Genomic DNA, 72,089 nt, shown 5'->3' on the forward strand with positions numbered 1-72,089 from the left:
TCAATCCTTTACTTCTTAAAGAAATATTTTTTTAAAATTTTGGTAATAACAATCTTAAAATTTGATAAAATAATTTGACATACTGGAGCTATAAATATATATAAATATATATAAATATATATAAATATATATAAATATATATACTTTGCTACACGAAAAATTAAAAGATACAAGACATAAACTTCTCATATATCAATCTTTTATTAAACTATTTATTTATGGATTTTCTTGTAATATATTAGACACACTATCTTAAATCACTTTTTCCTCAGAGTTGTGTAAAATCTATAATAATTTGTGTTAGTTGGAAACCTCATAGATATATATATATATATATATATATATATATATATAAACATAGATATAATAGATTAGAATAAATTCTTAGAATATTAGATTGAATCAATATGTTTGATATGTAGATTTAGTAATTAATTTGAACATTAAAACCATCTCCAATGACATTAAAATAGTTCTTTGTAAAACTTTTGGAATAACATCATTGATAAATGTTAAATCTATTATTATGCTAGAATATTTCACTTTTGTAAAAACATTTAAGTCTTTGTATACCTTTCTTTGGGCAGTGTCTTATTTTATTTAAAATTCTTTATTATTTGGTTAATTTCTAAAATTTATTGATATCATATATCAATAATTTATATTATTAAGAAAAATCAAAAATCATTAAAAGTAAATTTAAGCTTATTATATATTTGAACTGTTTTCTTTTTTCTTTTAACTTATTATACTGTAAAAATACTAAATTTTAGAAATCCACATTTTTTTATTTTTTTAATTATAATCATAAATACAAATAGCTAAGATATATTGTAAATCTTAGAAATAAATCTATTGTTAGTTGGATGTGATTGCTTTATGTTATTTTAAATATTTCAGCTTTTTGATTTACTTTGTATCTTGTCAAAATAATAGGAGGGAATCATCTTTAAAACAATTCATGCTTACAAGCATAAGTGAATGTGTTTTAAAATAATAGGATGATTAGTTTTTAAATATTGTAGATAAAAGTAATTTTTATCTCATTCTATTGATATATTCTAGGTAGATAAATATTGTTCTCAAACAAAATAAGAAAATAAGAAAATATTTTAATTTTTTTATTATTTGAGTAAGACACTTTATTATGATTAATTTTTTTAATATTAATCACAAGTAAAAAATGCTTTTGTAAGTCCTAAATTTATTTAAAATATTTAGCAAGATATTAAGTAAGGTTCTTATAGTCTTAAAGTATATACATTTATTCTATGTTGATTTTTGTTAATAAAGCTTATATATATATATATATATATATATATATCTATTTGAAGATCGGTTTTTTTCAATACATGTCCAAAGCGTCCACATGTCCCAATATATTTAAATCTTCTTTTAATCATCTTTTAAAAACATGAGGAAATAAATAAATCATATTGAAAGTAATAAGAGTTTTGAACAAAAAGCGACTACAAATGTTGATTATCCAGATATAAAATTGAAAAGATGATTCTATGTAGATTACTTTTTGTAACATGTATGGTTGATAGTGGAGTTATTTAGAGTTTTATATTGAAATTGTGAAGTTCACCTAATAAGATTTTTTTAGCAATATTATCTACCCTTTTCTACAATCCGAAACTTATAACACCTAATTGTATGGAAAGAGTGTGAGAACTGAATGAATTGAACACATGACATTCAAACCAATTGAACAATAAGAGTTTTATAATATTTATGTTAATAATAATTTACTGATTTAGAGCACTCTAAGAAAAAAACCACAAAACACCTAATAACATTTTACATTTTAAAAAATTAATAATTAAAAATTACATACGTTTAAAATTTGGTCTTTATAAATTGAAATCAGATGCACATAATAGAATCATCATAATAAATTAAATTTTTAGCAATTAAAAATATTGAAGTTTTCAAACTTAAGCAAAATATTTATATTGCTTTATCAACCAATTGTTTCCAAAATGCAAGTAAATATAAATAGAATGATTTTAAGTCAAGTGATAATGTAAAAGTGATTTCAAGTTTTTATTTATTTAGTTATTTTTTCTCCTTTCTACACTCTCTTGGCTTAGGCATGTGTATATAGAAATATGAATTATATTCACAAGCATGAGAACAAATAAAGATTTAATACAGTAAAGCACAATAGAAAAATATTATTATGTCATAAATAATGTCACCAAAATCATACCCAATGGAGCATAAGATACAAAACTCAAGGTAATAAAAATTATCTAATTTGCAAATTTCCCCAAGAGGATTCACTCAACCTAGTTTGACATCCAATTCTCTTGTAGGAAATATCCCAAGGGATGGACACCCTCAAAAACGTACATCTACTTTGATTGTGGGCAGCCTATTATTGTAATGTGTAATATAAAATAATAAAATTATATAATTTGAACACGTGAAGAAATTATTTTATATTACACATTACAATACAAATAATAATTCTGGAGATTTAGAATTAAGAATTTTGGTTAAAATTTAGGAGGCAAGCAGTTGCACAGACAACTGGAATGCTCCTTGCCTTTGCACCGATGAATGTTCGTGAACGTCCATCCGGAGTTAGGGATTTCAGCGAGTGTGTTTGTATGGAGTGCAAGCACCGATGTGAGCTTCAATACTGCCGACGTAGAGTTGCAGAAGGACTGAATCCCCCTTTCAGTCTTGTGAGCTCCAGATTATTAACAGTAAAACGGCTTGGAGAAAAGAACCCATCACGGATCCAAAATTTCTACTATCCGTGGCCGATAAGAAATTGAGTCTCAGATCTGCAGAGCATACGGAATTCGTATTCGAAGTGAACCACGAAGTATTGTAGGAAAAAACGAGCAAGACCTTGAAACATGCGGGATGAAGTGGACTGCATTCTGATTCGGGATTCTCTCTGACTTGTCCTCATTTCCGTTTCTGACGCACTGCTGCACGTTTCCATCTCAAAGGTGCTGACTTTGGTGCCCCCACCCAACTTTTCCATCTCAAAGGTGTTAACTTTGGTGCCTTCCCCTCAACCCACCTGTTCCCTCTCTCACCCTTCCACTGTTTGTTCGTTTCCTTTACTGCTGGTGATGGTGCTGCTCCTCCTTCCTCCTCCTTCTTCCTCCTGTAATTCCTTCCCTATTTATTATTCTTATTTTTCTTCTTCTCCCCTGGTCCTCTGCCCTGACCTGCCCTGTCCTGCCCTGCTACTGGTCCGTCCGTCTGTCTGTCTGTCGCAACTGCTGTGCTGTATTTTGTTCTCAGACTAAGGTGGACAGTTCTAATGCCGACCCTTCTCTTGGTAATACTGCTGGCTGTTATAACATCATCAGAAGCTTCGACAGATGGATCACAACGGCGTTGCACCGCAACTAATTGCAAAGACATTAGGTCCATCTCGGCCTCTAGACCTGAGCTGGTAAGGCTTTAATCCTTATTCCATAAGCTTCACAAATCTTAAAATTGTTGTACGTGCTTGAAGGTTCCCTCTATGTCGTGCCCTGGTTTGGTTTGACCTACATCGAGAGTCCTCCCTATTGACATGGATATAGAATGTGAAAGTATTATTAGGATTGTCTCATCTTCTTGAAACTGCTGAAGGGGCGATACGAACAAATTTAATCGTATGTGCAGTCCACGTTCAATGCAGCATTGGAGAGGACAGCGCTGAACAAGACATTTGGTGAGAAAGGCAAATCATTCACAGTCTTCGCACCAAGTAACAAAGCTCTGAAAATAGCTTTCAAAAACTCTCGCTTGATTTGCGTGCACGCCTTTTACAAGGCGCGGCCTTGCACCTCCACTGCGGATCTCCTTTCCTCCACCAACCTGAAGACGATTCTTTTGAATTTTAGTAAGTCATTTGGCATCATCCACAATTAAGGGCCTGTTAGATGAAAATAACTCTTTTCCGAGAAGTGAAATGCTTAGTTGATCATGGAACAACTATTGTTGCGTTAGGGTTGTGGTAAAGATCTCAAACAATTATTGCAAGAGGCTCCTCTTTGACAGCCGTGTGACCGTGCGGCCTCATGATGCAGTCGTGGAGGGTTCATTTCGGGTGAAGGATCTAGAAGATGGACAGCTTCTTCTGTTTGCTAGCAGCTCAGTTGAACAAGTAACACTCCTTGTCTTGTACCACGTCTCATGAGTACCGTGGAAGAATACTGAAAAATATCAGGACCTGTATGTGCCTGATTTCGTCAAGTCCGCTCATTCGTTAGCACAGAGACTCTTTCACACTCTAAATTGCATGTTAATGTGGGAAATCACAGATTCACAAGACGAAAACGAGAACATACATTGGCAACGCCAGAGTGTTGACTGCGGACTTGTTAGCTAGTGATGGACTTCTCCATGTGGTCGACAATGTGCTGGGCAGCATAGATCCCCGGACGATGCAAGCATCTGATGTTTCAGTCAATGCCACAGCAATTCGTGTGGCCACAAAGATCATCGATGCTGACATTTTTGATGAAGAGCAGGTGAGAGTCACCACCTCTGAAAAAGCACTGTCAGTTTCAACTTTCCTCAGATATTTTCTGCACGAATTTTAGACCGTCTTGATTTTACACCAAGGATTTTCAGGCTTCTATTCATATTGTTTATCTCCTTGACTTGCAGCAAAAGGAAGTAGCAAATGGCGTCCTCACAAAAAACATTGTGGGGGTTCGAGCTAACAGGGAATTAGTGGCTCATCCTGATGGGGGGTTGAGGAATCCCGTACCACTTCTCTTCGATCCAGGTTTCAATAAAAAAGAGTTTAGTGAACCAGATATCAAGTTTTCATACCCGATTTTGGACAACGTGCAGCGTCCTAAGAATGATGAGGATCTTGCTTTCATGAGTGTAAGAGACTCCTAACAAGATGCGAATAATTCTAATGAATGCAATTGTGATCAGTGAGCAGAAGACTCCTTCATCATTGTTGTGTAGAATATACCTCAGGAACCATGTGACGAGCTCGCTAATGTTGATTTATTTTTATTTTTATGTTTATGTCAGATTCTTCAATTGGGTTCATTGCTACGGTCCAAGCAAATAACCTCGGTGGACCTTGTTAAGCTGTACACAGCACGGCTGAAGAAGTAACGACGATGACCTGTGAAGTTTACTAGTCAAGTCGTTACCCGTGAAACATGAGGTTTAGGTTAAATTTTCTGTTGCTTGCTTTTGTTCCAGATTTCATTACAGTGATGGTATCCTAAAAATATCTTGTTTCATCTGTAGGGTTGATTATGTCCTGAATGCAGTGGTGACGTATACTGAGAAGCTGGCCCTTGAGCAGGCCACTGCTGCTGATAAATTACTTGCCGAAGGAGTTTATTTAGGTGACCACAAAATACACGCAAAGGAGGCTGTGTATTTTAGAGTGATTCTCTACACGGGTATAATTCTGCTCTTAGAATTTTTGTGGGAATGTTACTTATGTTGTTGATTTAAAACTGGTTCTACAGGGCCATTGCACGGAATACCATACGGACTGAAGGACATTATCGCCGTCCCAGGGTACAAAACCACATGGGGCTCAAGCGTTTTCAAAAATCAAGTCATCAACGAGGAATCCTTAGTTTATCAGAAGTGAGTGTAGTTTTTGTAGCTTTGTAATAATGATTGTTTGATGTTGCTTGAGCACAGAAACTGCCGCTCATTAAATTTGCAAATTATTCACTTCTGGGTTGGTTTTCTGTGGACGTATAATTATGTATCAGTTTGTGGCTGCTCTCAAGACTTGTGATGCTTCGTTATTTCCAACTTGATATCAAGTAGAGCTGCAGTCCAAGTTCAAATTACAACTGTCCAAATGATTGCAGGCTCAAAGCGGCTGGTGCAGTTCTGATAGCCAAGCTCGCAACAGGGGCGCTGGCTTGGGATGACATTTGGTTTGGAGGTCGAACAAAGAATCCGTGGAATATCCACGAAGGCAGCACTGGATCGTCTGCTGGACCAGCTGCTTGTACATCTGCAGGTACTTTCCATCTTAACAAGTGCTACATTACTGAAGACGAGATTCAGATGAGGCTTGACTGAAGATTCAAAATTCACATATAATGTGGGGAATTAGTAGAAGCTAAGATTCGGGCTATGTTTAATGGTTTTGACAGGAAATGTACCCTTCGCAATCGGCTCGGAGACAGCAGGGTCTATCGTGTACCCATCCTCTCGCACGGGGATAACTGGATTGCGTCCCAGCTTTGGAATGGTGGGACGATCCTGGGTTATGAGCTTATCTGAAAGCATGGTACATGTTCTCAACATTGTGCATTATGTGGATATGATGGAATTCTTGTATCGTATTTTCCTGCTGCTTGATGACCAATTTTCAGAAACCAAAAGTCGGGCATTGAGGCTTTAATATATTGGAGCATATCTATGAAACTGTCTTTGTCTGCAGGACAAACTTGGTCCTCTCTGTCGATCTGCAGCCGATTGCGCTATAGTACTCGACGTGATTAGGGGCAAGGATCCAAGGGACTGGTCCTCAGAGGATATCCATTTGAAAGACCCATTCTTTATTGATGTCTCCAAGTTAACCGTGGGTTATCTGCCGGATGCAGACATGGGGGTAAGCTTCTCGTTAAGAATTGTTTTCTCGCATTCTTTTTGGTATTGTAAGCAAATCAAGACGTTTGGATCATGTGGGCTGGGCATGTCGAGCGAGGTGAGATGTCACGATTCGTAGAACTAGCTCGGGTTGGTGCTACATGAAGCTGACCTTAGTTGGTGTTGGTGCCACCTGAAGGTGGTGAAAGCTCTTGCATCCAAACAGGTGACGATGGTCCCATTTGCGTTGAACTACACTGTACCTTCAGCGCAGTTCATTCTCAACGTAACAATGGACGTGGACGTACTGGCACATTTTGATCACTGGCAGCGAGCGGGTCTAGATGATAATTACGAGGATCAGACTGCGTGGCCAGTTGAGCTTCGGCGGACTCGCCTGATTTCAGCTGTGGACTACATACAGGTTAAAACCGGCTCTTGAAACATTTAATCTGGTTGATTTGGGTGCTTATATTGAACGGTCAGAACTACAAACCAAGCGGCTGTAATAAGTGTTACGTCCGCTGTTAATTTCTAAAAAGCTGATTCTGTATTCTTCATATTTTTTTTACTAAATGTTTCAGTCCGTTCGACCACGCAGGCGCAAAGAGCTCGTGGAAAGCTGGCACATGAAGTTATTCAAACTATTCAGAGGCAGAAAATAGATGCATTTATTGGAAATGCAACAGACTGGGAGAAGGTATGCGTGGGCAATCTTGTGGGTATGCCAGTGATAGTGATCCCCACTGGCTTCAAGAAAATAAATGGTACTCGGCGGCGGATCACTGTCCAAACTGGCATCTACGCAGCTCCCTATCAAGATGGAACGGTATGCTGTCTGTAGCTAAGAACGTTTTCAGTTTCCATGAGAAGAACGTAATCAATCTTCGACGTTCTCTTATATTTTCACAGTACTTAGAAGTCTGTTCATTCTTTGCAGTGAATAGTTCTTCAAATTTGGTAACTCAACATGAACCTGAACACCTCGATTCTATGTACAACCAGGTCCTGGCTTTAGCGATGGCGTACCAGTCAGTGACAAACCACCATCTTCAACGTCCGCCTGTTGACAACCTTGGCCCTGGAGACGACTTATTTCTTTAATCTGTAATTTACTACCCTTACGGCTCGGCTTTTGTGATGAGTTTTCGTGTGGTGAAAAGTAGATAAAACTAAATGCAACCAAAGGTTGAGACAATGTTTACTATCAGTGAATTATTGTAATGGTTTCAGGTTTTATCTCAAAGACTGTTTTTAACGCCAGTGCTATGGATCTAAATGCTCTAGCCGTGTTTTATGTGCTTCTCTAGAATCTAGAACACGTTTGATAAAAATAATGCCACGTACTCTGAACATGTTTCAAAAGAGAAATGTGATCCCGTGAGTCCACAATAACGCTGCTGATGTGGAGGGAACGTGGCATAATTATATGTAAGTGATGCTGTAATTATGTACATATTACCCACGTGTTGCTATTGGCAGGTAGGTATGTACTATTTTCTTAAAATCGCCACTTCAATAATTTCAAAGAACCCATGAAACCTACAAAAAAAATTTGATAAATAAAATAGAATGATCCTTGTTTGGTTTCTCAAAAAAACTTGTTTCAAATCAAATCTCTCAATGTTTGTGTATATACATATATAACTTGCATTTTGGATGTACATTGATGGAATGAATATTTGGTTCAATTAAGTTTCTAAGAATTGACAGTATTTTTTATACAGTAGCATTCTTTTGGACTTCTTCACAATACACACACACACACACACATTATATATATATATATATATATATACATATACACACACAGATAAATTTTTTATTCAAAGAATATTACAAAAAAAATATGTCAAATTAGTAAATTATGATTTTAAAAAAATCTAATTAGTAATCAGTAGAAGTTTAATTACAGTTAACAATTATCTGTAAGGATATAAATATGAGGTTGAAGTACAACAAACTAATAATGAGAAGAAAAACAAATTAGTTTGATAATATTTTTTGTTAAACAACGTGAATTTAAAAAAAAATATGGTTGGACTTACAAGTATCTTTAAATGTAGTGTGTGACTACAAGATTTTTTTTGTAGAATTTTTTAATCCTTCAAAAGCTATTTAAAAAACTTTCTAAAATTTTGATATTTATCTTGAATGACTTACAATCACTAAGAAATTTCTAAATGGGTTTTTATTAACATAGAACCAAGATTAAAGCTATTTTTAATATTTTCAATTATTTTCATATCTTCATTTGTGATTTAACACTATTTAGGTTCTTTGTCATATGCATGTCAATTTTCTTTTGCTAAATTTAATTGAATTCATATCATTTGATATGTAACAAGACTAAGCAATATAATATCATGATTTTAAAATTTTTTTTACTTTTTTTCCTTTCTTATTTATATAAATTTTTAAATAATTTTATACATTTAAATGATTTAAAAAATATGAATTTATTAAATCATTTAAAAAAATATTTATATGACTCCAGCTTTATAATATTGAAGCTTGATATTTTATTACAGAGAATAAACTTCTTTCATCTTCGTTTTTTTTATAAATATAAAACTTTTAATAAGATTAGATACCATAAATTCTTCTCTATTACATTAATGTTGACTTAATATTGCAATTTTTGAGTATCTTCTTAAAAATTTATATTACTTATGGAAATTATTTTGGTGTATCAAAGACCTTAAAATTATGGCATAGTTCACCAAAATGAAAGTGGTTTAGTTGAAATTTAGAAAAAAATAAGATAATATGTAGTTATAATATATCAATTTTGTTTATTATTATAATTAATATTTAAATTAATTGTTATTTATCTTTAAAAGGTTGTAGTTTTTTTAATTGATGTAATAAATTTTATGTTTTATACTATATATATATATATATATATATATATATATATATATATATATATATATCTTTAAACTTGTTATTGAATTATGAATAATTTAATCAATAAATTATTCATAATTCAATAACAAGTTTCACTTAATATTTTCCAAAAAAAATGCTAATCATAGAGTAAAGAGATTAATAAATTAAAAAAGAAAAGATTTTAATTTTTTTTAAAAATTATGATATGAATTTTATAAATAGATTAATACATAGCATTATCAAATAAAAGTTATTTTTTTTTTAAATCTTTTCTTTATTTTGATGTATAAGTTTATTATTAGGCCAAATATTAAATATGTTTGTGTTTTGTCTTATTATAATTAAGAGCTAATTTTTAAAATTAAAAAATAAAAAATCAATAAGTAATATATAATATTTTTAATACAAAAAAATAAATTTATAAATAAAAAAGTCACAAATTAACTTAAATAATTATATTGTTGTAGTTCAACTTATTTATTTATTTATTATTTATTATTTATTTATTTTAATAGAATTAGATTTTTTCTTCTTTTTTTTCTTGTATAACTCAAAACCTCAAATCCTAAATCTCATATCATTAATAAATTTTATTTTATTGTATATTACTTTTATAAGTTTATATTATGAAAAAAAAACTTGTCAAAAATAACTTGTCAACTCCTTTCTTGCGTCCAGTCTAGTTTCAAGGGTCTCTAGTTTTCTTGGCTTTTGGCAATAGCCATTCCAGTTTCTTTCTTAATATATATATCAAGTTATTTCTATTTTGTCATCTTTCTATGAAAGAAGTCGCACTTGTTTATTTGTCTTTATTATGTTTTTGTCCTTAATAGATTGACAAGAGTACACCTATAATATCAGAGCTTTGTCTAATCTTGATTAAGAGTGGATTACCCCTTTTTCTTGATAAGACACAAGCATATTAGCAGTTGTGGATTACCCTCTTCTAAACTGATATTGTCCTTAGTATTTTTTTTGTTCTCAAGTCCTTTCTTTTATTTGGCTTGAGCAATATTAGACATCTTCTCTTTTGTAAGTGTTTTGATGGCAAAACTTACTGAAATGAAGAGTGCAATGGCACAAATATAAGAACAATTGAGGGAGTTAATGCTTGCGATGCATCAACTCAATTTACCACCACAAGGAGCAACAAGATTGGCAAGAAGTGAAGATATAGAAATGATTGGAGCTGCTTCAACATTTGCACCAAATCATGTCTCTTCTCCTATGGTGGAACGTCATTTCAATGTTAGAGAACTAAGAATTTCCCTACCCGAGAAGTTTGATGGCACTAGATCAAAGTTTAGAAGATTTATCAATCAAGTACAACTTGTGATTGAACTTCAACCCCAAAGCTATCCAATTCTAGGATCACAAGTTAGATTCATTGGTACGCTTCTTTCAGGTTCAGCATTAACATAATTTTCATCTTTTCTTGAATGATGAGATCCAATATTGGATAATCTAGAGGCTTTTTTGGCAAAGTTTTGATCCATGTATGGAGAACATGATGGAATTCGGGTTGCAACCAATAAGATCCGTATTTTGCAACAAGGCAATCGATCAATAACGTTGTATGCTTCACAATTTTGACAACTTGCAATAGATATCAAGTGGAATGATGTTGCACTTATTAGCCAATTTCTCTACAGATTACAATATGAGGTAAAAAAATTAATGCTCAACTTACGTGATCTTCAAACATTGAGTCAAGCAATGAACTTCTCGTAGTCTTGACTTTTATGAAAGTATAACTAAGAGTGTAGTTAATCAAGTATAAAGTCATAAGTCTAGTATAATTAAACCTATATTTGTAGGTGCAAGTCCTTTCTTGCATGCTGCAAAAGAAGGATCACCTTGTGTCATTTATGCCACACCTATTTCTATTGGTGAAAAGACTTGAAGTGGCATTCCAAGCCAATATCAAGATTTTTAAGATGTATTTGAGAAAAAGAATGTGGATACTCTTCCAAAACATCGTTCCTATGATTGCTCAATTGACCTTCAAGAAGGAGCACAATCGCTATTTGGACCAATCTACAATTTATCTCAAAATGAGTTAGCTAAATTCAAGGAGTATATTAAAGAAAATTTGGCCAAGAACTTCATACACCATTCCAAATCTCCAACAAGAGCTCCAATTTTATTTATGAAGAAAAAAGATGGATCGTTGCGGATGTTAGGGACATAGTCTTTAGAACCTTCTAGAGACAAGTTTCTAGAACCTTCTAGAGACAAGCTTCTAGAACCTTCTAGAAGCAAGTCTTTAGAACCTTCTAGAAGCTTCTTAGTTGATAGAAGATGTTAGGGACATAGTCCTTAGAACCTTCTAGAAGCAAGTCTCTAGAACCTTCTAGAAGCTTCCTAATTGGTAGAAGTTGCTTGAGAAGCTTCCTAAATATGAGTATATATTAGGATCGAGGCTGAAGAGTTCTTCAGTCTCGACAACACATCTCTTGGAGCTCTAGCTCACCTCTCTGGTGTTGTTCTTGTATTCATCTGATTAATCTAGTTCTTGCCAGTTCTTCTTAAACTTCTTGGTAGATATCAAGTCTGTATTCTGTGTCCGTGACAGTTTGTCGAGACTGAACTCACCTCAGATATCAGAGCTAGTTTCTTCTTTGTTAGAGTGTGGATTATCCCTCTGCTTGGAAGTGTACTAGCACTTTAGAGGTTGCGGATTACCCTCTTCTAAACTGATACTTCTTTTGTTACAATATTGGAGTCTTATTCTTCTTGGAGAGAGTGGATTACCCCTTTTCTTGAAGCTCTTAAGGCATTTTAGAGGTTGCGGAGTACCCTCTTCTAAACCAATATTGTCTTCTTGTAGAATCATTTCTGTCCTTCTCTTAGAATGGTCAGGGGCCAAGACATTAGTATGACGGAAAGTTCAAAGTCGAAGTTAGATGCTATCATGAATGCCCTCGCTACGTTATCGCAAAGAACTGCAGAGATTGAAGGAGTCGTGGCAAGGCTTCATAATGATGGAGCATCTAAGATGGCACAATCTAGGTTGGACCAGCCTCAAACTTCTATACTTGGAGAAGCAACTTTGCCTCAGGTTCGACAAGCACCGCTGGTTCTACAACATAAGGAACCCCGAGTTAGCCTTCCGGACAAGTTCGATGGTACATGTTCTAAGTTTCGAGGATTCGTCAACCAAATCAGGTTGATAACAGTTTTACAGCCCGAACGCTATCCAACGGAGGAGTCACGTGTTGGGCTTGTTGGAACCTTACTTACAGGACAAGTTCTATCATGGTTTGCTCCTTTGTTTGAGAAACAATCGTCCATACTAAACAGCTTTGAAACCTTTTTGGAGGCATTTGCGGAAGCATTTGGTGAACATGACAAGGTTCGATGGGCTACAACAAAGATCCGGTCACTACGACAAGGGATGCGTTCTACATCAGCCTATGCATCGGAGTTCAAGCAATTAGCATGTTACATCAATTGGGACAAAGAAGCGTTGATGAGTCAATTCTATTGGGGTTTAAGGGACGATGTGAAGGATTTACTGTTAACTCCTCCTGATCCGCAAACGCTCAACGAAGCTATTAGCCAAGCTGTGAAGTGCGATAACCGCCTATTCCAACGTCGCCAAGACCAACGTTCAAGACAACATACGGTTCGCCACACCCCAACTATGTCGGCAAGCAGCATGAATTCACATTCAGAGGTAGAAGACATGCAAATTGATGCGGTACGTGTCAAATCTCTTACTCTAGAAGAAAAAAAAGCGACGTATGGAGGAAGGTCTATGCTTGTATTATGGTGAAGAAGGCCACAAAGTTGGAAACTGCCCCAAGAAGCAAAATCGACGTATTATTAAGACTAGGGGTACATTTATTCAGGAAAACGAGGATGCCCAGCCACAATAGGAACCGTGCGGCTGGACAGTGAAATATCGCAACAACAACCAGGTTCCTTTCTTTCCGCTCAACCTGCCCTTTGTTTTACAATCCCTTTGCTTATTGGCCCTCAAAAACTGAGAACCTTAGCATTATTAGATTCAAGAGCATCTGCTTATTTTTTAGACGAAGAATTTGTAAAGCGTCATAAGATCCCTTTAGTACAAAAATCCAAACCTGTTCACGTTGAGGTCATAGATGGACGACCTTTATTGTCTAGTAGTGTCACCCATGAATCAAAACCTATAGAAGTGACGTTTAAGGACCATAGTAGTCATATTATTTTTAATATTATTAGAATCCCATCAAATCCTGTTATTCTTGGTCTTTCTTGGTTAGAAAAGCATAACCCATCCATAGATTGGAAGTTGCGGAAGATGACCTTTCCCACAAAACCACCCAAGAACAAGCCTAGTAGAAAATCCCGAATAGAGAAATCCTTATTTATTGGAGCAAGAGCATTTATAAGATTGTCCAAGGGAGGCACACCGTTTGTCATTTATGCGGCTCCAACTACTGGGGAGAAGATCTCGACAGCAAGTATATCAGAGCAATATAAGGATTTTAAAGACGTGTTTCAAAAGAAAAATGCCGACATGCTACCGGAACACAGACCATATGATTGCACCATAGACTTACAGAAAGGATCACAACCGCCTTTTGGCCCAATCTACAATCTATCGCAGATGGAGTTGGCGGAATTGCGGAAGTACATCGACGAAAATCTAGCCAAGAACTTCATCCGTCATTCAAAATCGTCAGCTGGAGCACCCATCTTATTTGTGAAGAAGAAAGATGGCTCGTTGCGGATGTGCATGGACTATCGAGGTCTCAACAAGGTAACAAAGAAGAATCATTACCCGTTATCCTTGATTTCTGGTCTCTTAGAACAACTTGGACGTGCAAGGATCTTTAAAAAAATTGATCTAAGGGGAGCTTACAACCTCGTACGAATGAAGGAAGGAGATGAGTGGAAGACAGCGTTCCGTACAAGGTATGGCCATTTTGAATATAATGTCATGCCTTTTGGTCTTACCAATGCTCTAGCGGTCTTTCAACATATGATGAATGACATTTTCCGAGAGTACCTTGACGATTTTGTTGTCATCTATTTGGATGATATTTTGATATTCTCCAAAAATGAGGAAGACCATGAAAAACACGTTCGTTTGGTATTAGAGAAACTACGCGAGCGAGGACATTGCACTCTTCCAGGAAAAGATCACTAGTTCACGAAGGCGACCCCAAGATGAAGAACCACCTGCACCATGACGACGACGGAGGATACCAAGTAACCGATCACTGGTGATTGTATTTGAGTCTGAGCCTGCTTATGATGGTCAACCAGAAGGCATATTTGCAAGACAATTTCACAATGAAGACACGGAAGTTCATGCTTGGGCAGAAGTTGAAGGAGTGGGTGACTACCGTTGGCTTCAAGGGCCGATGAACCACTTACCTCGTGAACAACAGTTGGAGTTCATAGCAAACGTTATGCGACAGATCTTCATTTTCTTGCATTGGTACTGATTGACAATAACATTACTTCTCAGAGACCTCGAAGCTAAAGGAGGGGGTGATGTTAGGGACATAGTCCTTAGAACCTTCTAGAGACAAGTTTTTAGAACCTTCTAGAGACAAGCTTCTAGAACCTTCTAGAAGCAAGTCTCTGGAACCTTCTAGAAGCTTCTTAGTTGATAGAAGATGTTAGGGACATAGTCCTTAGAACCTTCTAGAGATAAGTTTCTAGAACCTTCTAGAAGCAAGTCTCTGGAACCTTCTAGAAGCTTCATAGTTGGTAGAAGTTGCTTGAGAAGCTTCCTAAATAGGAGTATATATTGGGATCGAGGCTGAAGAGTTCTTCAGTCTCGACAACACATCTCTTGGAGCTCTAGCTCACCTCTCTGGTATTGTTCTTGTATTCATCTGATTAATCTAGTTCTTGCCAGTTCTTCTTGAACTTCTTGGTAGATATCAAGTTTATATTCTGTGTCCGTGACAGCGGATGTGTGTTGATTATTGAGGACTCAACAAAATCACTATCAAAAACAGGTACCTGCTACCTTTAATATGTGGACTTCTTGATCAGTTGAATCAAGCTAAGATCTATACAAAAATAGATCTATGGGGAGCATACAATTTGGTACGCATCAAAGAAAGAGATGAATGGAAGACTACGTTTCGAAGAAGGTATGGATATTTTGAATACAACGTCATACCTTTTAGACTTACAAATGCACGAGCAACATTCCAACATCTAATGAATGATGTCTTTTGGGAGTTTTTAGATGATTTTATTGTCTGTTACCTAGACGACATCTTAATCTATTCTAAGAATATAGAAAGATCATGAACTTCATGTTTGCCAAGTATTACAAAAACTAAGAGATGCAAGACTCTATGCCAAGATAGAAAAGTGTGTATTTCACATTACTCAAGTCGACTTCTTAGGATACATCATTTCAAATGATGGACTTATGATGGATCCTAAGAAAGTTCAAACTATTATGAATTAGAAGATCCCAAAAATGATAAGAGATGCCCAATGCTTTTTGAGATTTATCAACTACTATCGGATCTTCATCAAAGACTTCTCTCAAGTTGTAGCTCCACTTACATGTTTGAATTGCAAAGACAAACTTCAAAAGAATCAAGAAGCAGAAGTAGCATTTGAAGCTTTGAAGAGAGCCTTTGTTTCTGCACCAATCTTGTATTACGTTGATTTTTCTAAGCCATTTTTTATGGAAATAGAAGCATCACACTTTGCTTTGGGTGACGTATTATCACAAATGGGAACAGATGATAAACTTCACCTAATAGCTTTTCATTCCAAAATATTTTCAGCAGCTAAAATCAACTACGAGATCCATGACAAAGAACTTCATGCAATCGTGGATTCATTTCAAGAATGGTGCCATTGTCTAAAAGGTGCTTCTAGCCCAGTCATAGTATATACGGATTACAAGAACCTAGAATATTTTATGTCAGCACGTGTTTTGAATCATTGCCAAGCCTATTAGAGTATGTCTTTGTCAAGATTCGAATTCAAGATCACTTATTGACCAAGAAAACAACAAGATTTGTGAAATATACTCTTTAGATGATCTTATCTTGCATCAAAGGAAGGAGATGCTGCTTTTGATCAACAACAAATAATTCTCTTGAAGCCAGAGCATCTTCATCTTTAAGCAATGAAATCAACACTACTTGTTGATTCAACTTTTATTAAGCAAGTTCAGTCAAGTATATCTTCTGATCCTCTTAATAGTGAAATGAAGAGAAATCCTTCAAAGTCTCATGATACTTCCAAGTTTGAATTCAAAAACAATCTACTATATTTTGAGGGACGCCTATATGTTCCAGAAGATGAAGCTCGATTACGTGTTCTTCAAGCTCGTCATGACTTTCCAGCAGCAGGATATTTTGGGTACAATAAAACTTTGGAACTAATATCTAAGGACTTTTGGTGGCCACAAATGTCGAAAGTAGTCAAAGATTTTGTACAATCTTGTAATGTTTGCTCGAGATCAAAAACTCCTTGTCATCAACCTTATGGACTTTTTCAGCCATTACCCATTCCAGAACAACCATGGTCTTCTATTTCTATGGATTTCATCACGGATCTTCCAATCTCAGGTTCTTATGACTCTATATTTGTGATAGTAGATCGTTTTACCAAGATGGCACATTTCGTACCATGTACAAAATCTATCACAGGTGAAGAAACAGTTAAGCTCTTTCTTGACAATATCTATCGTTATCATAGATTATTGAAAGATATTATATCAAATAGAGGAACTCAATTTGTATCAAGATTTTGGCGGACTCTTTTTAAGATTCTAAAAGTGGATATAAAACTATCTTCGGCATTCCATCCTCAAACTGATGGACAAACAAAGCGTGTTAATCAAGATTTGGAGCAATATTTAAGATGTACCATTAACTACCAACAAGATGATTAGACAGCTCTTTTGCCATTAGCAGAGTTTGCTTACAATAACACGATACATTCTTCTACAAAACAAACACCTTTCTTTGCTAATTATGGTTATCATCCATGACTTGATACTTTTGACTTTTCAAAAGTTGATAATCTTGTTGCAAAAGTTTTGGCAATTCATTTGTCAGAGCTACATGCAACGATGAAGGCATAGTTAAAAGAAGCTCAAGAACAACAAAAAGTCAGTGCAGATGTCTATCGAAAGGAACAACCACCATTCCACATAGGTGATAAGATATGGTTACTTCGTCGCAATATCAAGACCACTCGTTCTCGTGACAAGATGGACTATCGAAAGATTGGACCGTTTTCTATTTCTACACAAATCAATTCAGTTGCATATTGTTTACATCTACGAGAATCAATGAAAATCCATCCAGTATTTGACGTGTCTCTTTTTGAACCATACAAGAGAGTGGACATACCAAGAAAAAAACAAGATCCACCTCCTCTTATAGAAGTGGACAATAATGAAGAGTTTGAAGTAGAAGAAGTCTTAGATTCAAGGCGGCGTCGAAATAAATTGGAATATCTTGTCCATTGGCACGGATATGATATTAGTGAATGCACATGGCAGCTAGTAAAAAAACTTTCAAATGCAGCAAAGGCTATGGAGGCTTTTCATCGATGACATCTATAAAAATCAAGATGAAAATCTTTCTTATAAAAGAAATAAAATCTAGGCAAGATAAAATTCTACTTTCAATCCTTGTTTGTAGCTCTTTTGTAGTTGTGATGCTCAGGAAATGAAGAACCAATAATCAGAGGATTCAACTCAAGAGCCTTTGTTTGCTGATCTATCGGACGAGACATTACGATTGTCACAACCTTCAAGAGGATACAATCGAGATGAATATCTTCAAAAATGACATGTTCTTCTTCGAATAGATGGCAGGATACAACGTGCTTGGTATCACGACCTTGGAAGGGACTCTCGATGTTTAATAATTTTACTAGAGGTAGGAACAACTCCTGATGGTGTTCCAAATATTTTATTCGAAGGAAGTTATGAAGGCCTCAACAATGATCAAATAACTGGGTGGTCTTTCTGCCTTAATATAGGATACTACGGATAGTTGAGAGGCCCTATCAATCATCTTTGAAGAGAACAAAGATCAGAGTATGTGGCGAATAAAATTTGTCGCATCATAGATTTTCTCAACATATGATTACCGCTTCTCGTGGAACTCGTCTCTAGAAGGAAGGGTTATGTCACGGACATATGCATGTAAGCCAATAATTACATATATAAATAGGTAGAAGTAAATAAAAGTAGATAAAAGTAAGTTAATTCTTTAGTATTTGATATGAAAGCTTCCTAGAAGCCTCATAGACGTTGCTTTGATTTTATAGGTGTCTTTAATTGACTTTTGGGGATTAGAAATGTGGTCAACAAGTTGGCCACAAGCCACACATGTTGTTAGCTTAAAGATCAAGGTAACTATGTGGCCCATACGTAAAAAAACTTACCTTGTAAGTCAAAGCATGTGTCCTACAAAGTCAACACATATTGGAGGTCCTATAAAACGTCGCCATGTAGCCCCTAGTTAGATAGTATATATAGAGAGAAGAGTGAAGCCTTCTTCACTCTTGTCAACTCCTTTCTTACTTCCAATCTAATTTCAAGGGTCTCTAATTTTCTTGGCTTTTGGCAATAGCCATTCCAGTTTCTTTTTTAATATATATATCAAGTTATTTCTATTTTTTCATCTTTCTATGAGAGAAGTCTCACTTGTTTATTTGTCTTTATCATGTTCTTGTCCTTCATACCAATTGACATCATGATAATTTTTTCTTTCATTTATAAATGGATTTTAGAAATTTTTGACAAATATTTTATATACTTGAATGTACTTTCTCTCTCTTTGAGATTACAACTTAGGACCAAGGATATCAAGGATATGAATCACAAAGAATGAAAGGATTAATATACTCTTGTTTTACTAGATAAAAGTAGATAATCACTCAAAGATAGTATAATATTAAAATTAAAGTGGCTATTGCCAAAGACAAGAAGTTTAAAGAGTCTTGAAATAAGTCTAATAATAAGAAAGGTATTGAAAAGAATGAAAAAGGGCTTATTTTTGCCTCAATATATACTATCTAACTGAGAATTATATAGCAATATTCTAAAAGACCACCAACACATATCAAACTTGCAACGCGAGTTTTTTTATATGTGTATTGCATATCCAACTTGTACCACAAGTGGCTAACTTGTGTGACATGTGGTCAACTTTTTGGCCAAGTTTTAATCCTATCAATGACCTGTAGACTTATATAAAGTCAAATTTGCATCTATGAAGCTTTTAAGGAGCTTCTTTATAAGATATTATCAAATTTATTTACTTCTACTTACTTCTATTTAATTCCTTTGATCCAAGTAAATATGTATGTCAGTAACAAACCATAGCATAGGTAATGGAAGTTTTGGCTTAAAGAGGGCTTAAGAAGAAATAAAATATAAAGAAGGAAAAAACTTAATTTTTGCAATAACAATTCCTTACAAAAGTAGTTGGTTTTTTTTCAAATATTACTAAAATGTAATAGATATTTATTGCTTTTATAGCCAACTATCAATAGCATTAGTCCTTCAAGTTGATGACTTTAGCATTGAATCTTATATTATTTATATCAATTTGTCTTGCATCTTGCATATTATGTCCACAATGCCTATAAGCAACAAGTGGACAATAAACAAGATATAATAGAAATTGATACTTCTTATCCATGGGTAAGGTTATTAAGATGTCAATTTGACATCTTTCAAATCAAAGCACTCTTCTTATTATAGTTTCTTATATTTTTATTATCAAAATCGTATAAAAATTTAAAGTATTCTAATATTTAATTATATTAATAAAAATAAATCATAAAACTAAAATAAATAATTTATAATAAATAAAGTGTTTTAGCAAAGTATTAAAAATTAATTTCTTATTCCATTTTTAATACACAAATTTTTATTTCAATGCAATAATTTGATAAGAATTAGAAGAAAAAGTTAGCTATGTAAAAAAAAAGAAAAAAATGATGAATTTAAAATCCAATAATGCTTGTATGTTATAAGAAAAAATCAAATCTAAAAAAAATCCGTGAAAAATTTAAAAATGTCCTTAATACGACATCTATAAATTATTCTTTTGATTTAATTACTTTTTTAAAAAATATTTAGTAAATCATGAAAATATCAACTATATCAAGTTTTGAATAATTATAGGACTTCTTTCTTCTTTGTCTTTCTTTTCTCTTTTGGGAAGCAAGATATATGTATAATTTTTAAAAAAAAACTTTTGGTGTTGTAGAATTTGTTCTCTATTACATCAACTTGGTGACATTCCACACTGTCCTTGAAGAGGGAGAAGGAAAACTATTTTGTTCAAAGGTTGCCTTTCAATCCTATTATTTAACTATCACTTTTGCTTCAATTTTTATTTTTATATTTATTTTTTTGTATATATACATAATATAAATCAAAGACGTTTTTGGTTGCATTTAATGGAATTTATTTTCAAGTAATTTTTGTATATATATATATATATAGGAACTTATTAAAGCCACACCCCAACTTTGTTAAAGCCACACCTCTCAAACTATATGATGATTAATTTAGTCCAATGTCACTCCACTTCCACACTCCATCATCGTCATCCTCCATGAATGAGGGCAGTCCATCTTTTGGGTTCATCCTATCAATTCTCTGCCCAAAACATTGCCCACGAGCGTGGAGGGCAGCCCCGTTGAGACTGCCGGAGACTCTTCTCGTGTGTGAGGAGGGCAGCCCCATCCTCCTCTCCCTTCTCCTCTTCCGTATCCGACCTCACTCCCTTCTGCGGGTGCGTCCATTATTTTTATCCCTTACTTCTTTTGTTTTTGGTTGTTCCATGCGGTTGTGCTCCTGAATTTTGTTCGTCTTCAACATTACAGTTTCTATCAAATCACAGTTTCTATAAGCCGGGCCTAGTTCTGGTATAAAATCCAGTCTCGTATGGAACACTTCAATCATAGTGCAACAGCAGTGAATTCGACGTCTCATTCTGTTAATAAAGCCATTGCTGATAATGTCACCACGGTTGCTGAATACACTCAGCCATTGATTGACGCAATAAACAATGCTTCTGGTCAAGTGAGTTTCCTGCGTTCTTCCTAGTTATGAGATGTCTTACTGTTTTATTGTAGTTTCCTAAGAGCAAGCTTGTAGAGTCATGCGTGCGATTGTGGCTTTTAGATGGTTAATCCCCAGATGCTCCAACTGAAATTAATCAATTGTTGAATTATGCCATCGACTGTACAATCCTCATTCAGACTTAGAGGTGCTTTCTGGGTAATGTGACAGGTTATTCTAGTTGGTCACAGTCTTGGTGGAAGGTAAATTGCCCATGCAGCGGAATTGGGCCCGAATATAGTTGCTAAAGCTATCTTCCTTTCATCATGCATGCCCACATACAATCAAAGCATGTTCAGTGAGTTCCCCGCCAACGTAAGTCATCCAGTCATGAATCACACGTCTATAACTATGAGTTTCACCGTTCCGACTAGCTTGTAATTGTGATCAAGTCCTAGATTCTTAAAATGTAAGATGAGGTTGGACAGAGATTTTGACTGCCGTGGGTCCACCCTGCAGACCTTCCCCAACCTCCTAAACGCGGGTTATGTGACGTTTAATTATCGATTTCTGTAAATGAAAAATATGACAAAGAAGATCTGACTAATGTGGAGCACTGCAACTGAGGCAAGATATTTACCACATTGTAGTCTTAGTTCACTTTTGCGCTGAAACATTCGTGCAATGCTCCACTCTACTAGAATGCTTCCAATTACTGAAAGACGACTAAAATGAGTGCTTGCGAAACATTCTGCACCATGAGCTTGAAAAATAAAATGGTTAACAAGAACCACTAGAGCAGATGCAGAAGTGAGCAAAAGCTGTCATGGTAGCTGAAAGTCTCCGTTTTCTAAGCATGAGCATGAATGATGTTTCGATTCAGCACTCATTTTGTGACTTTCTGTTAGTGGTGCGTGCACCTCTCCATTAGATTCTAAGCTGAAACCTGGCTGCAATATGGAACATTCATTCATCACGTGCAAACATATGCAAATGTGAGCAAGACATGACCTTGTATTAAAATAGTCACAGAACAAAGAAGTAGGTGCTCCTCTCTCTTGGCTTTACAACGCTCTCTGATCTTGTTGTGTGCTATGCCTGCTTGGGCTTCAATCACTCCTGATTTGTGGAATGCCGTGTTTTCTGTTTGATCGGCACCTGCTGGCTTCGTGGGAAGTATGTGCTGGTACTCTGGGGGTAATGTCCAAAGGCTGGTTTTAAAATGTGTATGCTTTAAACTGTGTGGTGCTTAGTTCAAAATTTATTGGGTATGAATATGTTGAGTTAGAGGTCTACGCACGGAGAGTCACGATGAGTGATTGAAGGTGGTTACGGTTCATTTCTCCAAGATGTTGTAAAGATTTTTACGCTGGCTACTGACAGTGACAATGTTCTGAAGATGTTTGTTTTTGAAGATGGATCGGATTACTGAAATCAACATCATTTGAGAGAAAAGAGTAGATTAGGTTGCAGGTCAATCAGAATGATAAAAAAAAAATGATGTGCGTTGGTATTGAGCGAACAGTCAAAGGAACAGATCTGACTACGAATTTACAATCTCAACTCCATGATCTCTCTACACAGCTTATCCATGCATCCCCGACTGTGAATGAGCAGCCTTCACATTGGAGAGCACTCGTGCAGCTTCCAAATTCCTCCAGTATAACAATAGTTCTCAAGCTTAAATGGGAAAACAATTGCATGAACCGTCACACCACTCTGAACAGAAAAAAAAATGCGTTGCTATTCGTGCTCACTGTCTAGTGCCAGATCTCCAACCTCGGCAAGCATCGAGACAGTTGCTATATGACTCCTGCTATGCTCCTCCTCCTCACTCTCGGGCAGTGCCTTGGGCAGAGATTTGATTCCTCGGGCACAAAGGATGGGCTGCCTTTCGCACTCATCATCATGGAGGATGATGATCGAATGTGGGGTGGAGTGACATTGAACTAACAAGTCTCTCTACATATAAGATATATGTTTAATAATAGTATTATTTTTTCAAGCATTTTATATTCAAAAATTAATATATACATACATATATATATATATATATATACACATATAGAAAAATTAGGTTAAATATTTTTTTCTACGAATATTGTATTTAAATTAGAATACTAAAATATATTTACAATAGTAAAATAAATGAAAAGCATTAAAAAAATATATTGAAACATCATTAATTTAGTGATAGATGTTGATTAGAATAATATTATTAAAAGAAACTATAGTTTAGATAAATCAATAATTAAAAATAAATAAAATAAATATAAAAATCTTCATGGTATATTTTATGTTATTATTTTTGTATTTTCTAAAAACATATCCAATTTCTTCTACACATATACAATTGTATTAGAAAAGGTAACATAATTGAAGTTGTGAGGTATATTTCAGTTAGTTGTTAGTTGTATTTTGATAATTATTTACAAATTTTATTTCATTGTAAGTTTAAAATTCAAAATACCATATTTACTAATGTAATGACACAATATATACAGACACACACACACATATATATATATATATATATATATATGTATGTATTTATGTTCATAATGTTAGTCTTTTTAAGTATTTTAGTTTTTACAATTTACAATATTAAAATAATAATTTGATAAACTATTGAAGTAAAAAAAAATATACTAAGCATTATTCTTTTTTAAACTCTAATAGTGTGAGAAGCACCTTTATACAATTACAAGAATATTTTGTTCATTAAGATAATGTACAAAAATTACTAATTCATAATTATATTTTGTAAAAATTTATCTACAAATAAATACATGTAAACATACATTCTTTAAAAACTTCTTCAGAAATGAAAAATATAGTTCGTGTAATTTTTATGTTGTACAAAATTCATCATCCGTGTCAATGTGGATCAGTGCAGGCTCAATGAGAAAGGGGTTCTGAGTTCCCAACCTGCCTGGCCTCCAACCTGCCCGCTCCCTGGTTCCCCAACGTTCCCTCCCTCCGTTCCCATAAATCCGATCAGCGATTGAGATTGCATCTGAGTGGCAGCTGCTATCCGACGGCCCACGATGGAGGAGCCAGTTGATTTAGTGAAGTTTCTGCGACACAATTGTACGAGGGAAGGAGAGGGGGAAGGGAGGATGGGCCACCACGTGGCACCAGGAGGAGGGGGGGCTGTGATGTGCTGTGCTGTCTTTCCTGCGCTCCTCTGCCTCATTCTTTCTTTCTTTCTGTCCGTCTTTCTGTCTTTCTTCTTTCCTTCCTTCCGGGTGCCCTCCCCCCCTCCATTCCCCCTCCGTTATTCCTCCTCCTCTGATTCCTTCCCCATACTATTCTTCTTCCCCTACTATTACTATTTTTATGATTGTTATTATTATTCTTCCCCTGCACTCCATCTGATCCTCTGTCTGTCGCAGCTGGAGCGGTGCTGCTGCTGGTGCTGCTGCTGGTGCTGCTGCTGGTGCTGCTGTTCATTCCCCCGTTCTTGTGCCCTTCTTCTCCCACGCTTCCCCTCTTCTTCTGCTTCTGCTCTGTCCCTAACTCCCTCTCTATTCCCTAACTTTACTCTACTCTCTCTTCTTCCTTTTTCCTTTTTCCCCTTCCCTTCCTCCCGCTCCGCGTCCTTTTTCTCTTGTGAACTTGGATTTGCTCGCATCTCCGTCTCTCGATCCCCCTCCCCCCCCCCCCCGCCACTACTTCCAGCGTCTCACTGTGTAGGAAGGAAGGTAGGTTTCCAGGACCCGAAGAGGACACTAGTCGAATGCACAATTCGATAACCCCCTGCCCCCCTCACCGCTCCCCCTCCTCCCAGCTTGCTCGCTCTTGGGACTGTTCGGGTGCGTGTTCAGCTTTTCCATTCCTCCTTTCCTCCTTCCCTTCCCTGGCCTGCTTGTGCCGCAACGCTGACTTCTCCTTCAAGTGCCGCTACGTGTGTCTGTCTTAGTGCACCGTCGACGTGCTTGCTTTGCATTGACATGGTCACCTGGTCTTTCTTCCTGGGATTGGAATTGGATTCTCACGACTTCCTTCCTTCTTCTTTTAGTGGTTATTAGGGTTCTAGGGTTGTCAATTCTGCCTCATTTTTATCACGCACACCTCTCCACCAGTTTCTCTCTTGTATTAGGGTTTCACATTTTGTAACCTCTTTGCGAGGATTCGTGTATAGTCTTCCGTACGAGGCTATTAAGTCGCTGGTATTGATTTTGGTAAATATCGAGAGCTTCAATACTGGCACCACGGTGTCATCCAGACATTCGCGTGGATTTTTCAAGCCCTCCTCACCTCTCAAAAATCAAGCTTCTTCTGAGCAACGGGCATGAACGAAGATACAGTTTCTGTACGCGCTAGTGCTGGACGTACATACGGTAGCTCTAGTGCAGAGGCCGCGCATGAGGAGAGCGTTATGAAGCATGGAGAAGATGGAGGCAGCTCTCGAGTTCAGGATGATGGTGATCCTCATCCAGTTGGAGGTGAGGAGACTTCAGCGGCAGGTAGTAGTGATCAAGGAGGAAGTTTTGATTGCAACATCTGCTTAGAGCTTGCTCAAGATCCTGTGGTGACTCTCTGTGGGCATTTGTTCTGCTGGCCATGTCTTTATCGATGGCTTCAAATGCACAGCATCTGTCAAGAATGTCCTGTATGCAAAGGCAGTGTCGAAGAGGACAAGGTAATTCCCCTCTACGGGAGAGGCAAGGTTAATTGCGTAGATCCTCGCACGAAAGCAGTTCCAGGTCTTAACATTCCTCACCGCCCAGTTGGACAGCGGCCAGAGACTGCCAGACATGCCGAGCATCAATATCCGCCCCAGGGTTTTAATTTCATGGCTGGACCTACCGGCCCTGCCGCTACTGCGCGATTTGGCAACATCACACTCTCGGCCGGATTTGGACTATTTCCATCCCTCTTTGGCTTCCAATTGCATGGCTTTTCTGAGACTAGTGGTCTTGGGGGAGGTTCTAGTGTTCATCTGGGGTCAGCAGGTGGATTGGCTGGTAGTCACATGCATGGTACTCAGCCCATAATGCCCGATCAGCAGCAAGAAGCTCTTTTATCACGGCTACTGCTACTTCTTGGCGTTTTTGTGATTATTTGCCTCCTCCTCTTCTGAGTTTTCATGTTGTGACCTGAAGCTAAGTAATCACATTTTCCCTGTAAGGACATAACTTGCTTTTGAGCCTCTTTATTTTGAGGTCTTCAGGTTGGTATCTATCTATTCATATTTGAGCATTACCACTGATAGCAGCTGGGCTACTAGTAGAATTGATGTTAGCGTAATTTCGACGGATTTTGTCGGTGGGAATTTGTTTGTTTGTTTTTGTTTTTGTTTTTTTTTTTTAAAAAAATGAGAGCAGACTGCAGTTCTGTCAGATTTGTGACATAGTATGTAGGTCTTAATGTGCAGATTATTTGGTTCTTGATTAATGAAGGACATGCGAAGGACTCAATTGAACCCGGCTGTGATGAGAGTTTACTGCTGCATGTCGATAGAATCACTTTGGGTTCCTTGAGTTGAAGAATTCACGTCCTTCGAAAGGTTGAGAGTTAGCTAGTATACCTCCTCAGTTTTCTTAGTTTTGGATCTATGTTTTTTAATGGAAAATATTTATAAATGGTGTATTAAAATATGCATTCTATAATTAGAACTGGTTATCAATGTAAAAAGTCTTGGAGCTGGCCCCCAATTTTCTGCCTATGAGAGAAATGGATTTTGCACTGAATTACAATGAAGTTCAATGAAATTGGTCTCAACTGGTAGTGTTCAGTGAACTTTAATTTCTTTGGGTTTCTGGGAATAATAGTGTTTTTCTTTGCACTCAGATTACTTCAACTCATTTGTCTTCGTAGGGGATTCAAGCATTACATCAGGTTAAGTTTGGGCTTGAGTCTGATGCTCACATGCTCACGCTCTTTTCTCTTATGCAGTATAAGTATGGATGTGATTTCTTTCACTTTAACTTTTACTGCCGTAATTGAAAATAGTGTTTTAATGAAGGATAAATCCTCTTTTTGGGTCTACATGATCGCAAGGTAGATGCATGTGTTTCTTTTGAACAGGGATGATTTTGTAACTGCGTGTAGTAGAATTGTAGATTATCGGCATATGTGAGACTAGGAGCTTGGGAGTAGCTTATTCTGGTTCATCAACTTGTTATCTATTGGGTCTGGCAAGCTTGATTTCGTTGGGCATGTGACTGTGATAACATATGGCTGATCATGTGTTGGCAATGTATGGGACCAGTTGTGTTGCCTTAAAATTGTTGTACATACTACTCGTCTGAGTGAACTGCATGGTATTGTTTGCATAAGTAGTAGCTAGTACTGTCAGAGTAATTTTCGTTACTATTCTTTGGGTTGTAATTGTGAAAAAATTCATATATTATGCGGTTAAGAGTGGTGTCTTATCCCTAGTCTCACACATTGATGGAAACATGTTGGTCAATGGAGGTGTAAATAACACAATAGAGTATTGTTTTAACAATTAGTTTTCATGGCAACGTAAATAATGTGGAAAGTATTGAGTTTTACTTGCATGTCTGGTCAAGGGATCAATGGTTTCCTCAGCCCAAGTTTTACTTTCCAATTGAGGCTCAGATAAATTTTGGTTTTTTTCTACCACCAGCACAGGTCACTTATGATGGAAATGAGTACCTTCATGTGGATGCACCCCCAGGGATTTCCAGTGGAACTGACATTTTGATTACAACTGCAACTTGGTATATATCTCACAGAACTGAGAGTGCGACTGTGTGTGAGTACTCTTGCGTGGTGGAACGTGGTCCAAAAATTGCTTGAGTCCAACTTCAAGAAGTTGTATGTAGTGATAGCTGACTCACGATAAAGCTTAAGAAATAGCTGGACACACATGAAGCACTCTCATCTGTGGCAAGATAAGAGTCAGTCTATGAAAGTAAACAGAAATGAGTATTGCGATGACAAGTTATTTGTGTCGTCATTTCTTGAAGTTTGATTCTTCCATAATATTTCAAGTTAAATACATGACTGTTGGCACTTGTATGTATAAACATAAACATTCTCCTTTTTCCACCTATAACTTTGAAATTCTTAAACAATATTCTCTAATTTAAATGCTAAATTTATTCTAATTTCATAGAACAAGGTTTCATATTCTTCTAGTACAGTGTGCTCAACTAGTGGCAACAAGTTCACTTTTATCTTAAATTTCAATAACTACTATAATTAATAATACAACATAATAGCAAGTAATTGTATTTTGATTTGATAATATGCATGTAACAATCATGATCATAATTTTAAAATTAATTAAAATATAAAGGTTAATAAAGTGTAAAAATAAAAAAAAAATAAAAAAAAGTTAATATAATTAATAGCATGTACATTTTAATATCTATAAAATTTTAATTTTAAAGTTTTTTATATTTTTGAAAATACAATTTGAAAAGAAAAATTACATTTATTAGAAAATGTTAAAATTAGAATATAAGTGTCTCTAGTAATAAACAACCAGCATGACATAAGATTATACATTAGTTTTTCTTATAACTTTGTATGAAAAATTTTGAGGTAAATATATCTTGAGAGTGATTGTTCTTGTGAACAGATTTAAATTGAAAATTGAGATTATATTTGCAATAAATCTGGTAGAAAAGTATGATCAATCTATTTTTAAACTCATAGACTGTTTAATTAATTCATATAACATTGGTCCTCATCATAGTCAATCTTTTAGGATTAAAGAAATTGTTGATAATATAATATAAAATACGCGGTGCAGATTGAGTTGACTAAAATTTGAAGTCAACTTCAACAAAATAAACCATAATGAAGTTAGACTTTCTATACCCATTCTTAAATATATGAAAAAATTTTAAAAATAATGACATATCTTTGTGTAAACATATGTATATATGTATGTATATATATATATATGTATATATACATATGTACCAAAACAATTTTTTTGAATGTTTGAATCAGAAGGATCATAAATTAAAGTTTCTTTTTCATATAAAATAATATTTGGTAAAAATAATAAAAAAATGTAAGTAGTTACTAATTTTTTTAAAAATTTCAGTACTAAAGATTAAAATGATTGAAAGTCATATATTTTGCTATCAAGATTTTATATTTAAGACAATAATTGTTGGAATTACATAATAGTGCTTTCAATTAGTATTAAACATGTGATAGATACTAAAAAGTTATTTCTTTGTATAATATGAAGAATAAATGAATAATATTAATAATAATAATAAAAACAAAATTGTTGTTCAGGCCAATTCTACACCATTCCTGCAGAATTAGCCAAATATCAACAAGGAAAGTTTTTTTAAAAGAATTAACGTCTTTCCTTCTATAACAGTTTGCATTCTCTCAAAAACAATATACATTTACATTATCCAAAAAAAAAAATTAATAGTTTCAACAAAAAGGAGAAAGAAAATCTCTCTCAAAGTTTGCAAACTTAGACAACCTTACAAGGAATGTATCAATTGGAGTAGATCAAGGAAATATTGCTTTAATATAATAGAAATATGAAACAAAAGAATGCAATGGAATGCAATCCCTACAATAGAAATGGTTGCAAATTATCACTGTCTGGTGTGTTGGGAGCTGCGACATGGCTAACACTTGTCGAGATTATGCATAGAAATCAAGTAGAAACAAATTAATAGCAACTTAGTCAAAGATTTGCATTGAAGATTGTGGACTAGTTTTAAGGAATCCAACACACAGTGAGGTGGGTGCGGAGCTTGGACTTAAAAAAACGACTCATGTGCGACACATTGTCGTGTTGTTATTGTTGTTATCACGGCTTTTGCAAAGCTTGGTGATTATGAATGAAAAATGGCTTTCATAGGGGAGCAAGTGTAAGAGGGTGAACATATCAAAATCACATGTCTTTACTAGCTAGAGTTGGTGGTCACAATTCGTTGGTTCTTAACAACGAAAATTTGCCACGATGAGCTCATTGATAAATCTAGGTTTTACAATTGCTGATTTTAAAACTCCACCTGCAATCGATTGCATGCATCACATTCAACGATGACAGAGGACACAATGTTGTGGTAGACAACCATCAAGAGCGACAGAGGACTAGATGCTGTACAAAAGAGAAAGCTGCATGCTATGCATTATCGGGCAACTACCACACTCTTTCTTTTTTTGACAATCTACCCAAGAGAGTACACCATGCGAGCCACCCCCCCCCCCTTTTTAGACACACTAAATCATAAATACCATTGTTTGAACCCATATTAAGACGAAAACATTAATGGAATTGTTAGGTTTCTAATACTTTGTCAAGGTGGAGGGTATACATGTTGTTATCAACAATTCTAGAGGTATAAAGACTATTATCAAGAATGCAAAAGTATTCTTGATACTTAAGCATATTCAAGGGGTATATATGATATTTTCCCTTGTATCAATGGAGAACAATTACTTTATGTAAAAAAATAAATTAAAATATTTAAAAGTGAAAATCCAATGTAAACAAATGAAGTATTTCAGTTTGGTGTTTTGTTAAACAAATTTGTTGTTCATTGTCATGACACTCCAAAACATGTTAAACATTAGCTGCTGCTCTGACCAGGGATAAATCTGTTTTTCATCCTGCAAAACAACATATATTGGTTATGCTCACAAGTCCTATAAGAGAAACATTCAGTGCTTTGCCACACAACCAAGGTCACGATGAGCAGCGTTGTTTGTACACTAGATGTCAAATGATACGTACGAATATGCTAATTAGAATGGAATTACGTTTACTACACGCTAAATAAGGGCATTAGATCACACAAATTTACAGGTCAATAAGATAATAATTAAAAGCCTGGAGAAACTTGATGTTCATGTCAGCATATGTTCTTCAATGAAACAACAGAAGATTGATATGCCCTCCAAGTTGATTCGCTGAAACTGCAAGACAGCCAACCCATAATGCACACACAGGAATATTCAACGGAAATCCTAGTGTTAAGTACGTATTATTGTATTTATTCTATTACAAAATATGGCCTGCGGTTATGATTAGTGAGAGATTAGAACAAAAATACGCTATCACTTCAGTTCAGTGATTACTGGCCTACTGATGCCTGCAGTACCACAACCAGAGGCCGACAACAAATCGACCATAGTATCTAGGCAAAATTCACTAGTTCACTGTGGACAGTTCTAATTTTGAAGTTAAACGTTTCACCACTTATTCAGTTCAGCCATGCGTAATGCACTAGCAATTTGGTAAAAATTAAACGTTTTATGTGGTATCTATTTAAAGGTAAGCGATAAACCCCCAACGACAACTACAAGCCTAGGAGGAATAGCCCATGCTCTCATCCCCGTGGTATGATAAATCTGACCGTAAAGTTAGAAAAAAAAAAAAAGCTTGCTGGCAGCGAGTGCCACGTACAACCTACAGGCCCTCCTCTGCTCTGCTTAAACATTGTCAAAACTCTCATAAAGCAACCATCGATCAAACACTCCACATCCAGGGTCAAGGAAACTAATTCAAACCCTAAATCTTTCAACGCATTGGATAAAGCTTGATCTGTTCGTACAGCAGTATGAATAACTCATCTTTGAGTTTGCATGCGAGGAAACATACCTGGTTACAATGTCTCACGATTTGGCAAATTTATTTCATACTTGAAAGATCATTGGCTTGAAAGTTGTGAATCCTTAAGTAATCTAACTCTTCTGTCTGTACATACAATCAGAGCTTGCAAAATAAGCACACATCAATTTCTAGACATGATAAGGAAAAACGAAGTGATAAAAGAAAAATCGTTGTAATTGGTCAAAGATATTTCCAAAAAATCCGTAACCCAAAGACCATTGACGATAACGTTACGATGACGATACCTAAAAGGATGATGTCAAAATGTTCTCCAACAAGCTTACTGATGGAGACTTAACGATGGAGACTTCCTCACCATCGCCTGTAGGGTCCTCAAGAAGCTAGCATGCTCAACCCTTTCCTGCAGCAACCAGCCAATGCTTGAGTTGTGTTAACTACCTGGTTGCAAACGTAATACCCAAAAGAAAAGACAATAATATTCATCGCACAGAGAACCAACCATGACAAAGTTTTAAGACCTTAGAGGCACAAATCTGTCTTTCAACGCATATGTCCACCTCCGACAGCTAACAGCTTCCCGATGCCTGCCTTGAGAAATAGGAAAATGACTCAAGCTTTTTTGTCTCTGTTACTAGACATGCATCGTCGTACCATGCACCAGGAGAACGAAGCTGCAACGAAACCAAGGATACTATCTCAGAAACTACCACACCAGCTCTCAGACTACGATTTCTGAAAGCCGAGGAGAGCACACAATGTCTCTCATGCCATAATACTAAACCGCGACCTCATTTGGCAAAGCTACCCAGACAATTCAATCATTACACAACCAAATATATAGCGAAAGATCAAACATATCATGGTTCTCTAATCAATTACAAATGCAGTGAGTTGATATGGACAAGGATACCTAAAATACCGAAAGGATTCTGAAACGAAGTTCACTACCTGGCTTCAAAACCTGGTAGTGGCACATACGTACAAGATTGTTACACGGAAATAACTATTTACTGACCTCAACGAACGTCTGCGAAACTATTACTGTCAACTTAAAACAAAAGTCAGCATGAGGCCAAATAAAGGGTTACTTTTTACATCCCAACTAGAAACTAAAATCCATTTGCGAACAAGATACATTTTGAGAGTACAGGAATAGCTCATGTTCAATTAAAATTCATGATAATACAGAAAGTAAACAAAGCAAGCCTGGAACCATATACGTTATAGCCAGCACTCCAGTGAGTAAGACTGCGCTAGAGGTACGCTCAAGCTCTTCTAAAAATTTCAAGTATTACAATAATGAAGTGTGGAAATAAACCAGGCAATCTTGGCCTCATTCGGATAAACCCTAGGTAGCCATGTGGCAGAAACGGGATCCTACTATGTAAGATGGATAACGACGTACTACAGACTGTTCTAAAAAGACAAAATAGATGTCAACTAAAAAAGATCTTCGCGTTCTCCAAGTTAGCAGAAATGAACGTGCAGTCCTGCTCTGAGAGAAGACGAAAATATCCGTCTTCTTCAGCAACATACAAAATCTGTGAAAAACATTTCCAGAAAATCTTCCTGGGCTCTTGCATCTGGAGACTTTTGGTCTGCTACATACACTCTACAGCCTTGCAAGGACCGACTCGTTGAGGTACCTCTCGCGAAAACTCCAGTTTAGGAGGAAAAAAACAAGAAAAAAAAAAAAAAAAAAAAAAAAAAAAAGAGATTATAGACCGTCTTTGTCCTTCGTTGCCCTCGGAAACTTTTGAAGGGAAGAAGCATGTGTTTTTGGTGGCTGCCCTATGCCATGCCCTTGAGCCCAGCATTTGATTAGATGAGCTGGGAATTTATGCAGGCAATGCATCGTACAGCCACAGTTTTAACATGTATCACATAATACAACAGGCCATGGCATTCGGGTTTTGCCAATATAAACATCTTCTCTTACAAAAAAACTCTTTCCTTCAGCCTTCACCATGCACTTCACTCGTATGAAGTTTCACAGCAACCACAAAGTTCAAATTCTCCAGTTGCCTGCCCATGACGAGCACGGATATCTGGCACCCCTGAGACGCTGTCTTATGTCTTGAGGGCATGGGTTTGAGCCAAATCAACATTAGAATCAAACCCATCCCAACAAAGCAACAATCTGTATCAAGAATACGTGTAGGTGAGGCACTTATTCAGAATGATTTTTTCTGCATACATCTAGCGATCAATAAATTGAAATTGGGAAGAAAAACCATACACTTGTCCTGTCCGTATGTTGGATTTGTATGACAAAGACATGCTTTAGCACAGAACTATAAGATAAGAATGTTCACTCAGTCAGACGTCACATTACCGCTATTCTGAACGCCACCAAAAAGAAGTTACGTGGTGGTGTCCTCAGATCAAACAGCAATGGGTCAACAGAGAGGTCACATACATCGATTTCTAGTAATAAGACTGCTGGTGCAGCGTGGCTCCCTGAAGGGCATACCCCACACCTTGTTGAGATAATTGCTGTTGCTGCTGCTGCAGTACACCATACTGAGTCCCATATGCTGATTGCCCTGGGTATGAGGTTGCCTGGGTCATCTGCGCAGTGCTCAAAACATATATGACACTAAAACAAATGGGGAAAAAATGGTTTGTAGACGAGTTACGCCTTTAAAACCACAAAAGTTTTCCAATTTCCAATTGAAAACCATGAGAAGATCCTTAATAAAACCCTAAACCTGACTGCACCTCACCTCTTGAACCGGAACACCAGTATTAACCATGTACTCCTGGTTGACGGAATAGCCAGCATAGTTAAGGGTTGTAGGAGCATACTGACGACTGTATGCATGAGTAGCCGTCTGTCCAGTCCCTGCTCGATCAGTATAAAAGAAAATAAATAAATAAGAACGTAACTTCGAAAAGAGCATCAGACACAAAAACAACACTACATCAAATGTGAATACACAGGATGTGAAAACAAGCCAGGTGATTCGAAGGGCAGAAGACTTCAAAAAACGGCAAATGAGATCCTCATCCTGGTAATTCTACAGCCATTTATCCTATCACAGACAAATACCCTATACAAATTCAAATAACAATAAACGACCAATGCAATAAACTTTGACAAGGAGGAGGTAAGACAAAAGTATCTAACCAGTTGGGACGCCCACAGTTGACTGGGGGGCTGCATCATATACGGAATATGGTGTACCTCCTTGACCTGGTCCACCAACCATAGCAATCGGCATGGTAGCCTGCTGTGTATGCACATGCGTTGGAGCATGTTGCACTTGAACATGCTGAGCAGATATGTGCTGGGCAGGTATATGTTGGGAAGGGGTGTGTTGAGAAGGCATATGTTGAATAGAAAGATGCTGTGCAGATACGTGTTGCGCCTGACCAATACTGTGAGCTACAGATAATCCCTGTGTTTGTTGTACATAGGCATTATATTGTGGCTGTTCTGGCGGACGAACAACAGGAGCCCTGTTCACAAGGAACACACTATCGGTCATCCTCAGCCACTCAATATATTACAAAGAGTATGCTGACAATTTTGGGGGTTTGAAACAAATTCCACCAATCTTAACTACGGTGTTTCAGAGTTCTATTACAATGCAATTGAATAAATCACAAAACCGAGAGAACTAACCTGGATGCATCAGTGTACATCGGGTGCTGAACAATTGAGGCCCTGTTTTAGAATAATAAAAACAAAAATACCGACAGTTCAGGTTCTTGCCGACAACTAAAATAAAACACATATATGCTTGCTAGTAGCACCCAGACAGTGGCACGTAATTAGATTCAAAGACATGATGCATCGGCCCAAATGAGAAATGAGCAACCAGAAGTTGTAGAATATTCTACACTCATCGGACTACATTAACCTAAACTTGGCATCAACATTTTGAGCAACAAATTATCCACAGCCTTCATCAAAAAGTCTACCTGGCTGCATCTGAAAACATAGGTTGCGCACCAAAGCCCTGTACACCTCCGCTCTGCTGAGTAGGAATATGTTCCAAAGCTTCCAAGCGCTGTCGAGGAAGGCCTCTTTGAGCATCTAGGTAACGAGCATCTTCATCCTGCTCACTCAAACAAAAGCAGCAGGATAACAATCAAACCACAAAAATGATACTCCACAACGTCTGCATTTTAGAGTTGAAAGCTAGAATTACTAAGCCACTTCAGCATTACAACCATTGTCCAGTTGAGACATTCAGTAACCAGGAAAAAATCGAAAGGCAATACCATGGCAGCATAAGGGCGTTTGATTCCAGATCCTTCGAAATCGCGACTAGGTCCACCATATCCCCCTCCAGGGTGTAACTCACGGCCACCATAACCAAGCACAGCAGGGAGTTCTCTACCACCATAACTGACTCCACCTACATCCCGACCCCCGTAGCTATTGCCTCCAACAACAATTCCAGCTCCCCCTCCAAAATACTCTCGCCCAGCAAAGGCACCACCTCCATAACCCCTTCCACCTTGGATTCTATCATAACGCTCAGCATAAGTTTCCGGATGACTAGGCAGCCCAGCACGCCCTCCTCTCAACGGCATGTTGTAGCCTGTTCCACCTCGCCCAACATATCTATCCACATAACCATTACGATTAATAGTGCGAGAAATTTCATTACTGTAGCCAGTGATGGGTATTGCGTTGGGGTTTCCTGGATAACTGCCTCCACTTCCCATATATAAACTGTTATCATCTAGCCCTCTAGTTCGTCCTCCACCTACCCCACCAAATCTGGTGGCTCCAGGAACATTAATGCTAGTCGGTGCCGGTCTCCATTCATCACTCAGTCGTTCTCGTGGGTTGCGATACGCACTGCTTCCACCTCCACCAACACCCCTGCCACTACCACCACCGCTGCCACCCCCAGTTCCTCCACCAACCTTACCTTTCCGGCCTGAACGATCGCGATCACCAAAACGGTGTCTAGACTGGCCAGGTTTTGTAAATTCGGACTCTGGAACTTTTTCCATAATTTTCTCAAGAACATCAGCGGCCGCCATTTGTTTAGCTCTGGCTTTGTTACGGCCAGCACCAAACCCCTTCGTGGGAGGACCTGTAGTTCCACCAGAAGCTCCTCCAATGATTGCAGTAACTTCAAATGGACCATTAGTTTCTGCTTTTGTATCGTAATGCACTTCACAGTGATTACGTGAAGCATACTCATGCAGGAGTGACAGAGGAGTCTTGTTATGTAGCTTTTGGTCCTTCCGTAACTCTTCAATAACTCTATGTACCTTTGTTTTCTTGTGGGACTCGTAATCATCAGGAGAATCTGAGCCAAACCCGCACATTGCACACTCGAACTTGTCAAGAATGGGTTTAGTGACAATATCCGCAACAGTAGGGTACAGCTTTTCAGCTTCAGCGGCATTACTGCCAGATAAGTCCACGGGTACACCTTTATTTTTTTCTAAACCTGATACCATTTTGTCCTCGGATTCTAACAAAAGACTGTCTTCAGTTGCTACATCCCGTATGGAGCACAAAGTCTGGGAGTTGGTAACTGTTTCGTCATAATTGACTTTCTCCTTTTTAGTCTTCATATCTGCTTCTGATTCTCGTACCCCACCCAGTTTCACTTGGTGTTCACATCGAGCAGTATTGACCCAGGATGTCGCTGCAGAAAACAGCAATAGACATCGATAAGTATCCCAGTTGAAATCAAAGACGAGAACTACGTCCTTTCGCCAATCTAGTAGTAGAAAAGATCTCAGGCGAGGGCATATTTAACAAGACAGGTGCTCCCTTCTAATGCAACTTAACCAGAAACGCTAAAGAACCCAGCATGTTGACATGTACCGTCATGAGACACTGCTCCCATTTCGCCGCTGCCCCCTTTTACAACTAGGCCAGGACTTGTACCCACTCGATGATCTCCTCGAAATCCTAGAGAATATCCTCCCCTTACCCCTTTTCCGAACTTGCTTTTGACTTGTGGCTTCGCAAGAACCACTTTCACCTTCATCTGTCGAACATGAAGCCGATGAGACATGAGCAGCACGAAGACCATAATAGAAACAAGAATTGGAACATCAATTGACCAAGGACGTCAAAAACTTTAAAATCGAAAGAAAGAAAAGGGTACCTTTATATCTCCATCTATGATTTCGGTATTATTTAAAGCATCAATACACGCCAATGCAGCATCCCGTTCCACGAAATTCACAAAGCCAAAATCCTTCCGCTTGGCAGATAACATGTTGCGAGCTAATACAATGCGCTCTATCTCACCATACTTGCCAAAGTGCTCCCTTACATTTACTTCCTCCCATGTAGGAGGCATACCATCCACAAATACGGATTTCACCTGCCAGATTTAATGTCCCAAGATGACAGAGTTGCAGTACAGCAAGTTACATAGAAAATGCTCAATAGATGCCACCGACATTAGATGATACAGAGATCAGAAATGATTCATATAAAGTAATTACCTGAGACATCGTATCTTCATCCGGTTCATAAAGAGGTTGAGCCCAAGCCACTTTTGCAGAGCGATCGGCTCCAAAGATGGCATCAGGCTGCTGCAATTTTCGAAAAGCCTCCAAAGCATCCTTGTGCGTGCTAAACTCAATGAAAGCAAAGCCGCGATTTAAGCCCTCAACTTGAGGATCTTCCATCAGTGTCAATTCCTCTATTCTCTCAATGCAAAGACTCTTCAAAGTCTCCACTACCTGAACTCAACAAAAGTATGGAATCAAAATTGACGTCAACTTCTCAAAGAATGACCCACAATACCTGAACTTCAAGGATTTCTTCGATATTTTCTAGTAACACGACCTTCACGTGCACAGAGGCATCATATAAAAAACTCAGAGACTTGAAAGATCACCAATTTATCTTCGCGTGTACGTCACGCACCGCTGCTACTCACCATCTCCTTTTTCCAAGACTTGTTAATATTGCCTAGGTGCAACGTATCGTTCTCCTCGCTAGGTTTGGCTGTGCATTCTCGTCCACGAATCTGTGGGAAAGGACATACGTAGATAGCATAAGACATAACTATCAACGAAAAATTAGGACTGATAATAGCCTAAATATCTTTATAAAGGTCATATCTGTAGCAATTCACAAGCACGTAAAACTACTCACTATCCTTTTTCGGAACTATAGCATGACAAAGTCGTTGAGTTTCAAACATAGGCGACAAGTGCGGATTACATAGAAATACATACAACCATGATAACTCAAGACAAATAATATGCACACAGATATCAACTTGCAGATCTTGTAGCAGACAGATCATTCACGCAAGGGGATGACCTCAATAGTTCCCAACTCTTCGGCAGCACGTTTAGCCATGGCAGCAGAGGAATAGCGGACAAAAGCATAGCCTCTGTTTTTGCCAGTCTGGGGGTTCCTCATCAATCGAACCTCAACTACCTCCCCAGCTTTCTCAAACAATGGTTTCAAGTCTTCTTCTGTCGTATCCTTGTCAAGTCCACCAACGTAGACCTCAAGTCTTTTGTACTTTCTTCGCTCAGAAAATGGCAATGAGTGTTGCGCCTCAGCATCGTATTCTGCCCCATCTCCACTCAACAACTCCTTCGATCCCTCTAAATAACCGTCTCTGTCTTCGTCATGCTCCTCCTTCTCTTTAATACCATCTGTCATGTGACAATAATGGGAACTCAAAATTTTAGTTACCAAATGAGTTCACCATCTATATAAAAAAATGTTCCATAAGAAAATGACTTTGCCAACAGAGGAAGTAAGTTCTCTGTGGTATTCTCTAGGCTGAAAACGTAGGGCAGAACATGTCCAAGCGAAACTAGCTTGGCTTAACGATAAAAACCCTAAACCTAGTATAGGTAATGAGCTCCAAGAAGGCCTAGTAAAACTGGACCAGGGCAGAACTAGGGGGTCAAATGTTCTGAAACCCTCCAATTCAAAGCACAACAAATGTTTCATCCTAACGAACAGTCTGGCCGACATTATAATCAACGTCATCATAATCCAATGATAAAAGCAGCCTTCCAACTATCTCCGGTTTCGGGATAATTTTCTACAAATTTATCTCAAATACTCCTTGATTGAAAGCAGACGAAACCTGTAAAACCTCATGAACAGGACTCCGTGACAGAGGTGTGCAAATGTGAAACCCCCTATAGAGGATATGAATGTCCAAGGAGTATGTCTTGCGTAGAGGTTAAGCATGACTTCAGCATAATTTCAGTGGCACCAGACCAAAACTAATAAATTCCAACTAAATGCCCTTGGACACACTGAAATAAGGGTAATAGCAAAAAGTACCCTAAACCCTAGGTTGGGAAACGTGCAAGGCTTTGCTCACCTAATGTATCATCCATTTCCCCATCGAAGTCCTTTTCAACTCGACTCCTGACATTACCAGCGTTATCAAGGGGCGTCTTGATTCCTCCCTTCAACCTCTCAATTGAAAGGTCAGTGTTCGTTCTTTCATCTCCTACTTCCAATTTCATAGATTCTAAATCGAAAGTTACGTTTCCCTCCTTCAATTTTACATTCTTGACTTCTATATTCGCAGCGATCTCCATGACCTCAGCCTTTGCATTTTCGATACTTGAAGAAATAGGGTCCGCAACTGCAGGCATGTCCAAGGAATTTTCGACCAGGGTCTCCACGCTGACCACCTCTGTATGTTCCTTCTTCAAAATGTCAATTGCGACAGTTTCGTTCACTTTCTGCCCAAGAGACACGACTTCTTTAACAACCTCGTCTGTATCTTGCATGGTAACCGAAGAGGTTTCGATAGATACATTCGAAGGAGCATCTACCGCCTTCCAGGAACCAGCAATTACGGATCCAAAAGATTCTACTGCTGTTCCCGCTTCACCATCCATCTTTTCGACCCCGTTTTCAGAACTAATCAGTGCTTCGTTCTCCAGCCCTGCCACTGACAATTCCGCAAGAGCACCAGTACCATTGGCAACGACATTCTCAGCAGCAGTACCGCCAGTATCACCAAATTCAAAAATTCCACCCGCCCGCTGCTCATCAGAAACAAAATGCCGTTCATCATTAGCTTCCACACTTAACTCCGGTGCAGTAACAGTTACGCCCGTCGCATCAGGTCTCAGTGTCTCTGCTGAAGACATTGTCTCGGTCTGGAGAACGGGAGCAAGGTTGGAGGAGTCCTTAACTTTGACAGGCGTGGAAAGTGGCAAGTCGTGCTCTACATTCACTTGACCTCGGAACTCAAGTTCAGCACCAGCTGCTGCAACAATAGGAACTGCAGGAGCTCCCCGTCCACGACCTCTGCCTCGGCCCCTTCCTCTTCCTCTACCCGACCCCCGCGCCATCTCTCTAACCGATTACGGTGGTGGAACAAAAAATCTTCTCGTCAAAACCTAAACTTGAAATGATAACAACCCGACCTCACTCGAAGCCAGAAGCGAGCAAGACAAACATAGGAACATTACCAGGAGGAGGAGGAGAAGAAGAAGACGAAGAATAGGAAGCGAAAGGGAGGAAAATTTTCCGGCAGAAACATGAAAGAGAGGAGAGAGGAAGAATTGAAGTTCCGAGATGGTCCTACGACGATCTAGCCTGGAAGCAGGAGAAGGGGTTTGAAAGCGGCACACCATAGCCCCGTGGTGATCGCGAGCGCTGGGCTACACAAATGCAATGTGACATAGAATGCCACTCTCGCTCCCCCATTCCAAGGGTTGTCCTGATTGCCGCGAAGGCCCTGCGAGTAACTCCTCCTGCAGGGCTGGGATGGGCTGGGTTGTGTTAGGGTTAATGGGCATGAATCACAAAACACGCACTTGCGACTTCACATAATACATATGATGACGTGGATTCCTTCCATTGGTCAGAACTAACCCTTAGAATCGCTGCCACCTCGGCAACTTCTCACGGAGTCATCAAATTCAGTGGGGAACCAACCGCCTGGGCTCATACGCTTGGCTCGGACATTGTCGCCAGCTAGGCAGCCAGGTCAGCTCTGGTTTGAAATGTGGGGTGATCCACGTCGGATGATGATGTCCCAGCATCGCAGTGGCCTCTTCCTGCTGCGTCCTTCTCCTCCTCCCTCCGTCAAGGGTGCAATTTTCTTCCCTTCCTTCCTCCCCTTGTTCCATCCATCCATCTATCACAAAATGTAACTACCTTACAATGAAGTCACAGTTCCTCATCCCAAAATAATTCTACAATGTTCTTGCCCCCCTCTCCTTCTTCTTTTTTCTAATCTTCAATTTACCTTGTCATCTCCAGTCCATCCTTAATTCTCAAACTTTGTTTTTAATTGCATGCCATGCTTCAATTTTGTCTATCTTCAGTTCTCTCTCTCCATATATATGTATACAAGTGCATGAACTGTGCATGTGTGGATGTAAAATATGTGATCAGAACATGATATTATTTCCAAGACCTTGTCATATTGCATTCTAGGTTATCCAGATGCTTACTCTGGATGGAATGCTATTCATGTACTTGTGTTCACAGTTGCCCCATATGTTCATTGTTCACATACTTACTACATGATATTATTTAATCAATTATCTAACTACAATGTTGCTTGTTATAAGATTTGTGTTTGGAACATTTTTTAGGTGACAAGGAGGAAAAATCATATCATGTTGCAGATGTGTGAAATGGCAATGTAAAAATGAGTATGGGCAAACACCATTTTGCACAAGCAGAGGACAATATGCTTGAGCCTCAAACCTTCAGAATTGTTGAATGTGGTAGAGTACTCAAGACAAAGAAAAAGCTTCATTCAAAGAACACTCCAACTTAATATTGTGATTTAGTCACTTAAACATAATGATGGTGTATCTCAATTGCTATTAAATGAGTGTTTTTGACCAATCCTTTCTCAATGGAAATGTTTTGTAGAATGCAGTAGATTTCACATTTTTTCAAATCAATTGTATTGTTTGGGATGCCAAGATGAGTCAAATTGACAAGGTTGTTAAGAATAGCAACATAATATTCAACTATGTATTTGTTATTATTAATCACACAATCTTAGCTAAAAAAGATATGCAAGAAGTTAATCCAAAATATGTTCATTGAAAATTCTATAAACACGTTTCTTAGATTTAGAAAGATACATTATTGACCTTCTTAAACACTATGGCAAGGATGTCATTGATGTCTCAAGTTGTGCAAACCAAAGCCATAGTAGCCTCTTGAGATTGCCATTGTTCATCAATGGAATCAACAAAAGCTGCAAAGTCTAGATTGCCTCTATTTTGCATACATTGTATGATAGCATGGAAGACAAATTGATACCATAAGGACAATTTCATGATAGATGCTATAATGGTTGTTATTTTTTCTATGTTTTTGACAATTGAAATAACTTGCTAAAAATCACTAAGTCTCACAAATAACTTTCTACTAAAAAAAATATCTACTTCACCAAGTTGACGAAGTAATATATTAATGTATTTCAATGTTGCACAATTAATTATAAGAAACTCATTTAATACCATGATATAATTGTTCTTTAAAAAGTCTATACAACTCAAGTGAATAGAGATGGTTGATATAACATTAAATTGTCTTTTTTAATTAGAATACAAAAGAGAGAGTGTGTAATTTATTTGCATATATAGAAAAGAGCTAAAATAGCTATTTTCATATAAAAAAGAATAAATTTGCATTAATATCAAATTTCATCATATATAATATTTATCAAAAAAACCTTATCTCAACCAATTTTTCTATCTAGAAATAAATAGTATATAAGTGGGGCTCTAGAATTGTGAGAGATTGCTCAAAATATAATAAAATTATAAAAAAAACTACTTGGTCAATATTTATTATCATATACATAATTGTTGTTATCCAAAAATATACTTTGAGTTGTAATAAATACTGAAGCTCTTGAACAACTTCACATATCTAAATTTAGACTTATAAAGTCCAAGATTAGATAGATATTTTTTATATTCAATCATCATAAATATAATTGTTTAAAAGATTGCATAGCATTAAAAACTCATTCTTATCATAAAATTATTCTTCAAAGTTTAAAAAAAGATTTTATTGAAATTGATTCTAAATATCAACACCAAGTAAGCTATCAACCATGAGTTGCACAAAAAAGAAGTATAACTAGATAAGAACATAAAAGAAAGCTATTTTCTTAATCATTGTAATAATTTTTTAATTCTCTTGTGCAAACAACTTAATTTTATATACAACTTTTTAATCAATTTTGTGTATGATATTTAATTCAATACAACTTCAAGAAAGAAAAAAGAAAAAAAAAAAAAAAAAAAAAAAAACACAAGTAGAGCACTTCACCTATAGTGGAATCAACTTAAGAAAATTTTAGTTTTTATGTCCAATAACAAATTCTTTTATGTAAAATTGTATAGTTTTCAATGGATGCTTATTTTAGCCACTCATTATTTGTCATTAGTTGGCCAATTGGCTTTGGATACTAAATGAATTGTTTGTAGTATGTGGTATAAGTCATATCGTCAAAAGAAAAAGAAAAAGGCTATAACAATATTGATCAAAAAATAATAGATGATATTATCTTTTTTTGTTTTAATTGAACTAGGAAGTATTGACACTTTTTAGATAGATAGGCAGCTATACCATTGATTGACCTTTATTAATAATGTGGTGGTAAAAAATACTCCATATTTCCTCTAGTATAGAAAGGTATCTAACTTGTATATAGTCTTGAATTTTGTTTTGCAAAGGTTGTATTGCAAAACCTTAGTTTGTCAGAAGATAATGATTTCTATCAACTTGAGATACATTTTTTGATCGATTACTACTTAAACCTTAATATCCTTTTAAGAGATCTTTTAAAATATATATATATATATATATATTTTTTTACTCTGCTAGGTATTCTAGAAATATTTATAAAGAAACATGAATATATGAACAATTGATACAATTTCAAAATTATTATAATAATCTATTTTTAATATATATATATAATGATTTAAGAATCTTTTAAAATTTTATAATAATATTATACATAATAAAAAAAAATTAATATAATAATATTAAAATATCTATAGATGCATTGCTTGTTTTAAAGATAGCAAATAAATTATAAGGTAGGATGCTACATATATTTTAAAAAAACATCTTCTAAAGGATTGGGTTTTAAAAAAAAAATACTAAAGAGATAATTAAACTACTTTGTTAGACAAGAAGCTTAGATAAAATATGTTTTTGTATTGCATGGTTTTCTATCTAGGAATACACTAAATACTTAGCTATAGAGAGTTTAGTTTTAATTTTTTGGGAAAGCTCCAATAAGTTATTTAATCTTTAAAGTAGAAGACAAATAAATACTAAAATATCAAAAAAATATTATACTAATAAAACCTTTTATATTTAAGAAGTTTTGTACATAAGGCTTTCTAAAATATCTAGAAATTTCCTAACATTCTTGGCTATATCAAATCATAACTAACTATTTGCCAGTAAATTAGATTTTTAATAATTCCAAAGAAAATCCATAATCTCTTCTCAAAAGCTCACCTTTATATCAAAATTTAACCATAGCTCCATATATCCATCTTCAATATATATATAAAGTCTTGACTTCTAAAAATCCTTTATTTTGTATAAAATGTTAAAACTATAATAAAATCTCTTAAAAAATATAATATTCCCGCAAAGGATTTATTCTTTTTGAACTTCAAAAATTCATATATCTTGATCCAATTTTCTATTTTTGTCAAATTTACAAATATTATTGAATTTATTCTTAAACTTTATCTCAAAAAAATTCAACCATAAATTTGCTACCAGTCGTTTGGCATCTTAAAATCCCTAGCAGATGCTCTAAAACCCTAATTCAAAAGCACCTTAGTACTATTTTCTTCATATCTCACAAATCCAAAATCCAAATGCCACAAAATTTATGTATAAATTTTAGTAACATGAAAATACATATTTTTGGAAATTTTTAGCCAAAATCTAATCAAATTGCATAAGATATAGCTCAAAATACAACCACTAGCAATTCGGGTCACTTACTATTCCTTAGATTTCAAGCGTTGACTTCAACTTCTAATATCTCCTTCATCCCAGCTTAGAATTAATCAAGCAGTATGCATAAAGTATAGCCAAAAAAGTGCTCTCTCCAATCCTAGTTGCCGATCCTTAATTGCTTTTTGTTTGCATGCTTTATATCCAAAAGAGTGACAGTAGATACAAAACTGACACCTTGACTTTGAGCACCTATATCTTCTTCATAAAAACTCCAAATGATTCAAAATTTGTACCAAAATCATAGTCAAAAACCTGAACTTGCCGATCTTAGCCTCTAATGTTTAAGTTCTCTGGAAAGACTAACCTTAATTCCTAATATGGCCTTAGACAGCCTCCTTGAAGGCCATTGGTCATGATTTTTGACCAATGGAAATGGAGATTTATATCATCCATCTCCATTCATTCATATGGATATGCTAACTACCTTTTTTGCTACCAAAACCCCTCTTCAATCCCTTTTCATATAAGATTTACATATTATATGCCTTAAACACCAAATTAAAGAACCAGAATAAAACTTTAAGGGTCACCAATGTCTAACAAAGATAACTCTAAATGTATAAAGTTACTACCAATAAAATCAACTTCAAAAGTTATTATAAAAAGAAAATAAAGTTATACAAATACTAATAGTAATCTTTTTAGACAACCTCCTTTTAAAGTAATAATTTAACCACACTCTATAATCAACTAAAATCCAGTAATATGGCTCTTATCATGTTGCTAAGTCAATTATTCATTAAATATATAAAGACATTATTTTTATATGGTAGCCGAACCACAACATGATAAAGTATTATAAAATGATTATGAAAAAAATTAAAATATTAAATTTTAATAGCATCCACTATATCAGCTAAAATATCAAAGTATTGCCGCTAAATTTTTTTTAAGTTAATAAGACAAACATTGAATATTTAAATAATAACAACAACAATAATAAGAGTTTTGATTGTACTTTATCATGATTGTAGTTGATTGATGATTTTAAGTCATTAATAATTATAAATCATTGTAATATAAAATATCCAAATTTTTTGATTTAATAAGAAAAAAATACAAACATCATTAACTTTAATAGATCACCATTGTCAAGATTATAAATAAATATCAAAATATATATGTCATTTTTGTGGACTAGCTTGTTCACAACATATTTGTGTTTTAAATCTTTTTTAAATGCCTATAATAAATTGCTTAAAAGCATGTCTATAAGATATTTGTAATTAAATCATTCCATCAAGATAAATTATAGTTATATTAAAAGATAATATTAATATTAATTAATGTGATTTATTATAGATGCTATGTTTGACAAAAGTAAATATAGATTTATAACTATTGTAGATCTTCACGAGCTTGCCAATACTCTTAGAATAGAAATTTCACATATTGTCAATGTTAACCATTAAAATACTATTTTTATATCCATAAAATAACTTAATAATAAGTTTAATGTCTAAACTAATAAGTTATGCAATTAAAAGAAGCAAGTGAATTAAACTCACAATTAAATCCAAAAATTCTTGTTATTACAAATATGAAAGAGGTAAGATTTAGTATGCTAAAAAAGTTTAATAGAATAAGATCAAAATTTGAATGATTGCTATACCAAATTACATTCTATCTAAAATTACATCCTTTCTAATATAGTAATAAATTTATTTTAGTTGGATTTATAGGTTCACTTTCATCTCAAAGTGTTCTTTTTGACTTGTGCCTTTGTTAGAAAAAGATTCATAACTCTTGTATGATTTAATTTATTTTTGAAAGTATTTACAATCACATTTGAAGAAAAACATTTGAAAAAAGGTAATAGAAAACAAAATTCATGAGCAACTACCATATATATTGTTGAATTCTAAAACCTTGCTTGCAATGTGGATTAAAATGACAAAGCTCTTATCAACCAATTTTATTATGGATTAAAAAATAATATAAAAGATTTATTATTGACATTACCATAAATATATTCATTGAAACAATATATTGCATAAGCCATTGTATGCAACAAATGAATATTGAAAGATGCCATGAAAAAAAAATTAGTTACAAAAGGACAAATTAAATCATGACAATACTTCCTAAGTTTTTAGAAACTTATTCATCAAGGTTTAAATCTATGCAAATAGATATAGTATGTTTTAAACTTCTTATTGAGCAAAACAAATACTTGATACCATCAAAAAGGATTGTACTTATATTATAAAGAACCTGAGTACACTACTCAAAATTATTCAAAGAAATAACATAATTATACAATAAGGAGCATGATTGTTAAAAATGACAATGTATCAAAAAACAAATTTGTTTAATTACAATAGGTACCATATAATCAAAATCTTATGCAACATCTACTAAAACTTATATTTTGTCTTTAGATCTTTTATCTTACTTTATTATTGATGTTAGTTTAGAACCAAAATATTACAAAGCCTATATCATATTAAAATCAAAGGCTTTAATTTGTTTAATAGACAAAAACTTTTAAAAAAATAAAAAAATATCTATAGCCAAGAAAACCAAGTCCATGCATATAGAAGTCATAGATGGTCATTTTTTTGTCTTTAAAAAAAATTACATGTGAAACTATTTCTTTAAAGATACCAATTAATAATCATAAAATCTTAATAATATAAAGTATTATTAAATTTCTATCCAACAAAGTTATTTTAGATTTGTTAAGGTATGAGCTAAATTAAACCTATACTAGTTGCAAGTTTATTCTAATTTGTAATAAGTGATTTAATCATAGAAATCTTAGAAATTTTAGTTCTTATTTAAATCTTAATCAATTCACACTAATTATTATAAATCACTCAATTTTTTTGATATAACTAAAAAATAAAAAAAAATGATTATTATTTATCTTAGTTTAGTTTCTATTTAATTAAAATTCATCCATGAATAAAATTTCATCCTTGAATAACAATTCATCCTCATACTTTATCCATGTTTAAAAATTCATCTTTGATTAAACTATTCATCCAATTTGTATTTGTATTTGATTTGTATATATATATATATATATATTTTTTTGTAAATCCCTAACTTCCTACTTCTAACCTAATTGTCTAAGAGCCAATCACCTTGCCAAGATGAGGGTCGTTGGGAAATGAGCATGGACCTCTGCTTCATTTGAAGGTTGGGCACTAAAGCCGCAGATCCACACCATGATTCTCTTCTGCCAAGCAGAGGTTCTTCACCACTGAAGAGGGTGTCGGGAATGAGCCTGGACCAAGGTGATTGCAGAACAATTGCCACACCATTGCTACCATAATGAATTAGAATTTGGAATTTGAATTAGAAAAAAGAATCAACTTCATCAGCACTGAAGTCTGGATCACATTGCTTCTCCGGAAGTGTCAATAGAAGCTCCAATATCAGCCTCACTCACTACATGCAAATCACAATCTAGGTCCCAAACATCCCTCTCCAGTCTACAATTTAAATACTAAAATAACCCGTTCCATTTGTTGAAAGCAGTATTATCCCCTGACGTCCAACAAGAGCAGAAAGATATACTTGCTACAAGGCAGCTATCTTAAACACTCACAATCCACTGCTTCAAATGACCCTTGACCTTTTTAAGAAATCAGATTGAATTTCAGACTTGGAACAAGAAGACCTCTGCAAGCCACGCAGTTTCGAATGCCAGAATTATTGATTGCCAATGCAACAGAGTACACACTCAAAGCCTGACCACAAGTCACGGAACAAACAGAAGATAAAAAAACACTAAAATGACAAAACTCAATCAGTAATAACCAATCAAAGAGAAAAAAACAAGGAGTTGGAACAGGGAACTACACTAGAGCCTCTTCAATGGCACAGGGGCAATATTATCAAGATTGCGCATTCTACTCCAAGATGACAACGTTGCCACTCCACGAAAACAACATCACGGAACAGCACTCCGCGAGAGACAAAAAATCAAGGCATAGATGATGGCGCCACAACCCCCACAAACTACCAAGATCTAAATTGAAACACACAGCCAACCCTCCATGCTTCCTCCCTACAGCCAATCACTTTGAGGAAACAACAAAAATGGCTGCCGAAGAAGAATTGTTGGCAATTGATATCCAGTACTCTTTGTTTGTCAGCCGGACAATCACAACCGCAATCTAGACGTATTCACCAACAGCAATGCTAGCAGCCACAGAATCACGTCCACACCAACATCCTTGCAGCCATACGGCAGCACCACTAAAATCAAGAATCGTAGCAAAACCTTGTTGCGAAAGAAGGAACCTAATGCTGAACACCAATGTGGATGAACTGTAGCTTCAAAACCACTGCTATTGGACTCCAGCCACTCAACCGCCGCTATTTGAACTTTGTCGTATTCTCACGTAGAAAACCGGTTATCAACCAAAAGAGGGAACCAGCTGGCGCTTCTAGTCCAACTCTCTGGCATAGCACTGATTGAACAAAATCTTTAACACAATACCACAGCACCACCACAGGTCTTTCTTTTCACCAAAAGAGAAAAAAGAAAATAAATAAACAACCACTGTGATCTCCGCCGCAACACCACTAAACCTGGTTTAGGGTTTATTGTAGTCCAAGCTCTTAAACTCAGCACAAGGAAAAAATCAGAAAAAAAACGAAAGAGGGGATTTGGGGCAGCTCAGATCCCTATTGGTGAAGAGACTGTTGGGGTTTGAGGGCAGCCTCTTGCCCATTTTCTCATCCTCTCTTTTCATTTTCTTTGTTTTTTCTTTTTTCTTTTTAGTTTTTTTAGTTTTTTTTTTTTTTTTTTTTTTTTTCATTTCTTTCTCTCTCCCTATTGGTTCCCTTTCTTCTTTCCATTTATTTTTATTTTATCATTTATTTTTTCTATTTCTTTTCATTCTTTTTTCTATTTTTTAAAAATTCTTTTCTAATTAATTGGATCAAGTTTACATTTAGCTCCTAGCCTAATTAAATTTTTAATGAATAAAAAACTATTATGAAAAAAAATTATAAATCTATATTAGCTACATTAAGAATAAATTATTTATTTTAATTTTTTTCCTCAAAGAGACTCTATTAGAAACCCTTTTTTGCACTAACATCCTATTTATCTCAAAACAACTATACTAACTCACTAAACTAATGACTTTAAGTACTATTGGTGTATTTTTTGCATTAAACACATAGGTGAATCAATTTGGTGACTTACATGTGGTTAGAGAAGTATAATATTTTAATAACCTAAATTCCTTGTAATCTTAATTTTTTTATAGCATAATTTAATTTTATAATATCAAAGTAAATTTTTTTAAATTTAATACAACAAAATAATTGTAGATAGATATAAGAGCTTTTATGCATATTGCAAAAAAATGTTATTTTTTATTATTAATGCTACATCCATTTCTAATGATGGAAAGACTTTAAGTGACATTCTTAGCTTATATAAAGATTATTAAGACATTTTTGAAAAAACAAAATGTAGATGTTTTTTGAAAACATTGCTCTCATGATTGTTCAATTAATCTTTAAGAAGAAATTCAACTGCCATTCTAAAAAAACTATAGCTTATTGCAATATAAGTTGATTACACTTAAAGAATATATTAATGAGAACTTAGCCAAAAACTTAAAATACTATTTAAAATCTACAACAAGTGTTCTTACATTATTTGTAAATAAAGTGATGGACTATTCTAAATGTATGTAAACTATTGAAGGCTTAATAAGATTAAAATCAAGAATAGATATTTTCTACCTTTGATAATATAACTTCTTTATCAATGTAATGAAGAAAATATCTATATGAAAATAAATTTATAATGAGCATACAACTTGGTAGGCATTAAAAAAAAATCAATAGAAGATCAAGTTTTGTACCAAGTATGGATTTTTTAAATACAATTTCATGTCTTTTAGAGTCATAAATGCATCAAATACTTTTTTATATTTAACAAAAGATGTTTTTTGAGAATTTTTAGATGATTTTGTTATTTTTTTTATATAAAATATTTTACCACTCTAAAAAAAAAAAAAATATGAACTTTATGTTTCTTGTGTATTTTTCAAGGATATGAACCTCAAAGAACTAAAATGTCAATACAATCTTGTGTCACTCAAAAATACTAAAAAATTGCTCAAAAATAATATAGTATTATATTAAAATGGCCATTGCCAAAGAAAAAAAGACTAAAAAGTCTTGAAACAAGACTAAAGACTAGAAAGGCATTGACAAGAGTGAAGCAAGCTTCACTCTTACCTCCATATATTCTCTTAACTAGGAGCTATATAGTGATGTTGTATAGGACCTCCAAAATATATTGACTTTGGAAGACATATTTCTTAACCTACAAAGCAAGTTTTCTATATGTACGCCACATGATAAGCTTGTTGTGCTATCGTATTATAATACAATAATATGGTAAAAATATAATAAAAAATAAATTTTTAATTAATACTTAATTATCTTGATTCAATAATAATTCAATACATTTAAACATGGCTTTTATAAAATCTTCTTAGTTTATTTTCTTATCTTAACAACTAATAGATTAAAGGTTGGTTAATAATTTTATCTTCTAGGCTATAAATATTCTTTAATTACCTTAAAAGGACTATAAATTAGTAAAAATAGACTAAAAGATGTAAATAATTAGTATGGCTAATACTAGGATTAAATTGACAATAGGATTGGATTGAAAAATTCCTAAGATAGGTTGGATTGATATGCAATGGTGAATGGTTTGTAGGACAAGATTGAAATCAAACCTCTAGCTATTAAAATGGATGCCTAAGGCAAAATATAAAGATATTTAATGATTTTACTTAGAGAGTTAGCTTCAAGATTGTTCCAAAGGATAAGGCTTATTTTCATAGGATTTGAGATGACTTTGCAATTTTTTTTCAAAGTTAAATAAAACTACGATTTTACAATTGTTGTTCAAAGGTGTTTAATAAAAGATGTTTTAACTTCAAATTGCATTCTTCTTATATGAATGAAATATATTAGGATTTCTTCGATACTTATAAAATAAAACTTCATCTTTCATAGTCACGTGCCTCATATATTTTCAAATAAAACAACATGTAATATGATACAAATAGTGAATCTAACATGAAAGTTTGAGGTAGAAGATGTTGGATTTTCTTTGTGGTTATTTAAAATTGATGGCACAAAAAAAAAAAAGTTGAATTTGGAGTTTTTGATGGATCTTTGGATAGAGCTTCAAGTAGATTTTCTATTGGTGGAAAATATATGTACTTTGATCCAAATAGTAAAAATATGTCTTAAGCATTTATAATATTTTTGTAACATCAATAAAGTAATAATTACAAAGATACTTTATCAACCAAAGCATTGCAAGCAATGATTAATAAAATTAAACAATTTGATGGAAGAGATATTTCAAAGTAATTGAGATCTTATGTATGAAAAATAGAATTGAATTGAGTTTCTAAAAAGAAGATAATTGAACTATTTAAACTTGCTACAATATTAAAGATAAGAAAACATGATAAATCAATTATAGAGTATTTTGAAGATTCATAGAAGACATTTTTATATCCATTAAAGGATAAACATTTTTTTGAGGATACCAATCAGATTTCAAAGAAATTATTTTTAGAATGAGTTGAGTAGCCTAACATGAAATTGCAAGCTACAGAGCTTTTGAGAAAATTTAAGAAATAATATTCTTGATTATCAAAGATGGAAAAGTTAATATCGGAGTCAAAAAAGATTGAATTATTTCTTCAAGCTATTGATGGAGAATTATAAGAATAATCGGAGTTGCTACTTAAAGACAAAAAAGAAGATGAAGGATTAACAATAAAATAGAAAAATATTAAAGTTGCAATGGATTTGATTGCAAAACAATAAAAGAGAAAGGATAGGGTTGGAATTTATATAGTTGGATAAGTATTTTAAATTCAAGTACCTATTTCATAATCAATAGTATTTATTATCCAACGTCCCCTAATTACATCAAAGAAAGAAGACATAAGACTTGAGGAGATAATACGTGGAATATGATAACTTTAAATTAAACTTGCAAAGCTCAAAGAGAAGACTTCTACAACAAATTCAAAGGCTACTTTTAAGCAACGATATGTATACAAATATATGTGGTGTGATGATGATTTTTTTTTCAAAAAAAATTATAATAAATTCAATGACATTGTATAACAAGGAATTGATTTTTTAAAAAGATGAGAAAGTGGCATTGAAGAATATTGATGATCTTTTTCAAATCAAATTTAGTAAAAGAGATATAAAAATATTGATTAAAGATTATTTGGGTGCACATGAGATTGCATGGATAGAAGCTACAAATTATGGTACTATAATAGATGATAATAGCAAACATGATTTTACTCGAAATATTAAAAAATTAGACTTTTATCTTTTGCTATTTCTACAATGCAAAAGGAGAAGATGCCACAAGAGGCATTGTTGAGGACTGCTGCTACAATTTGTGGAGTTACAGAATGGAAGGATTATATAGGAACTCTTTCAATACATGCATATATTACTAAGAGCCAATATGAAGCTTGAATAGATGAAAAGAAGAAGCAAGATGCCTAAGATACAAGAGAAGAAAGTACTTCCAAAAAAAAATTCTAGAAGATAAAGCTTATGAAATGGCTTCACAAGAATTACCAATGGAAGATGCTTTGGCAACATTGAAGGAAAAATCAAAAGACATAGGAAACAAAAGTAAGTTGTTAATATACGAACTACTCTCTGTCATTGAAGGAATAACAGATTTAAAGGAGGTGCTTGAGAAACATATGCTCAATGCCAAGATTGAATTCATATTGAAGAAAATTCCGGAAATTTTTAAGAAATAATTTTATGATATTATTATTGATAGTATCAAATAAAAGAGGCAATTAATGGAAGAAACTAGATTGAATCATATTATTGATGCACATATATATGAAGATGAAAAAGATAAATTTGATAATTATTGCAAAAAAATTATAAGAATGAAAAGGAGTTATAATCAAAGTATTTATTTTAATGATCAAAGTGATAAAAAAAAGAGGCTTTAAGTTATTATATTCAAAAGTATTGAACTAGAGCAACTACAAAGCTATTGATAAAGGTTGGAGATATGTATGAACTAATTGTTGTTTTGATTGACTATGGTTTATAAATAAATCTTATGTTCAAGAATCTTTTTAATCAAAAGAAGTGAAAAATTGATTTTGAGCATAGATGGGTGATATGAGTAGCTAAAAATACATAAGATAAATTATATAGTGCTTGCTTAAATGTAAAAATTCAAATTAGTGATGTTATAATAGAGCAATTTTTTATATTTAAGATACAAAATCTTATCCTCTTATTTTGAAACAACTATATATTACTGTAATACAAATGAAAATGAAGGTACTTGATGATGGTTAGTTTATGTGCAAATTCCTAGTAAAGATAGAAGAAGGACGATACAATTTTTAATAATGCCTCCAAACCATAAATAAAATCAAGATAAGTTAAAAGACGATCCATTGGCAAAAGTTGTTGCAAAATTTAAGGATTTTAGAGAAGTACCACTATAAAGCAAGATTATGGAGGTACAAAATAGAAGATATTATTGTAAGATGTAGATGTGTTTGATACATGATGCATTAGATTTTTTGTGGATGGATCTGATGCAAAAAATGAAGAGATGGTGTGATGCCAATTATGGCATATGGTTTATTTGGCACATATCAAAGGATGCACAAATTCAGAGGAAGTGGATTTTGTGTTGTAATATAACTATATAATAAAAATATAATCAAAAATAAAATTTTATTTAATATCTAATTATCTTGATTCAATAATAATTCAATTCATTTAAACGTAATTTTTTATAAAATCTTCTAAATTTATTTTCTTCTCTTAATAGCTACTAGATTAAAAATTAGTTAGTAATTTTATCTTTTAGACTATAAAGCTCTTTAATTACTTTAGAAAGTCCATAAATTAGTAATAATAGAATAAAAGACTTAAATAATTAGTATCATAGATATTAAAATTAAATTAAAGATAAAATTGAGTTAAAACATTTATAAAATAAGTTGGATTGATACCTAGGGGTCAATTGTTTGTAGAACAAGATTAAAATCAAACCTCTAGCAATTAAAATAGATGCCTAAGACAAAGCATAGAGGTATTTGGAGATTAGTAATTATAATTGAAGAGTTAGTTCAAGCTTCTTTCAAAGGCATAAGGCTTATTTTTATAAGATTTAGAATAAATTTGCAATTATTATTCAAAGTTGAGGTTTATATTGGTGACTTTAAATTTATGCAATAAAATTAAAGCTATTATTCTTAGATAGTTTGTATAATTGGTGTCACATCTATAATTCAAAATTTTATAATACTTGATTGATTAAGTGTACTAAATGTGCATAATTTTTTTTGTTAATTTAATAATATAATTGAAAGATATTTGATATTTAATACAAGAGGGTATCAAAAGTTGGTTGTTGGAGGTCAAATTGGATTTCTATAATATCCAAGAATCTATTAGTCAAAATAAAATGAAATTTAGCATAGTCTTAGAAGATTTTAAGATCAAACTATATATTAATTTTGAATTAAAGTTAATGGATGGAAAAGAAGAAATTGCTACTAGAATATCTCCAGTAACTTTTTAGTAAGCAATTAAGTGACATCAGTGTGATTTTTTGGACTTTTTTTCACAATTAACAATTTAAATTAGATTGAATTTTTTTTAGCATGTAAAAGACTTATAGTAGCATTTATGTGCAAAATTTTGTACTAACTAGATGGTTAAATTAGGAGTTATATATTGCTAAATATCATTGATTAGAATTAGGATTTGTAAAGAAAAATAAAAATTATGTAATTATAAAAATAATGAGGCAATTGAATCTTGTGTATAATTGAAATTACTAAGAAGAGTATTTTTGAGCACTTTACATTGAAGTTTCTAACCAAGCAATCAACTACAAACATATGTAAAGTCAAAACACTGTTGATAAAACTTTTCTAAATAAGATCCACAAGAAATAGTCATTATGTGTTGAGAAGATTTAAGATGCTTCAAATTGTATTTTCCACATACTTTGATCTTTGTTCTCTTTGATGATGGTTGATAGGTCTTCTCAGCTATCAATAATGTCCCATTTTAGGATAAAAAGACCACCATATAATTTGATCATTATTGAAGCTTCCGTAATTTCTTTCAAATAAAGTATTTAGAATATTATCAAAAATTATTTCTACTTTTAACAAAATTTTCAAATATTGGAAATATCTTCTAAGGTTGTAATATCAAACAAATTGTATTTTGTCATTTATTTAAAGAAATATATGTCATTCTTAATAATCTTCATCTTAATTATATTGTCTTAAAGGTTGTAAAAATTGTAGTATTTTGTCTAGTCTTGTATTATATGATTTCTTGCTTGAGAATGCATCAAGTACTTAATTATAGAAGGTAAGTAAAAATATAATAACAATTCTATCAAATCTAATAGAACCTTAAATAAATTTCAAATAATCCATAATAAATCTAATCAAACTTAAGTCTATCAAAAAAAATTTAAAAGAAGTTACAAAAGAAACACAAAGAATCTGAAAAAAATATTAAAAATAAAAATCGTAATGTAAATCTAATTGAAATTTTAATTGAATATTAATCAAATCCTAAATAAAATCTTAATAAAATCTTAATAAAATCCTAATAAAATTCTAAATCATTGTAAGTCATCAAATTGACTCACTTATTATTTTAGGATAAAAATATACATTTAAAATACTTTAAATCATAATATATAGTGAGTAGTATAGAAATCCTTAGAGAAATAGAAAATTAGAATATTAGTGGTGGAAATAGAGTCTTAATAAGAATTGGAGGCAATTATCCTCATTGATTTAGTATTTTTATTTTATTATTGAATATTAAGGATTATTTATTAAGACCAATATTTATATTGGTCTTTTATCTATATATACTACTTATAAAAACTATAAATGTTGGTAGTTAGAAGAAGCATGAGAAAGAACTTCATGTCATTTTAGTTATTGATATAAAAAATATAATTTATAGTGGATTTAAATTGATTTTATTATTATCGAAAATCATCAAGGTAAGAAAATATAGCCTTTAATGAATATTAGAATTAAAAAAATATTATAGAATTTTTCAAAATTTATTTAAAATTTATTTAAGAATTTTTAGAGTAATTTTTAAGATCTTGGTAAAAATAAATTTTACTACTTTAGGAGTCTTTATAAAGAAATGGAGCAAGATCTAAAGGCCATACAAGGTTCTTTGGCTAATTGAGTATTTTTGAACACTGTCGTGAGGTCAAAATTGCAAAAATATTGGTCCTTCTAGTAGAAAATAGGAGGACGAGTAGCTAGTATAGTCCTTGTAGAAAGAGAAGTACACAAGTCCTACATGGGTTGTAGCACCTTGAAAGTAGTTAAGAAGATAAGACTAAGGACTTGTGGCATGTCTTAGACATCTATATACACTATATGTGAGCCTTGGTGAAGGTTGAACCCTTGGTCTATAAGCAAGTTAACTTTGAGGTAAAATATTTTCACTTCACTTTTCAATTATTTACTTCATATCTTTAAAGCTTTATAATTTATTCCTAGTAATTCGGATTTACATTTTTTTTATGTCATTGAAAAGATAATAAAATTATCTATCTAAAAATATATTTTTTATTTTTTATTTTTATTTTTTACTAAATGAAAATATAATAAATAGATTGTGACTTAGTTTTGGGTGTTGTAATTGCTTTATATCATTTATTTCAATTGCTTTGTGATTTTTCTTCTTTTATTCTTGTTATTTTCTTATTTTAATTCACACCACCAATTATAAACAACTCTTAATTGATGCCATCTTGTAACTTAGATTGAGGTGTGAAAATTTACACTCACAATCCTAAATAAGTTCTAAATCAAATCTTAAGTAAATTTTAATTTTAACCAAATTCTAGACCAATTTTAAACCAAATCCTAATCAAACATTAGATCTTAAATAAATTCTTAAAAAATCCTATAGCAAAATAGAATATCAACAACTAATGATCAAACTATTGATATCAACTCAAAATTTGTATGATTCTAAATGTCTTAGTTAGATCAAGTATAAGAATGATGAAATTTATTGCATTTAATAATTAAAAGAAATACAAGATAATCTAGTTGGATGTTATGTGGTCTCCTATTCCAACTTGAATACTAAACTTCTAATGCTAATATTTCATTTTTGAATTATTAAATTTTTTTTAAATTTATTCAAATGTTAGAAGTTGAGTTTAAAATCTATATAAAAAAATTCACTTCAATCTAATTGATAGATTGCTAAAGATCTTAAAAATACTCATTGACCTTAAAACTCTAATTTTTGAGACCTCAACCCACAAAAACCTTCATATATTTCAATCTAATAATTAAATTTATCTCAAAATTTGCATATACATTTATAACTAGCATATCACCAAAAAAGTAACAAACTTTTTTATATGCTTTTTCTAAATATTTTTATTTGTATTAAAAGAAGGATATATAGCTTGTGATTGATAAATAAATAATTCTTTTGAAGCATGATTAATTTCAACTTTAAGTAATGAAATAAATATTAAATATTGATTCAATATTTTTTAATCAAATTCAATAACGTATGTCCTCAAATCTTATTTTTTATGATATTAAAAATAATCTATTTAAATCTTATGATAATTAGTTTGAATTTAAGAGAAATCTACTTTATTTCAAAGAATGCTTGTATATTTCAAAAGATAAAGCACAACTACGTGCTTTTCAAGATTATTATAATCTTTCAATTGTAAGATATTTTGGATACAATAAAACTTTAAAGTTAATATCTAAAGATATTTGATGGCTTAAAATGTGAAAAAAAGTTAAAAACTTTATTCAATCATGTGATATTTGTTCAAGTTTAAAATTCTTTGATATTGATCTTATGGACTTTTTCAACCATTATCTATTATAGAAAAACTATATTCTTTTGTTTTTATGGATTTTATCATAATTCTTTTAACCTTAAAATTTTATGATTCTATAATAGATTATTTTTATCAAAATAGTATATTTTTTATCATGTATAAAAATTATCACAATTGAAAAAATATTTAAATTATTTCTTGATAATATTTATTATTATTATGAATTATCAAAATATATTATGTTCCATAAAAGGATTTAATTTGTATATAAAATTAAAAAAATCATTTTTAAGATTTTGAAGGTGGATATAAAATTATTTTAAAATTTGTATCTTCAAAAAAATAGACAAACTTAGGACATTATCAAATAGCAATGGCACTTGAAAATAAAAGCAAGACTACCTTTTCAATAAAATAGAGACCATTTTGGTTTGAAAAAATGTCTTACAGTGCAAAAAATATATAAATAATATTTTAACTTGTAATAAAATATGCCTTTAAACTGTATCTCAAGCAATTCTTTTAGATATATTTAAATAATAGCATTATATACAAACCAAAGAAAGTTCATGTCTACTACCTCAAATAAATATTCATTGCTTGTGGTTGATATGTCATTAGTCTCAATAAGCATAAGTATATATTTTTATATTTTTTTGAGATCATATTTGGTTATATTATCTGTTACTCAAGCAAATTATTAGACTCTAAGAAGATTAAGCAAATCTAAAAAATGATTGTACCTTAAGATCAAAAAACTATTCAAATTGTATTAGAAATTATTTTATTTAAAAAAGCCTTTATAAAGAAGTTTGATGACTTCATCTTTTTAATTTTAGAATTTAATAAACTTGAGTATAAATACAAGTTGCATTAGAATTATGCAACCTCTAAGGTACTTCAAGAAGTCAAGCATGTCTATGCAAATCATTCCATCTTGCTAGCTTCTAATTAAAAATTCTTTTTTTGAATTAAAACGGATACCTCGAATACAACAATCAAAGTAATGCTTACACAAAATCATACAAGAAAAGTAAATCAATCTATTTTATATACAAGTAAAATATTAAATATCATCAAGTAAATCTATTCAATCAAAAAACATGATGTACTAGCAATGATCTATGCTGTAAAGAAGTACAAATATAATGTCTTTAAGAATAAATTTGAATTTGTGGTCAACCATCACATATTGATGTATCTTATAAATCAACTAATAATCACAAGAATAATTGTGCACTGTTTTATATTGCTTATAAAATATAATTTCAAAATCATTCATATTCCTTAAAAAGATATTATTACCAACTATCTCTCTTATCATCTAATCTATTAACAAACTTTGACATCAAAAAATTCTTTTTAAATCCATATATTCATAGTGTTATTATGAACATTAAAAAAATCAATAAGAATTGGATAAAAAATATTATTAATTATATAATTAGAAAATAAAAATTTCAATAATTCTTTGATTTTTACTACATCAAATTTATATATAAAGCAATAGTATATACCTATATCAATGACAAACTTTACAAATTTGGATTTGACTATATTACTTATCTATGTATTTCTACAACTCAATAATATAAGTTGATTTAAATCATATGCAATGGCTCTATAAGCAATCATCAAGCAATTGATGCAACTATTAAAAATTCTTTGCTGTTAGTTAATAGTGGCTTATAATATATCAAAATCTTTAGGCCATGCATTTTAAATTGCCTAATCTAAGTTTGTGCACATAAAACAAGCCTTTCTACAACCTATACGTTTAATTGTTCTATTCATACAATAAAACCTTAATTTTATTGCTCCTATTAAACTACTAATTCGGATTGATAATTGGTCCTCTTAAGATATCAATTTTAATAATTTGAGATAATTTTTTATTAAACCTATTATTATCTTTTTTATATATGTATATTATTTATTTTTTTATTCAATTTGATTTGAGGCATTTATGCTTTTAAAAAATAAATAGAAGTTCTTTTTGTAAAGAATAATATTAAAATTATTTTTTTAAATATATTTCTATCATTTAACTTTATTTTTCTATTACAACTTTCTACTAGGTTCTTTTATAATAACATCTATGTTTTTATTTTTTTACCATATAGTCATATTATTATATAATATCTACATCTTCTAAACCTATGCATCTTCTAGTATGCACCAAATAATTCAAATCTTATTTGATTCATATTATGTTCTCCATATCTTCATCCAATTCTTCTTTATGATTTTTTCTATCCAAGTCAAAATCATCCTCTTAACTCAAAAGTTTTATGTCTTTAATAAGGTCTTTTGTACTTATTTTTCTATAATATTGTATAAATATCTTTACTCTTTACTCTTTAATATCAAATATTTTATTTTTTATAAGCTGATTGATTTAATAATCAAATCAATAATCTATTTAAAATAAATAGCCAAATAATATATTGGATATAGACCATCTTGATGTTGTATATTAGAATATATTTGACAAATTTCGTTTATGATTAAGTTGCAAAATTAAAAATTATATCTCTTTCTTTCTATCTATACTATATATCCATAAATAAGCTAAACTATCATAAAAAAAAAAAATTTATCCCTGTTGCCATAATATAATCTTGTCCTAAAATCATTAGATAAGATATTGTATCTTAAATAAAGAAATATTACTCTGTTGCAATATTTTTAATCCAAATATTAATCTAAATTGGCTTTATATAATTCACTTTTTGTATTATTAGCTACTCATATTATCCATCTATATTCCATATGAATTGGCCACCTCTACTTCTTATAAAAATTCTTAGACATAAAAATTATTTCAAAACCATGGTCAATTAAAGCAACAATTAATTCTTCTACATCTTCCACTTTTATTAATATTTATGTAATTTCCTTTATTTAAGATTTTTAAGCATAATAGCTTCAAGTTTTTATTTCTTTGTCACTATAATCTCCAAAATGTACTTATTGATTATAACCATTTTTTTTACTTGTTGATTGCTTATAAAAATTATTAGCCTCTTCTTCATCCTTGTATACTCTTACATCAATAGTATGACTCATTCCAACTTCATTTATTAATTGTTTCTTCCTTTTAATGCTATCAATATTAACATCATGAAATTCTTTCTTTGTAATTTCTAAAATCTCTTTCAATGTGAACTCCATCTTAACATTTAATATACGTTCTTCCAACACCCTTTTTAAAACTGTTGTTACTTCAATATGAAAGAGTAGTTTACAAGCTATTAATTTATTTTTATCTTTTTCATTTTTTTTTCTTCTTATATTGTAGAAGTATCTTTTATGGGCAATTCTTATGAAGCCTCTTCTTAAGCCTTGCCTCTTTAAGTTTGCTTCTTAGAAGAATTTCCTTCTCTTGTATCATCAAAATTTCTTCTTTTCTTTTCTTCTATCAAGGCTTTATATCAACATTAGTAATATATGCATGAATTGAAATAGCCTCCATAAGATTTTTCTAACTTGTTACTTTATATATTGTAGTTGTATTTCTTAATAACTCTTCTTGAGGCATCTTTTTTTTTTTGCATTGTAGAAATGAAAGAAGTTCAAAATCCACTTGTCTCTGTATTTCTATCAAAATCATCATTTATCTTAGCACCATAACTTGTACTTTTTTGTATTGCTACTCAATATATTATTAAATAGTCTTGAATCAATGCTTTCATATCTTCCTTGTTAAAATTTATTTGAAAGAGGTTTCATATATGCTTTAATGCCACCTTTCTATCTTTCCAAAAAATAACTCTTGATTGCACCATGTCATTAAATTTATTGTAATCCTTTCTAATATGAAAAATATCATTACACTAAATACATTTTTATACATATCTTTTTTTAGAAATAGCCTTCAAATTGTTTCTAGAAGTCTTTTCTTCAAATCTTACTACTTTGATTTAAAGATCTTGTATCCTACATATAATTTCTTTAACTTCTATATCTTCTTTTATTGATGTAGATGATGGAGATTGAATAATAGACATTATCAATTAAATTGTCTACACTTGAATTTTAGGTGGTTATACTATTCTTAGTATATTAATCCTATCCTTCCTCTTTTCTTATTTTATAAGGAAATCCACAACATCTATAATATTTCTCCACTTCATTATCAATCCTTCATCTTCTTTTTTATCTTCAAGAAGTAACTATAATTTTTCTTGTAATTCTCTATTGGCAACTTGAAGGAATAATTTAATCTTGTTTAGCTCTAATGTTAACTTTTCTACCTTTCATAATAAAAAATATTTCTTTTTAAACTTCTTTAATAGCTTCATTGCTTATAAATTTTTGTTAGGTTGCTCAATATATTTTAAAAATAATTCCTAAGTAACATAATCAGTGTCTTCTAAGAAATATTTTTCTTTTAATGTATGCAAAAATATTTCTTATGCACTTTTATAAAGCTTCATAATTAATGTAGTATATTTTTTTTTTTATCTCCAATGTTATGGTATATCCAAATAATTCAATCATCTTCTTCTCAAAAACTCAATTTAATTCTATTTCTTGTACAAAACATCTTAGATACTTTGAAATATTTCTTCCATCAAATTGATTAATTTTATTAATCATTTCTTACAATGCTTTGGCTACAAAAGCTTCTTTTCAATCATTACTTTGCTATTGTTGCATAGATAATGTAAGAACTTAAAACTTACTTGCGATCATTGAATCCATATATATATTTTGTTCTTTAGTGGAAATTCTACTTAAAGCTCTTTCCATAGTTGCTTCAAAATTCTTGTTCTCATTTTCTATTAAATCAAAATAAAAGTGAACAAATTCCAACACCTTCTATCTCAAGCTTTTACATCAGGTTGACTACTAATATTGTATTATGTGTATGCTTATTTGAGAATGTACTAGGCACGTAGCTATAGAAGATAAGTAAAAATGCAACAAAAATCCTATTAAGTCTAATATAGTTTCAAATAAATTTTAAGTAATACTTTATAATCCTAATTAAATTTTAAGTAATTCAAAATAAATTTAAAAGAAGTTACAAAAGAAATAAAAAGAAGTCATAAATTATTTTTTTTAAAAAAATTATCAAAAAATCTTTAAAAAATATAAAAATAAAATCTTAAAGAAATAAGAATAGCTTTAAAGAAACAAAATAATTAAAAAAAATTTAAAAAATATAATATAATAGAAATATTAAAATTATAAATTCGAAATAAATTTTAAATAAATCTTAAGTAAATCTTAAGTAAATCCTAATTAAATTCTAATTAAATCCTAATCAAATCTTAAACCTTAGACCAATCTTAATAAAATTATAATGAGTCTTAATTAAATCTTAGATCAAACTTTAATAAAAATTTAGTTAATCTTAATCAAAACTTAGATTAAATCCTAATAAAACCATAATAAAATCTGAATAAAATCTTAATCAAACTTTAGAAAAAATTCTAATCCAATCCTTAACCAAATCTTAATCAAATCCTAATCAAATACTAATTAAATCTTATGTCTTAATTAATTTTAAATCAAATACTAATTAAATTCTGAATCTTAAATTAATCCTAATTAATCTATGATAAAATCCTAAATCTTAAAAAAACTCTTAGTAATCTTACAATAGATTGAAATTACAATAATTAATGATTTAACTATTGATTTTGACTAAAACTATGTGCACTTTTTAATAACTAAGTTGGAAACAAGCAAAATTTTTTTATAGAAGATTAAACATAACAAATAGTAAATAACTTTTAAACTTTGTTTGATTATTGGCGAGCCTCCTTTTCCAACCTTAATGCTGATCTTTTAAAGCCAAAATCTCTTAATTTCACCATTCAATAGGTTTCAAACTTTGTATGATTGTTAAAAATTAATTTTATTATTTAAAGGAAATTTTTTTATTTCAATCCAACTCATAGATTGATAAATATCTTACAAATCTTTACTAGTTCTTTAAATCCCAATTTTCAAGACCTCAATATGTTTAAGCTTCAACAAACTTTGAAGAAACTTTTAGATAAAAATTGAATTTCTAATACAATTTATAAAAAAATTATTATCACTTAATTATAATATTTCACTTATACATCATTTAATAATTTTGTATAATTTTCTAAAGTAAAATATTTTTGAATTTTTCAAAATCTAAAGTTACTAAAAAATAATCTTCACTTTATAAAGCCTTTAGAAAATTGTAATGCATTCAAATCAATTCAATTTAATGCTAAAAGAACCTCTTTCTTGTTTGCTATCAAATTCCATTCTTTGATTAACCAAAGAACTCAAAAAGTTATTGTAGGTGCATGGTTTTGTGTCTTAGGATTTGATTTTGATCTTGGTTTTTAACTCGTCTTCTTTATGTATCAATTCTATTTTATTTTGAGGTAATTTTTGCTAAAATATATTTTAATCTTCTTCTAAATATTTCTATATTAATTAATTATTTAATTTAATTTAATTTTTCTCATTAAAGTTTCTAAAAAGTAAATAAAAATCTCTTCTATAAAAAAATTTCATTAAGAATAAAGGTTTTATCATCTTCCTATCATTTATACTTATTTTTTTATTATATTTTTCTACCATATTTTTTTATAATAACATCCATATTTTTATTGTTCACCATATACTCATATTATCACAAAGTATTTTTTATCTTAATAGCTTGAGGAATATTTTTCTTAATAGATAAAATAAATATATGCAAAAATAAAATTGATACATGATTTTAGTCATAAAAGTCACGAAAGTAACTTTGACTATTGTAAAAAAATCATTAGAATCTCTAATATAATTATCCAATTTGCAATGGCATAAATAATAAGTTACTTTTAAAGAATATTCTTAAAAATTTATTATAAAAATTTTATAAGTAAAGAGTTGTATAAATTTGTAAAATATTACATACATCAAGGCCTCTAAGAACCACATTATTTTAGAGGATGAACAACCAATGAATATATTTTCTACCATATATGCTAATATGGCCCTTGAAAAATTTATAAGATTAAAAAATATCTTCTAAAATGAGCAGATTTTCTTCAAATTAAGAAACTTAACATGTAGAAAATGATCAAATTAGTATTGTCTATCTTTTTTCTTTTTTAAAATTTTTTTTTCTACTTGAGTAAGGTGATATTGTTCTACATGGAATATGGTATCCAAATAATTTTTTTTAAAATTTCTTAATATATATTTCTATATTTCTTAACTCAAGATCTTCAAATTATGTTAATTATCTTAATTTTTAAAATATTATCAAAATTTCAAAGATAAGAAGAAAAATTCTATTTATATATAAATAATCTTTATAGTATTTCTTATTTATGAAAATATACCCACTTTTATTGATGATTTTTTATATATAATAAATATTAAAAACAACCAAGCATTTCTCGACAATCAATAACTATTGTTTTAAAAATGAATTGGTGAAGAATGTTGTGTTATCAATATATGAAAAGAATTAAAAATAAAAAATATAAATAAAAAAATGAGATATATATATATATATATATATATACATAGACCAAATATTATCAATAGAGCTTTGATTGCATTGGATAATTTTACTTATTATGCCTTAGCTTTTGAGATGGAAATTTGTTGATTATTTTAAAAAATAAATAAATAATAGATTTTAATATTCAACATCTGATTGTTTCAAAGCACATTAAGAAAGGTCAATGTTCAAAAAAGGAATAAGCTACTTTTACCTTGTTTAAGCTTATAAAAGATCATAATGTTGCTTTATCTAATAATCTTGTAGTTGTTGTTGCAAATAAATTTTATAGCATGATACTTAGATGAGTAGGTAAGAAATAGCTTTAGGTTTCACTTAAAAGGATGGATAGATTCAAGAAGATACTTTATATCAAGGATATATTTATTATAGAGAAGACGCATTTGCTGATATTTTTTCAAAGGATTAGAGGAAGTTAGAGGATATTAAACTTTTGTTGTCTCAATATATATTTTTTTAATATATTAAATACAAATGAATGAAGTATCTTTTATACGATTGAATCAAATCATAAACTTGCTACAAAAAGGTTGTTTGAAAAAAAGAAAGAAAAAGACTACATTATTATTGTACTTACTATAAATGTTGATGGTACTATTAAACTTCTTTTTCTTGTTATCAATAAATACATGAAGCCTTAAACATTTTTATGTAGGCATATTTTTAATCTAGATAACCTTGGAACTATGTGGTTTGCAAATAAAAAAGATTGAATGAATATAAGTGTGTTTGATGAATTTATGTTTAATTTTAAAAAAAGATGGTTCATCCAACTCTTTTATTATTGATTGATAATCTTTTATTTCACCAAGTACCTAATGTAGGTGCATGATTGAGAGTAATGTAACTTGAATTTCTACTTCTAAATACTACAAGTAGATTTCAATCAACAAATGCAAGAATTATTCAATCATTCAAAGCTCAATATTGTAAGCGACTGATTCAATACAAGATAGATTCTTTTATAGAAAATAAGAGCAAAGATATTGATGTATATCAATTTGTGATAATTCTAAATAATTCTTAGTATATTAAAATTATTAAATGAATAATCACGAATTATTAGAAATATACATGTAATTTATTTATTTTTATTCTTTCAACAATATGGAAGCAAAGGAGACAATTATGAATAATAGAAAAGTTGAAAAAGAAATACAAAAGAAAGAATTGGAAGAAGTTATTATCTTTTTAAAATAATTAACTTAAATATTTATAGATAGTTAAATTGAATCTACTATGAATGCACATGAGTTCATCTATTATGATATAAAATTTGACCTAAACAATTCTTACATACCTACTAAAGAAAAAATTATAGGTATGATTGATAAAAAAAAATGATGCACTTCACAATGAATCTATTGAAAAAGTTGATGATGTACAAATTAATAATGTGGTGGTAGATAGAATAGAATTTAAGGTTATTGAAAGTGCATTAGTGACCTTGAAATAATTTTTAGAACAATTCCTATTAATGTTACACATTTCATCCATAGCATTCAAATACTTCAAAAAGAAATAGGATCTTAACATATAAAAGAATCTCATCAAATTACTTTAGATCCATTTTTCCATTATGCTTCAATATATAATGACATTCATATCTTATATATTTTTATCATATATTTATATAAGTATTACTATTTTTAATTCCAAAATCACATAAGTATTATTCATAAGTATTACAAATTATCCATGCTACTCTTGATAAGTATTAAAGTCTTAACAATACATAAATGTTATAAGTTTCTTTACTCTAAACTAAAAAACATAACATGGGTGGATTGTAGCCTTTTATAAATAATAAAGAAAATAACTAAAACTAAATAAAGATAAAAAAATCCTAAAAAATATATAATAGAAATACAAATAGAATAGAATGAAATTAAACGTACATTATAGAGTCAAAAGAGACTCTTTGCTCCTATGAAGCAAATTAAAGTAATCCCTCAAAAGGTTCTAATAGAGGTAGGAGATGATACAAAGGTAAGGAGGTATTTTTGTAAGCATATTAGCTAGTTAATTATAGATCAAGATGTATTCAATAGGAATTTTGTCTTCTTCAAACATTTTTTTATAAATAATATGAATCTACTTCAAAATATTTAATATAATTATAAAAAATTAGATTTGGCTTTACAATTGAATTGAGATGTAGATGATTATTTGCTATAACTTCTAAAAATATAGATAGATCAATCATGAAAATATATATATCTAAGAATATACACTCATCATGGTCTTTAAAATAGTTGACATTACTGAATCCATATAGAATAAGATTAACATTGTTTTTGAAAAAATCCCAAAATTAAAATATTATTAAAGATACTTGAGTATATTGTAAGTATTTTTATAATATATTTATTGTGAATTATGCATATACCTACTGCATAGGTTTATGACATAAGAATCATTGACTTACATTTATAAAAGTTGAATAAATTTATCTATAAAATGTTAGAAAGAAGATAGAATCAATTAGTAATGTCTTTATTTTCATGTAAAATTAGATAGAAGATTGCATAAGAATAGAAGTTAATTGATATTAGATGTCATGAATATACATATATACTCTAATAAATATCAATATGATTATGCAAAAGTAAGTAAAAGTAGATAAATGTTGATTAATTTCATAATACCTTCTAGAAGAACTTTTTAGAAGCTTTATAAATGCTGCTTTGACTTTACATGTGTTTGTAGTTGATTGGTAGATTAGGAACTTAGTTAATAAATTAATCACATATTGGTAGCTTAAAAAATTAGCTAATTATGTAGATCATATATAAAAAATTTACCTTGCAAGTTAAGATACGTGTCTTGTAAAGTCAAAAAGGTTTGGAGGTCCTACAAGACATTGTCACATAGCTCCCAATTAAGAATATATATGGAAGCAAGAATAAATCCTTCTTCATTCTTATCAAGACCTTTCTAGTCTTTAGTCTTATTTCAAGATTATCTAGCCTTTTTATTTTTAGAAATAGCTATTCTAGTTTAATATTATATCATCTTAAAGTAATTTTTTTAGTTCTTTTTAGTAACACAAGAGTGTATTGAGGATTTTCTTTTTTTGAGATTCATGTCTTTGATAGTTTGACAAGACTACTAACTTATTATTTTTGTCTTGTTTTAGAAGTGAGTGGATTACTCCACTTCTATTATTGTATTTTGAAGATTGTAAACTATCCACCTTTAAATAAAAAATCTTATTTTCTAACACTCATATTTTTTTTAAAGAGAGTACATTATCCTTCTTTGTAAAAATTTTCATTTGATATTACAAGTTGCGGATTATCTTCTTCTAATTTAACTTTTTGAATTTGTTTGAGTTGTCTGTAGAAGGAAAGATTATGGATGCTACTCTTAGCAAAAGTGAGAATAAATTTGCAATTATTGTAGAACTTTATGACCTTCTCAACATTGTAAGAGTAGAAATCTCACATATTTCCAACATGAATTATGGAGGTACATTCCTATACCTATGAAAGAGGTTTGGAGCTTGCGGTAAGAAGTTGTTCACTTGAAAGAAGCAAGTAGATCAACCTCACAATGAAATCCAAGGATTTTTGCTTCTACTAGTATGATGGAGACAACGATTAATATACTTGAGAAGTTCAATGGAACAAGATCAAAATTTCAAGGATTTCTAGAACAAATCAAGTTCTATCTAAGATTGCATCATTTTTAATACCTTAATGGATTTACTCAAGTTGGATTCATAAGTGTACTTCTATTAGAAATTCCTCTCTTTTTTTTTGTACCTTTAATAAAAAAAGATTTGTAACTCTTTTATGATTTGAATTCATTCATAGAAGTTTTCATAACCACATTTAAAGAAAGTGATCAAGAAAGTAACAAAGATGAAGCTCTTATCTTTATAATAAAGATCATGGTGAGCCAACATATATATTATTAAATTCTAAAACCTTGCTTGTAACGTGGACTGGAATGATAAAGCCTTTATTAATCAATTTTAATATGGGTTGAAGGATTATATCAAAGATTTTTTATTGACAATGTCAAAAGCAAAATCTTTTGAACAATTTATAGCTCAAGCCATGGCATGTGACAATCAATTATTTGAAGGACATCAAGAATAAAGACATAGTTGTAGACAAATAAATCAAACAATGACAATAGCTCTTAAGTTTTTAGAAACTTATTTATTAGGGCCAGAATCAATGCAAATTAATTCAATATGTTTCAAATCCTTCATAAAGCAATAAAAGACTTGATAATGTCAATAGGACTTATACTTATATTATAGAAAAGCTAAACAAATTGCTTACTATTTTCCAAAGAAACAAGAAAATTACATTGGTGACCATTGAAGTCTTATTTTAGTTCTTTAATTTGGTGTTTAGGACATATATTATGTGAATCTTATACAAAAAAAGGATTGAAGAGGGATTTTGGTAGCAAGAAGAGTGGTTAGGACATCTATATAGATGAATGGAGATGGATGATATAAATCTCCATTTACATTGGTCAAAAATCATGACTAATGGGCTTCAAGAAGGCTGTGTGAGGCCATATTAGAGATTAGGGTTATTTTTTCAAGAGGATTCAAACATCTAAGACTAGAATCTATAGGTTCAGGTTTTTGGCTATGGTTTTGGTGAAAAAGTTTTAGTCATTTGAAGTTTTTATGAAGGAGATATAGGTGCTCAAAGTTGAAGTATTGATTTTATACTTATTGTCACTCTT

General features: G+C 32.3%; 3 protein-coding genes across 13 annotated transcripts; 2 read left to right on the forward strand and 1 right to left on the reverse strand.

Annotated features, from left to right (window-relative positions):
- Positions 1–3,057: 3,057 nt before the first annotated feature.
- Positions 3,058–7,812, forward strand: LOC112278227 (uncharacterized). Its single transcript, XM_024511412.3, has 14 exons — positions 3,058–3,424; positions 3,640–3,859; positions 4,047–4,123; positions 4,281–4,490; positions 4,630–4,854; positions 5,011–5,093; positions 5,236–5,336; positions 5,463–5,586; positions 5,820–5,974; positions 6,111–6,247; positions 6,401–6,571; positions 6,749–6,973; positions 7,151–7,378; positions 7,555–7,812. Exons 1-14 carry the CDS (start codon positions 3,290–3,292, stop codon positions 7,651–7,653), a joined length of 2,190 nt encoding a protein of 729 aa, XP_024367180.1. The 5' UTR covers positions 3,058–3,289; the 3' UTR covers positions 7,654–7,812.
- A 16,975-nt stretch (positions 7,813–24,787) lies between these two features.
- LOC112278475 (uncharacterized) lies at positions 24,788–27,126 on the forward strand. Its single transcript, XM_024512026.3, has one exon. The coding sequence runs from the start codon at positions 25,752–25,754 to the stop codon at positions 26,541–26,543; it is 792 nt and encodes a 263-aa protein (XP_024367794.1). The 5' UTR covers positions 24,788–25,751; the 3' UTR covers positions 26,544–27,126.
- Positions 27,127–30,860: 3,734 nt separating this feature from the next.
- LOC112278357 (uncharacterized) lies at positions 30,861–41,714 on the reverse strand. Of its 11 annotated transcripts, none has more exons than XR_016501103.1 (17): positions 40,289–41,713; positions 39,259–39,602; positions 38,870–38,959; positions 38,430–38,669; positions 38,084–38,305; positions 37,798–37,963; positions 36,225–37,615; positions 35,922–36,058; positions 35,623–35,664; positions 35,125–35,456; positions 34,721–34,839; positions 34,414–34,565; positions 33,934–34,134; positions 32,513–32,665; positions 32,279–32,394; positions 32,022–32,117; positions 30,861–31,336 (listed from the first exon to the last, which is right to left on the reverse strand). XR_016501103.1 is itself a non-coding variant. In XM_024511707.3 (13 exons), exons 1-12 carry the CDS (start codon positions 41,274–41,276, stop codon positions 34,422–34,424), a joined length of 4,215 nt encoding a protein of 1,404 aa, XP_024367475.1. In that variant the 5' UTR covers positions 41,277–41,713; the 3' UTR covers positions 33,140–34,134; positions 34,414–34,421. The 11 variants fall into 11 exon arrangements, 1 of the variants encoding a protein (XP_024367475.1); XR_016501101.1 differs by adding an exon at positions 32,905–32,955 and having other exon boundaries at positions 30,861–32,117; XR_016501105.1 differs by lacking the exon at positions 32,513–32,665.
- Between the last annotated feature and the right edge of the window lie 30,375 nt (positions 41,715–72,089).

The sequence above is a fragment of the Physcomitrium patens genome, chromosome 25, assembly GCF_059467195.1.
Source record: "Physcomitrium patens ecotype Gransden chromosome 25, ASM5946719v1, whole genome shotgun sequence".
Classification (NCBI taxonomy): domain Eukaryota; kingdom Viridiplantae; phylum Streptophyta; class Bryopsida; order Funariales; family Funariaceae; genus Physcomitrium; species Physcomitrium patens.

Coding starts and splice junctions, on each gene's coding strand:
- LOC112278357 (XM_024511707.3), bottom strand. CDS start 41,276: ATGGCGCGGGGGTCGGGTAGAGGAAGAGGAAGGGGCCGAGGCAGAGGT. Junction 37,616..37,797: donor GGGAGCAGTGTCTCATGACG/GTACATGTCAAC, acceptor TGTTTTCTGCAG/CGACATCCTGGGTCAATACT. Junction 36,059..36,224: donor AACGCCCTTATGCTGCCATG/GTATTGCCTTTC, acceptor TTGAGTGAGCAG/GATGAAGATGCTCGTTACCT.
- LOC112278227 (XM_024511412.3), top strand. CDS start 3,290: ATGCCGACCCTTCTCTTGGTAATACTGCTGGCTGTTATAACATCATCA. Junction 3,425..3,639: donor CGGCCTCTAGACCTGAGCTG/GTAAGGCTTTAA, acceptor TCGTATGTGCAG/TCCACGTTCAATGCAGCATT. Junction 5,337..5,462: donor TGCCGAAGGAGTTTATTTAG/GTGACCACAAAA, acceptor CTGGTTCTACAG/GGCCATTGCACGGAATACCA.
- LOC112278475 (XM_024512026.3), top strand. CDS start 25,752: ATGAACGAAGATACAGTTTCTGTACGCGCTAGTGCTGGACGTACATAC.